Source organism: Phascolarctos cinereus, unplaced genomic scaffold (assembly GCF_003287225.1).
Source record: "Phascolarctos cinereus isolate Bilbo 61053 unplaced genomic scaffold, phaCin_HiC Scaffold_4;HRSCAF=312, whole genome shotgun sequence".
Lineage (NCBI taxonomy): Eukaryota > Metazoa > Chordata > Mammalia > Diprotodontia > Phascolarctidae > Phascolarctos > Phascolarctos cinereus.
The window spans coordinates 196,199,045-196,259,992 of record NW_027555847.1 but is presented as its reverse complement, the minus strand read 5'-3'; the positions used below and the strand labels follow the sequence as shown (position 1 = coordinate 196,259,992).

General features: G+C 36.2%; 1 pseudogene; it reads right to left on the bottom strand.

The window, feature by feature from the left end:
• Window positions 1-2,962: 2,962 nt before the first annotated feature.
• LOC110198631 (ras guanyl-releasing protein 3 pseudogene) lies at window positions 2,963-13,700 on the bottom strand (annotated as a pseudogene).
• Between the last annotated feature and the right edge of the window lie 47,248 nt (window positions 13,701-60,948).

Here is a 60,948-nt window from a genome sequence, read left to right as displayed (position 1 = left end):
TATTTATCAGTTCTTTCTCTGGGTGAAGATACTGTATTTCTTCATATGTCTTTTATAGTTAATTTGGGAATTCATAGTAGTCACAATAATTTATTCACTCAAAGTTGTTCTTAAAACAATATTGCTGTTACTGTATACAATGTTCTCTTGGTTCTGCTCATTTTGCTCATCACTATTTTATGAAGTGTCTTAAATGAAAATTCTAAGAAAGCTAAGGGTCTGCTCTCAGTTCTCATCCTTTTTGCCTTCTCTGCAGCATAGGACTCTATTAATGACTGTTTCTCTTCCTGAATACTGTCTCCTCTCTGGGTTTTTGTGACAAGGCTCTCTCTCCTGATATTCCTGCTACCTGTCTGATTATTGTTCCTCAGTCTATTTTTCTGGCTCATTACCTATATTATATCCCTTAACTGGGTATAACACAAGGATCTGTCCTGGATCTTGTCATCTAGTCCACCTCTCCTAATTATAAAAAAGAGAAAGCTGAGACCCAGAGAGATCAAATGGATTGTGTAAATTTACACATATAGAAAGTAGTGTAAGAATTATATAAATGGGGAGAAGAGGGAAGGTAATCTAAATAGAGGCATGCATAACATGATATGTGTTGGAGGATTGATGAGTAGACTACTGTGATTGAAGAAAGCACTGGCCCTGGAGTCAGAGGACCTGGGTTCAAATCCTGCCTCTGTCACTAATTACCCATGTGGCCTTGGGTAACTCACTTAACCCCTCTGGGTCTCAATTTTCTTATCTGTCAAATTAGAGATTTGAACAAGACAAGCAAAGTCAAAGTTCACCTTCCTGAGTCTTAGTTTTCTTATCAATAAAAGGAAGGTGCTAGTCTAGATGGCCCCTTAGGTCTCTTCTAGGCCTGAATGTGTGATCCAATTATTGTCTCATTGCTTTCTCTAGGTTATACAGCTAGTTTAGCTTTAGAGGCAGAATTAGTAACTAGCTCTCAACTCCTATCTCAGTAATACTCTTTCTAGCACGCCATTTTATATCCCCAAATATAAGATTTCCATATTCTGTTGCTTTAGAAGATTTTCAGTATTTAATGGTTGATACAGGGGCCAGTACTCATAAAGAAGTAAGGACTTTTGGCAGACTTAAAATTTTCACATTCCCTACTGGGTAACAAAAGATGTTATTCAGTTTTTTATGAGTTTTCATGCATTTGTTGGTCCATATAGCACCTCACATTTCCAAATGCACAAATTGAACTAAAAGACTGACTAGTCCTAATTTTTTTTTTGTCATCAGCCTACCCTATCCTGGATCTTACAGAGATTACAAAATTAATCAGTTGAACTTTCCTTACTGCTCAGAACTTATTTATTATAGATGTGTTTGTCACATTTGCATTCCAAAAAGAATTTCTTAATCGGGTATGATCTTCATCTAGATGAGGAATCCATCAGAATAAGCCATGACGTATGAAGTTATGGTCTTGATTTCTCCAATAGCCCAACTGGATGCTTCAAAAACCAAAGCATTACTTTGTGGTTGGTAGGGAGATATCACATGTGCATGTGGGTTTGGGGCCAGATTCAAGTCCCTTGCTCTGGACAATTATTCACAGAAACAAATTTACATATCAAATGATTTACTGATGCAGGTGTATGCAATTTGTTGGATTATTTTTTTTCCTCTACAATCCAGAGCGTCTCTGTGTGTAAAATATGATGCATGATTTCAACCTTTGAGGAATACAAGATTCCACTATTTGGTTGTTTCCGTGAAATGCTAAGAACCCAACAGATATATGGGGATATTCTAGGTGAGTCTTATCTTCTAGTCAACAAATATATGGTCTGGAAATCACCTGAGTGAATGTCTTGAAACCATGAATTTTAAAACTTGAATCCATCAGCTGGAGGAAATTTACTTATATCACCTTGGCAGAGAAGATAAGGAGACCATTGTTTTAGTTTCCCATATAAAATCATAGGAAAAATAATAATATTCTTATGGGAGGGAAGGTAATTTCACTGTAATTTCACTGGGGTTGGGAAATACCACCCAAAAAAACACAAACACTCCCTCTACTAATACAAACCTTTTTTTATGATTTTCTGCTAATTACAATCTTTAGAGAGTTGCCCGGTGTGTGGAAAGAGTGAGTGACGTACCCATAGTCATATAGAAAGTGTGTATATGTCTTAAATCAGGTTTTCCTGACTATGAGGCTCAGTCCTCTAGCCACTACACTAAACTATCCATCATCATCATCATCATCATCATCATCATCATCATCATCATCATCATCATCATCACTACCACCACCACCACCGCCGTCAGTAATAAGAATAAGGATACCAGAAGCAATTGCTGGACCCAACCTTTGCAATCACCTGGTTTACCCCCCTTGTTTCACTAATAAGGTATCTGAAGCTGATCAAATACTTCATAGGTAAGCAGAGGTGAAGCTAGTATCCAAGTCTTTTTGATTTGATAACAAACTATGCCAAAAAAAACATGTGAGAAATGTAAAGCCACCTCTCAGAGCTGAGACTGTATAAATTCACTTAAGGATTCCTTCCCTCACCAGGTTTATGCAAGGGTAGAGGAGTTTGGCTGCTTTTCCTCTACCCTCTTCCCCAAGTAGAAGTGACCTTCAGAATCTGCAAGATGGTATTCTAAAGAGACAGAAGCAACAAACTGTAGGCAGTACCAATAAGCACTGAGTATGGATGAACAAACAGGCGGTATGGGGTAGTAGACAGTATTCTTGCAGTCAGGAAGACCTAGGTTTAAATTCATCTGTCACTTTGCCCCTGGCAACTTTAAGACCATTAATTACAAACAACTTGCTGATCTGCATTAGTAGAAGGAGCAAATCACAAGCCCAAGCCTCCCCTTCTTCCTCAAACAAAAAAAAAAATTAAAAAGATTAATAAGCATCTATTTTTTGTTGGATTGAATTGTGGTGCTTTTTGAGCCTGATAGTGTGTTTTTCCTATAAAGTTAGGAGGTTTTTTAAATCCGTGTTAGGTTCCAAGTGGTGTTACTCTGAAGGGAGACCATTTCATTCAAGGTCATTAAGTGCTGGTATATCTTCACAATATTGACTTTATGATCTTTAGTACAGTCTGGAAAAATGACATGAATGGTGATCAGGATGGAGATTTTGAAGCCTTCATAGTCATCAAAAGCTTTGCAGTAATGGCAGTAATTGCCACTGGAGGAGAACAGTTCTGTCATTTCATACCAGTCCTTCGTAACTTCTGAAGAAAGATAAGAATGAGCCTCTTTGAGGCAGGAAATAGAACTATGGCTCAGTCCTCCCACCAGGGCCATCGGTGTTAAAATTCTGTAGCTGAAGGAGTTTCTGGGCAACAGTTATAAATTTTGTGATTACTTCAGCTCTTTACTGTGGAGTTGGTTTGCTAAGAACCATCAATTGGACTCATTTAGAGATCCAATTAAATAAGCAATGGATCTTTTCCTGGGTAAGGTTATTCTTCAGGCAGCCATGAATTACATAGCTTTGGTAATCTGTGAATGAAATCTGTCTGAAAGATGTGTGCTCCAGAAAAGTAAGGTGCTCAGCCAGTTCAATGGGCTTCAGATGGTCAAACAGCAGACAGGCTTTTCCCTTCTAAAACACTTTTTTTTTTCTATGACTCTTCTCATCTTAGTCATAGGAAGGGATGCTGAACATGTCAATGAGGTTAATATGTTTTTCATATCCCAGCTGGCTGGCTACTTCCCAAAACTCTTTGGTTGTACAAATCAAGCCAAGATACAGATTAAATTCTGCTGGGAACTCCAGAATCCAGTATCTAATGAAGTAGCAGACCTTTAGGCAGAATTCATCACCTCCTTCTCCATGAGCATCACAGTGCATTGAGAATTTTCCCACCAGCTCAGTGATAGATACTATTGGTGCATCAAAAGAATGATTCTTGGCAAATAACTGTTGCTCAATTCTCCCATCACCAAGCATTTTGATGCATGTGCTCAACAGTTTATCCAATGTCACTGCTTTCCCAAGTGTACTTGACCCCACTGTTCTTAAGCTGTTGCCAAAGAATAAGAGACATTTGAGCAGGAGAAAAAATATTTCCATAATTATAGAGGTGAGTACCATAAGCAGTCAAGGTAGGACTACATTTTCAGTTGTACTTCAGGAAAACTAATCATTTCAAGACTGATTCCTAGAACTGGAACTTTTATAAGTGGATGCTGCCATCACTATTTCAGGCATCTCCAAGGAAATCTGAAGAGAACAATCTTTACAAATTGAGAAATGGACCTGACATGGGGTCCACTGGAGTTTAACTCAGGAAGAGCTGGAGATACAGAGTGAAATCAATGATTTCTTTTTTTCCCCACTTAATAGTATTTTATTTTTTCCAATTACATGTAAAGATATTTTTCAACATTCAGTTTTATAAGATTCTGACTTTCAAATTATTTTCTCCGGTTCCCTCCATTGTCCCCAAGATGGCTTGCAATCTCATATAGGCTATACATGTACAATTTTATTAAACATATTTCCACATAAGCCACATTGTGAAAGAAGAATCAGAACAAAATGGGAAAACCACAAGAAGGAAAAAAAAGAGAGAAAATAGTATGTTTCAATCTGCATTCAGACTCCATAGTACTTTCTGTGGATGTGGATAACATTTTCCATCATGAGTCTTTTAGAACTGACTTAGATCACTATATTGTTGGGAAGAGCTAAGTCTATCAAAGTCAGTCATCACACATTACTGTATACAATGTTCTTGTGGGTCTGCTCACTTCATTCAGTGTCAGTTCATGTAAAGTCTTTCCAGGCTTTTCTGAAATCTGTCTGCTCATCATCTTAGAGTATTCCGTTACATTCATATACCACAACTTATTCAGTCATTCCCCAATTGATGGGTATCCCTTCAATTTCCAATTTTTTTGCCACCATAAAAAGAGCTGCTATTAATATTTTTGTACATGTGGGTTCTATTTCCTTTTTTATGATATCTTTGGGATACAGACCTAGTAGTGGTATTTCTGGATCAAAGAGTATGCACAGTTTTATAGCCCTTTGGGCATAGTTCCAAATTGCTCTTCAGAATGGTTGGATGAGTTCACAACTTCACCAACAATACATTAGTGTTCCAATTTTCCCACATCTTCTCCAACATTTATCATGTTCCTGTTTTATCATATTAGCCAATCTGATAGGTGTGATGTTGTACTTCAGTTGTTTTAATTTACATTTCTCTAATAAATAATGATTTAGAGCATTTTTTCATATGACTATAGACAGCTTTAATTTCTTCCTCTGATAATTGCCTGTTCATATCCTTTGACCATTTATCAATTGAGGAATGACTTGTATTCTTATAAATTTGGCTCAGTTCTCTATATATTTGAGAAATGAGGCCATTATCAGAGAAACAGGCTGTAAAAATTGTTTTCTAGCTTTCTGCTTCCCTTCTTATCTTGGTTGCATTGGCTTTGTTTGTGCAAAGACTTTTTAATTTAATGTAAACAAAATTATCTATTTTGTATTTCATAATGTTCTCTGTCTCTTGTTTGGTCATAAACTGCTTCCTTCTCCATAGATCTGACAGGTAAACCATTCCTTGCTCTCCTAATTTGCTTATGGTATCACCCATTATGTCTAAATCACGTACCCATTTTGACCTTATCTTGGTATATGGTATGAGATGTTGGTCAATGCCTGGTTTCTGCCATACTATTTTCCAGTTTTCCCAGTAGTTTTTGGCAAATGGTGAGTTCTTATCCCAGAAGCTGGAGTCTTTCAGTTTGTCAAACAAGAGATGACTGTAGTCATTGACTATTGTGTCTTGTGAACCTAATTTATTACACCAATCCATCACTCTACAGTTTTAGATATGATATGGTTAGGTCACCTGATATTCTTGATCTTCCAGACAAATTTTGTTATTATTTTTCCTACCTTTATAAAATATTTTTAGTAATTTAATTGGTATGGCACTGAATAAGCAAATTATTTTAAGTAGAATTGTCATTTTTATTATATTGACTCAGCCTACCCATGAACAACTGTATTTAGGTTTTTTTTCCATTTAGATATTTTTTCCATTTAGATCTGACCTTATTTGCCTGAAAAATGTTATAATTATGTTCATATAGTTCCTGAGTTTGTCTTGGCAGGTAGACTTCCAAATATTTTACATTTTCTACAGTTATTTTAAGTGGAATTTCTCTTTCTATCTCTTGCTGCTTGGCCTTGTTAGTAATATATAGAAATGCTGATGATTTATGTGGGTTTATTTTATATCCTCCAACTTTGCTAAAGTTGTTAATTACTTCAAATAATTTTTTTACTTAAGTCTCAAGGATTCTCTAAGTATACAGTCATATCATCTGCAAAGAGTGATAGCTTTGCCTATTTTAATTCCTTCAATTTCTTTTTCTTCTCTTATTGTTAAAGCTAACATTTCCAGTATAATATTGAACAACAATAATGATAATGGACATCCTGATCTTATTGGGAATGCTTGTAGCTTATTCCCATTGCATGTAATGCTTGCTGATAGTTTTATATAGGTGCTACTTATCATGGAAAACTCCATTTCTCCTTATGCTGTCTAGTTTTTTTAAATAGGAATGGGTGCTATATTTTGTCAAAAAGCTTTTTTCTGCTCTATTGAGATAATCATATGATTTCTGTTAATTTTGTTATTGATATGGTCAATTATACTGATAGTTTCCCTAATATTGAACCAGCCCTGCATTCCTGGTACAAATCCCATCTGGTTGTAGTATATTATTCTCATGGTAAATTGCTGTAATCTCTTTGCTAATATTTTTACTTAAAATTTTTGCATCTATATCCATTAGGGAAATTGCTCTATAATTTTCTTTCTTTGTTTTGGCTCTTCTTGGTTTAGATATCAGCACCACATTTGCATTATAAAAAGAATTTGGTAGGACTCCTTCTTTGCCTATTCTTCCAAACAGATAAAGTATTGGAATTCATTGTTATTTGAATGTTTGGTAGAATTCACTTGTAAATCTGGAGATTTTTCTTAGGGAGTTCATTGATGCTTCTTGAATTTCTTTTTCTGAAATGGGGTTATTTAAGTATTTTATTTCCTCTTCTGTTAATCTGGGCAATTTATATTTTCATAAATATTTATCCATTTCACTTAGGTTGCCAGATTTATTGGCATACAATTGGGCAAAATACCCTCTAATTATTGTTTTATTGTTTCCTCTTTATTGGTTGTGAATTCACCCTTTTCATTTTTGATACTGGATATTTGGTTTTCTTCTTTTTTTTTAAATCAAATTAACCAAAGGTTTATCCATTTTATTGGGTTTTTTTTTCTGCAAAGCCAGCTCTTAGTTTTATTTATTAGTTCGATAGTTTTCTTAATTTCAATTGTATTAATCTCTCCTTTGATTTTCAGAATTTCTAATTTGGTATTTAATTGAGGATTTTAAATTCGTTCTTTTTCTAGCTTTTTCAGTTGCATGCCCAAATCATTGATCTCTTCTTTCTCTATTTTATTCATGTAAGCATTTAGAAATATAAAATTTTCCCTAAGAACTGAAAATCTAAATAATTTCGAAGTCCTTTAGAAAAAGCAAAAGTTCTCTCACTTTTGTGAGTTTTACAATTCATTTTTGACAAGGAAAATTTTCATTTTGCTTAAAGGCTACTTTTTTTAATCTGTCTGACTTCCCCATGGAGACCTAGTGGATGAAGTATGTGTGTTGTATATGTAGTGCCTAACTGTCTGTTTGAAGGAGATAACTACCTATATTAAATGCTTCTTCAATGAACTCATAAGTTTCACTGGGCTTGTGCCAATAGGCATGAGCTATTTAGAATCCTGTCCTTTCTTCTAATTAATTTACAGATAACACAGAAACAAGGGTTAAAGACTAAATACAATTAGTCATGGATCATTCAAATGTTGGTCACCATAGTTACTAACACACAGTAACAGTCTCAAGGTGCCCCAAATAGAAGATAATGGAGAATGAGGAATATCTGTTCAAATACAGATCTCAAATGTAGAGCTAGAAGGAATCTCACAGGTCACATATTCCAACTCTCTAATTTTACAGATGAGGAATCTAAGGTACATGAAGGTTATCACTCCCACCTACACAGCGGTGGCTTCAATTAGTATGAGTAAAGAGGAGGGAGCAGGAAAGATAATAGGTCTAAGTATAAGTAAAATCTCATGGAAAACTTTTTTCCCCCTTTGCTTTTGACATTAATGCAATGTGAGCTATGGAATCATAGTTTTTAAGAGTTAGAAGGGACTTTAGAGTTTATGTAGTTAAATTGCCTCATTTTGCTAGTAATGAAACTAATACCTGGACAGATTGAAAGAACTGTCAAAAATCAGTCCAAGGACATACAGGAGACAGCTTGTGATTCCAATGTTAAATTTTTGGTCTGAACATTTACACATTGAAAAATCAGCTACTACAAATCAAGGCATGATTTACTGTTTCGTTGATTGTCTAGACTTAAAGTATGGAGAAAATATTAATGCAGATTAAACATAGATGTGTGTCATAAGTACATTTTTTGGCTGTTGTCGGAGAACCTAGGATTTACACGTTTATCAACACATTCTTGATTTAAACCCACCCATTTGTAATTACTGATACAGTGCTTTTTCCATTTCACTAGGCTGGTTTGTTACCTAAGAAATTAGAGTTTAATCCTGTTGCTATAATTTAAATGCAAGTGTTTCTGAATAATTCTTATCACCCTATCTTTTTTTTTCCCACAATCTGCCTTCAGTTACAAAAATTTCCTATGATTTTCTCTGGGATAAAGCCCAGAACAAATTAGAAAAAAAAAAGAATAACAAGGTTTTAAAACTGGGATTTCATATAGTTTGATTATCTCCTCATACTCCCATCCAGATCCTACTGCTTCTACCTGTCATTTGCTCCCTTCTCAAGAGGTACAAGAAGGAGTGTGCCTGTTTAACAACTAGCTTTTCATGACAAAAAAAAAATGTAGGTAGAACATATTTTTTTCTTTGTTTGTTTTTGAGGCAATCAAGCTTAAGTGACACAGTCACAGTCACACAGCTAGTAAGCGTCTGAGGCTCGATTTGAACTCATGTCTTCCTGACTCCAGGACTAGTGCTCCATCCACTGCAACACCTAGCTGTGCCTAGAGCACATTTTAAAGTTTAATCTGCATTATTAACATTTTCTCCATGACTTACTTAAATCTAGGCAATCAGCAAAACAATACATCAAGCCCTGATTTTGTTTGCTAGTTTCTGCGTTATTAAGCACACTAAAAATTTTACAATCCACTATTGAGAGTTGCTAGGAGCTGGCTCCAGCACATTCCTGCTTATAATCCAAGGAGATAAAAGAGGGAAAGGACCAAAAATATTTATAGCCATTCATTTTGTGGTGGCAAAGAAATGAAAACTAAAGGGGTGCCCACCAATTGGGGAATGACTGAACAAATTATGGTATATGAATGTAATGGAATATCATTGTGCTGTAAAAAATGACAAATGGGATGGACGCAGAGAAAACTGAGATTTATATGAACTGATATGAAATGATGTGATCAGAACCAGGAGTCTAGTTTACATGATGACAAACATTTTTATGCTCTGGTTATTTCTTTTATGTTATTTTTTTAAAATAATATTTTATTTTTTCCCCAATTACATGTCAAGTAAAATTTTTAGCATTCAGTTTTACAAGATTTTGAGTCCCCTTCTCTCCTCCCTTCCTGTCTTCTGAAAGTGGTAGGTAATTTGATACAGGTTATACATGACATAAACATTTGTAAGATAAACAATTTTGAAAGACTTGGGAACTATGATCAATTCAATAAACAATGATGATTCCAGAGGAATAGCAATGTTACCTACCATACAGATGTCTATTAGCTTTGATCCCAAAGAGACCTTACTCCAACCATGGCCTCAGAGGACTACAAGCAAGATAACATATAGTAAGTTGCATTCAATTTGTTTTTCATTTTAACTTGCCTTACAGGATAGAGATAGGGACTGGCCTATTCATAGGTCAATAAGTTGGCAGCAAGTGAGAGGACTCCCTCAACCAATGCAGGCTGACATTTTTTCTACAATTTGTAGTCAAAGTTACCTATTACACTAAAAGGTTAAATGATTTTCCCAGAGTCCATAACCAGTTTGTATCTGTAGCAAGATTTGAACCCAGGTGTTCCTGGCTTCAAGGCCAGTTCTTTATGAATTAGGCCACAACTTGTTCCTCTGTAACTTAGAAATGAATTTAGGATTACAAATGAATTTAGGGTTAGAAACAAATTTAGGGTTAGGGTTAGAAATGAATAGACCCAAATACTTCGGATACCTTACCTATGCTCTCAAGCTCTGCCATGTGAAAGAAAGCCTCAAGAATTTTAAGTGAGTAAGCCTTTGATTGTTAATATTTCTTTTTCACCAGAACTATTTTCAGAGTCATTTTTCCATTAACAGTAAATCATTTCTTCTTTGAATTTCCCCTTAACAGCAGTCTTCCAGTGGCTGTTAATTTCTTGGGCCTCGATTACAATCACATTTATCCAGCTGAACTGTGATTGAATGTGGATCTAATATGTATTTTCTGAAAATGTAACTGCAATTTAATATTAATTTTTTTAAATGACAGCAAAGTATACAGATTTCTTTTGTTCCCTCTAAATAAAAGTGGCTATCTTTAATGGGGGTGGGGGTGGGGAGGTGAGTGCATGGAAGAGAGAGGTAGTTTTATTTTTCTTCCACTGATGTTATTAGTCTAAGAGCACCAAAGCCACTGGAAGAAGAGTTTGTCTACTCTACATCAATGGTGTCAAACTCAAATGGAAACGTTTGTCATTAAACTATCTATAAGGATTTCTGTAGGCTGTGCATGACTTGGAAAACCACATGATGATATTATCTGTTTTATTTTATTTTTTGTGGCAGCTAGGTGGCACAGTGGACATAATTCAAGGGGCCTCGAGTCAGGAAGACCTGAATTCAAATCCAGCTTCAGATACTTACTACTTGTGTGACCCTAAGCAAATCACTTAACCCTGTTTGCCTCAGTTTCTTCATCTGTAAAATGAATGAGCTGGAGAAGGAAATGGCAAAGCACTGCAGTATCTCTGCCAGGAAAAGCCCAAAAAAGGCCAAGAAGAATCAGACATGACTGAAAAACAACTAAATAACGATCATATTTTCATTTATTTTGTTGAATATTTCACAATTACATTTTAATCTGGCTTGGGCTGCACTTGGGACTGTTGTAGGCCATGTGTTTGAAACCTTTGGTCTACACCTTCTACAAAATATGTCTTCCATGTCAATAAAGCCACCTTTTATTAGACAGCTTAGTATATTGGATAATATAACCAAAACACACCAATACAGCTTCTTCTTTCCTATGGAATAGTTTTATTGATTTGAATGGCTTTTCTTATTTCCTATAATTAAAGCCAAGAGGTTCACTATGGCTAAAAATGCCCACTAGAGCCATAACTAGTAATGTCGGTGCCTGGGGCAAGTGGTAGGAAATAGACTCCCAAAATAATTTAGTAATTCATGGCGTGAAAATTGTACAAGAAGTAATTCAGCAAATTCAGCTAAGTGGAATGGAGGAATTAATTATTATAGTGGTTTACAGATAGGTATTATTAATACTGTTTGTGTATTAGCTTATTGTTTTAAATAATTATTCTTGTTAACTAGGTATTAAGCTTATTTTTGTTGTTTCTACATTCCTTTGGCTGAAGGAATACTAGGGCTGGCAGAGACTTCTAAATATCCATATCCTAGAAGAAAGCCTATTTTGTCTCACTCAAGTTGTAACTGATCCTTTGCTGCTCGTGGGGCATCACAATCTTAAATTTTTTAAAATTATAAACAGCCTGATAAACCCAAAGATCCAAGTTTTTGGGACAAAAATTCATTATTTGACAAAAACAACTTGGAAAACTAGAAAACAGTATGGCAGAAACTAGGTATAGTCCAACATCTTACACTGTATACCAAGATAACATCAAAATGGGTACCATGATTTGCACGTAACAAGTGATACCATAAGCAAATTAGTAGAACATGGAACAGTTTACCTTTCAGATCTATGGATAAGGGAAGAATTTAGGACCAAACAAGATATAGAATACATTACAAAATACAAAACAGATAATTTTGATTACATAAGATTTAAAAATTTTTGCACCAATGCAACCAAAATTAGAAGAAAAGCAGAAAACTGAGGGGGGGGGAATGTTTGCAACAAGTATCTCTGCTAAAGGCCTCACTTCTAAAATATATAGAGAACTGAATCAAATTTATAAGAATACAAGTCATTCCCTAATTGATAAATGGTCAAAGATATGAACAGGCAATTTTCAGAAAAAGAAATCAGAGCTATTTATAGTCATATGTAAAAATGTTCTAAATCACTATTGATTAGAGAAATGCAAATTAAAACCTCAAACCTATCAAATTGGCTAATATGACAAAAAAGGAAAATGATAAATGTTGGAGGGGATGTTGGAAAATTGGGACACTAATGCATTGTTGGTGGAGTTGTGAACTGATCCAACCATTCTGGCAAGCAATTTCTGGAGAGCCCCTATGCCCAAAAGGCTATAAAACTGTGCATACTCTTTGACCCAGAAATACTACTGCTAGGTCTGCATCCCAAAAAGATTTTTTAAAAAGAGAGGGAGCACCTATCTGTACAAAAAATTTATAGCAGCTCTTTTTGTGGTGGCTAAAAATTGGAAATTAAGGGTATACTCATCAACATAGGAAAAGCTGAACAAGCTGTGGTATATGATTGTGATGTAATATTATTGTGTTATAAGAAATGATAAGCTGATGATTTCAGAAAAAAATGCCTAGAAAGACTTACATGAATTGATGCAAAGTGAAATGAGCAGAACCAAGAGAATATTGTACTCAGTAACATCAATATTGTAGGGGCAGTTAGGTGATGCAGTGGATAAAGCACCAACCCTCAAGTCAGGAGGACCTGAGTTCAAATCTGGCCTCAGACCAAACACTTGACACTTTCTAGCTATGTGACCCTCGGCAAGTCACTTAACCCCAATTGCCTAAAAATATAACAATAATAATAATGATAATAAATAAAAACAACAACAACAACAATGATATTGTACAATGAAAAACTGTGAATGACTTAGCTAGTCTCAGCAATACAATGATTGAAGGCAATCCCAAAGGATTCATGATGAAACATGCTATCTGCCTCCAGAGAAAGCACTGTTATTATCTGAATACATATTGAAGAATATTATTTTTCTTCCTCCTTCTTTCTTTCTTTCTTTCTCAGTCTTATTGTACAAAATGACTAATATGGAAATGTTTTACATAATTGTACATCTATAACCTAGAGAGGATGGAGAGAGGAAGGCTAGAATGTGGAATTCAAAGCTTTTTTTAGTGTAAAAATTGTGTTAACGTGTGATTGGGAAAAAAATAAAATATTTTTTAAAAAAATAAATTATAAATAATCCAAAGGGCAACAGAAAGATTCTTGATGTGTGTGAGAATGCATTAGCATCTTTATATCAAGAGCTTGCCTGTAAGTTGTGACAATAACAATTATTTAGACAATATATGACCAGAAAGAAAAGTAGGCTGGTTATACTGGAAGATGAAAGGTAAACTCGGATCCTGAATTTCAAACAGCTCAAGCTGTCCTGCTGCTGCCACCATATCTGCCTTATCTGTCATGTCCTGATCCAACCTCAGCATGACCCATGCTAACACTGGGCTCATTTTACTAGAAAGGCCTTTTACTCCTTCGAGATTTTATCACATCCAAAGATTTATGCTGCTGAAATAAGAGGTCACCTTTTGAATGTACACTTTATTATAGCAGGGTGGCTCCAATGTGAAAGGGTGGCTGCATCATGCATAGTGTCTTCCCAGGAAAGATAAGCTGTACCTTTGACCAGAACACTGAATTCCAGAACCTACTCCTGGTTGATTTCTTTCAACTGCACTAGAGACTTAAGAACTCTGACCACCTCAGAACAATGACCAACCATGATTCCAGAGGACAAATGATGAAACACCTTCTGACAGAGAGGTACTAAACTAAATACACAGAGTGAGACATACATGGACACAGCCAATATAGGAATTTATTTTGCCTGACTATTGTATTTGTTACAAAGGATTTTTTTCTTTCATTTTTTTTTCCAGTGTGGAAGGGGATGCTGGGAGGTAAAGAAAATAAATGCCTTCTAATTAAAAAAAAAAATTAAAGACTACCAGAACTTGTGGCCACTGGTGATGAGTATTGGTAGTAGCCAAACATTTCCATGTCACACTTCATCACTGCTTTTCATCTCTCATTGTAACAAATATAAGAAAAAGCCCTCCAAAAGGATCAAGGTTGGAGGAACCACTTTATGTCCCACATTTATAAATTCTTAACCAAACTGCAACAATTTATCTACTGATTGGACTGTCGAGATAGCAACTTGTCTTCCTCATCCTAAAATCCCCTTCACCAGACTGTTTCAGTCTGACTGCCAGAATTCCGCAGACCTAGAATATTCCATTTGATCCCTTCCTCTGCTTACAATGAATTTTGTTCTACTATCTGCCCAGGGTTTTGAAAATAAAACATTGTAAGAGTGCTCCTCTGTGGAAGCCGAAGAATTTATCTGTAAAGTGGCTCTTGCCCTCTGTTCTTATTTCTTGAGATTAGCTAGGAGCTGGTCACATGCATGACAATTATAAAAAACAAAATAAAACATTCTCAAAGCAGGCGTCACCAAGTGGGGAATGGTTTTTATGTAATTGGATCAAACTGGAACCCTTATGTCTCTAACAGGTGATTCTTTTATTTTTCTCTTCAACAAAAAAAAACCCTCCATTATTATTTTTTAAAGAGAGAGGTGAAATTAAAATAGCAAGAGGAACATTTCTAGTGCATTGAGCAGATACTCTATGGATAATGTATAAGAAAAGATGAAAAAAAAATTAGAATCAGATTGAGAGGTTTGCAGGGTGGATCAGTGGATCAGAACACAAACACCAAAGAAATCAGAGCCTCCAAAGTACTAAAGCTAAGAATGGGGGCAATTGGCATACATAATGGATAAGCAAAAAAAAAAATCCCACTTTATTTTTATTTATTATTCTTAAGAAAAAGTTTCTTTTGCCTTTGTGGGATGCGAATGCCTTTGACCTGCTTCATTTTCAACATATATCTGTTTGCTAACCTTTAGGCAACCCTATCCCTCTCCTGTCCCCACAAAGTCCCACCCCTGTCTCCCAGGGGTTTACCATAATGACGTCAAACTTATTACAGCAACCCAGCTGATTTAGGCCTTTGCAGTTCAGAATTCTCAAGCTCAAACAATTCTCTAGCTCAGTCTCACCAGCAGCAGATAGCATGTGCCATAGTGCCCAGAGGAATCTACTTTTAGTAAATTTTTTGTTCATTTGCAAGAACTGCATTTGTTACACAAGTGAGTTGAATTTTGAGATTTGCAAAAGCCAAGAGCACAGTTATTTTCATTTGATTATATAAAATGTTGAGTAGCGGAAAGCTTCATCAAGCAAGGAAGGAATCTGTGACAGAGTTCTCTCTTTCTTCCTTAAGGCTAATGACTCCCATTCCCTCTAAGTGGACACCCAAATCCCTGCTCTGGTGTGGATGTTGCACCTGCATCCTGAAGGAATGAAGAAACCCTATGCCTCTGGGCAGGAGATGAAAGATCATTAATGTTGGCTGCCTGGTGGTGTAAAGCAAAGTGATCTAAACCTGTTGCTGGAAATTCATCACACCCTTTACTTGTCCAAAAAAACAGATAAGCAGAGTGGCAGAGACTAATTCCGAAACAGGAAGCTTAATATATTATTTAGGTTTCCAATTAAACATCTGCATGTTAAGTAGTGACAGAGCTGATTGTCCTTATGTGCCTTTGCAATCTTTACAGCACAGCACGTATTATTTGTTTTAGCTCTTCTCTCTAGCAACGTACCCTGGCATATTCTCATTGTACAGCATTATTACATTATTAGTACCATCTTCTGGATATTGATTGTTCTTCAAATGCCTTGTATTTTTATTATACCAGTCCAGGTTGGTAGTAAAAGAGAAAAAGCAAGGATTTGAGGATTGTTTCAAATGGAGAAAGAATGCAGTGCCTTGGTCTATCTCAGGAACTTGCAGTAACAAAAACAATTGTATGGTTATTTTCACTCCTCTGGAAAAAAAAAGGCAGTACCAGATTCCTTTCCCTGTTCTTTTTGAGCATTGAGTTCTGATACCATTCCTCTTCAATGTCTTTGGAGTGTCCCCAGCATTTAGCATAGCATCTGACACATAGTAAGTGCTTAATAAATGTTTGTTGATACGGAGAATCGTGAATTCATGTGAACCAATAAAGAGTGAAATAAGCAGAGCAACGAAAACAATGTATGAAAGCACTTCAACATATAAATGGAAAGAAAAAACACAAAATAATCAAAAGTGAATATCAAGAGAACTTCCAGGTCACAAGAGCAAACATTTTCTCTGGTCCCCATGACCTCTCAAACCTCTCCAAAACAGAAATTATGCATCAAAAATAAAGCAACTTCAGCCATCTGCATAGTGTAGGACTCTCAGAATTAAAAAGAAAGTTATTTTTAAAAAACAACAAAAGCCATGAAGGGATGTTTACTGAGCCTGAGCTCACCTAGTACCTTGCCTCCTCCTCCCATACTACCAACAGATAGCAGACCCACATACATGACATAGGATTTCAATAAAACTCACCTTCTCACTGTGGACCTTCTCCCTCTCTCCAGTACCATGGAGCACCCAGCCCCAGGCTGTGGAAATTTGCCCTGGCCATGACCATCAGACAGTGATGCCATGAGCTCTTTAGGAGTAAAAGCACTTGGTGGAGGTGCCACAACCCTGTAGCAACAGCACTGCCAAGCTCTGAACTGCCAGTGCCAGGGTGGACAATCCCATAAAATCATCAGAGTCAATGCTGAGGATGTCAACCCCATAGCACCTGTACTACAAAGCTCCAAATTACTGGTGCGGGGCCACAGAACTAAGGAACACGGAACAAGACAGGACACAAGAACAGGACACTGTGTATACAGGAGTACAGTGTGCAGCACTCCAATAAGCCTGAGGGAAAGAACAAAAAACCTAACTGGGACAATTTCTGACCATCTAAACGTTACTTGGGGCAGAGATCTAGGCTGATGAACCCTAAATTGCCCCAGTGTAATTTCCCTCCAAGGAAATTACAGGGGGGGAAAAAGTCAGTAAGTGAGAGATAGGAGAAAAGGCGGGGGGGGGAGGGGTGTGAAGCAACTGAATCACCAAAGATTTAAGGAAGAAAAAACTCAAAGACCTTAAACACAAGCAGATAAATCATCAGGAAAAACAGTAACAATGGAAGGAAATACAGCCTCCCGATCTAGTAAACAAATTCAGGCGTCTATGAATAAATACAGCAAAACAAAGGAAAATGATTCAACTTTTGGTGAGACAAAGGATCTTCTGGAATGTGAGAATATGCAATCACAACAAGTTATTCTTGATTAGTACTAATCTTCAAAAATATAAAACACCCGAACTATCAGAAGACTGAATAGAGATCTTAAACAGCCCAGTCTCAGAAAAGGAAATAGATCTAGGTGTAAAGGAACTGCCAAAGGAAAAAAAAAAAAGACAAAACCCCTAGTCCAAATGAATTTATTGGAAAGTTCCATCAAATTTTAAAAGAACACTTAGAATCATATTTCACAAATTATTCTTTAAAATTGAAAAAGAATGTTTTTATGAAACAAATACAGTTGTAATACCTAAACCAAGGAAACATAAAACATATAAAGCAATAGGTTAATATCATTAACAAACACTGACTCAAAAAACATTAAACAAAATCATATCACATAGATTTATCCAAGAAATCATTCATCATGATCAAGTAGGATTTATATCAGAGATACAAGAATAGTTCAACATTAGGATATCAACATAATTAATCATACTAAAAACCAAAATATCCAAAATCATATGAACATCTCAATAAATGCAAAGAAAAATCTTTTAACAAAGGACAACATCACTTTATGCTGAAAACCTTATAAAGTATTGGCATAGAAGGATATTTTTTAATGTCAATAAAAGCATCTATCTAAAACCAAAAGCAAGAATAATAGGTAATGAGGTACACTAGTACCTTTTCCAATAATTATGGAGTGAAGCAGAGATGCCCACTCTCCCCACTATTTTTTGATATAGTTCTGGAAATGCTAGCAATCGCAATAAGACAACAAAAAGGAATTAAAGGAATAAGGATATGTAAAAAGGAGATAAAACTGTCCCTGCTCCCTGATAATATTGTGGTTTACCAGGAAAACCCCAGAGAATCAGCAAATATACTCAATTATTAGATTCAGGAAAGTTATAGGCTACAAAATAAGCCTTCATAAATCAAACAGAAGAAGCACTAATAAGGAAATTCTATTCCAATAGCTGCAAAATGCATATCATGGGATCAATATCCCAATCACAAAGCATTCCTTAAAGAAATAAAGAACTTATATAGTTGGAGGAATATTCAGTGCTCCTGGCTGGGTCATGCCAACATAATAAAAATGATAATATTAACAAAGTTAATTTGAATCCAGGTCAAACCATTGAACATAACAGTAATACAAGTCTGTGCTCCAACCACTAATGTTGAAGAAGCCAAAGTTGCTCAGTTCTATGAAGACCTTCAACTTCTTCTAGAAATAACATCCAAAAAAGATGTCACATTCATCATAGAGGATTGGAATGCTAAAGCAGGAATTCAAAAGATAATTGGAATAAAAGGCAAGTTTGGCCTTGGAGTACAAAATGAAGTGGGGCAGAGACTAATACAGTTTTGTCAAGATAATTTACTAGTCATAAGAAACACTCTTCTTCAACAACCCGAAAGGTGATTCTACACATGTGCATCACCAGATTGTCAATATCAAAATCAAATTGATTATCTACTTTGAAACTAAAGGTGGAAAAGCTCTATACATTCAGTTAAAACAAGACCTGGAGCTGGTCATGACTCAGATCATGAGCTTCTTATTGCAAAATTCACACTTAAATTGAAGAAAGTGGGGGAAACCATCAGACCATATAGGTATGACCTAAATAAAATCCCTTATGAATATGAATATGGAGGTGATGAATAGATGCAAGGGAACAGATCTGGTAGATAGAGTACCTGAAGAACTATGGACAGAGGTTCTCAATACTGTACAGGAAACAGCAACCAAATAACATTGCAAAGAAAAAGAAGAGCAAGAAAGCAAAATGGCTGCCTAATAAGGCTTTATATATAACTAAAGAGAGAAGGAACACAAAAGGTAAAGGAGAAATGGAAAGATAAACCCAAGTGAATGCAGAATTCTAGAGAATAACAAGGAGAGATAAGTTTTTCTTAAATGAGCAAAGGAAAGAAATAGAAATAGAATGAGAAAGACAAGAGATCTCTTCAAGAAAAGTACAGACATCAAGAGAACCTTTCATGCAAAAATGGGCATGATAAAAGACCAAAATAGTAGTGACTTAATAGAACTAGAAGAGATTTAAGAAGAGACAACAAGAATATACAGAAGAATTATACAAGAAAGATCTTTTTTTTGGTAAATAGTATTTTATATTTTTTCAAATTATATGTAAAATAGTTTTAATTTTCCCCCTCCTTTCTATCCCCCACCCCAAGACAGCAAGTAATCTGATATAGGTTATACATGTGCAATCATATGAACATATTTCCACACGAGTCGTGTTGTAAAAAGAAGAAACAGAACAAAAAGGAAAAGCCAATAAAAATAATATGCTTCAATCTGCATTCAGACTCCATTCTCTGGATGCGAATAGCATTTTCCATCATGAGTCTTTTGGAATTATCTTGGATCATTGTGTTGCTGAGAAGAGTTAACTCAATCATAGTTGATCATCATACAATGTTGCTGTTACTGTGTAGAGTGTTCTCCTGGTTCTGTCCACTTCACTAAGCATCAGTTCATGCAAGCCTTTCCAGGTTTTTCTGAAATTTGTTTGCTCATCATTTCTTATAGAACAATAATATTTTAGCACAATCATATATCACAGCTTGTTCAGTCTTTCCCCAATTGATGGATATCCCCTCAATTTCCAGTTCGTAGCCACCATAAAAAGAGTACCTATAAATATTTTTATACAAATAGGTCTTTCCCCCCTTTTTTAATCTCTTTCAGATACAGAGCTAGCAGTGGTATTGCTGGATCAAAGGGTGTGCACAGTTTTATAACCCTTTGGGCATAGTTCCAATCTCTTCAGAATGGTTGGATCAGTTTTAAACTCTGCCAACAATGCATTCTGATATCCCTTCCAATATCCAACATTTCCCTTTTTTGGCATATTTTAGCTAGTCTGATAGATGCTAAGTAGCACCTCAGAGTTGTTTTAATTTGCATTTCTCTAATCAGTAGTGATTTAGAACATTTTTTCATATGACTATAGATAGCTTTAATTTCTTTATCTGAAAACTGCTTGTTCATATCCTTTGACTATTTATCAGCTGGGGAATGACTTGTATTCTTGTAAATTTGAATCAATTCTCTATATATTTGAGAAATGAGGCCTTTATCAGAAACAATGGCTATAAACATTGTTTCCCATCTTTCTGCTTTCCTCCTAATCTTGGTTGCATTGATTTCATTTGTGCAAATTTTTTAAAAAATTAATGTAATCAAAATAATCCATTTTGAATTTCATAATATTCTCTATCTCTCTTTTGGTTATAAATTCTTCCCTTTCCCCTGGATCTGACAGGTAAATTATTCCATGCTCTCCTAATTTGCTTATACTATCACCCTTTCTGTCTCAATCAGGTACCCACTTTGACCTTATCTTGGTATATGGTATAAGATATTGGTCTATATCTGGTTCCTACCATACCACTTTCCAGTTTTCCCAGAAGTTGTTTTTTGTTTGTTTGTTTGTTGTTGTTGTTGTTGTCCTTTTTTATCAAATAGTGAGTTCTTACCTTAGAAGCTGGAGTCTTTGAGGTTACCAAACAGTAGATTACTAAAATCATTTATAACTGTATCTTGTGTACCTAATCTGTTTCAATGATCTAGCACTCTATTTCTTAGCCAGTACAAAATAGTTTTGATGATTGCTGCTTTATAATATGGATCTGGTAAAGGTAGGCTCTCTTCCTTTACATTTTCTTTATTAATTCCTTTGAATTTTGTTACTATTTTTTCTAGCTCTATAAAATAATGCTTTGGTAGTTTGATTGGTATGGCATTAAACAAATTAATTAATTTAGGTAGTATTGTTATCTTTATTATATCAGCTTGGCCTACCCATGAGCAGTTGACATTTTTCCAATTATTTAGAGCTGACTTTATTTGTGTGAAAAATATAGTTCCTGGATTTGTCTTGGCAAGTAAACTCTCAAATATTCTATTCTAAAATTTCTACAGTAATTTTAAATGGAATTTTTCTTTCTTTCTTTTCTTGCTGAGCTTTGTTGGTAATACATAGAAATGCTAATGATTTATGTGGGTTTATTTTATATCCTACAACTCTGCTAAAATTTTTAATTATTTTAAGTAGTTTTTTAGTTGATTTTCTAGGATTCTCTAAGCATATCATCTGTAAAGCATGATAGTTTTATTTCCTCATTGCCTAGTCTAATTCCATCAATTTCTTTTTCTTTTCTTATTGCTAAAGCTAACATTTCTAGAACAATATTGAATAATATTGGTGATGATGAGCATCCTTGCTTCACCCCAATCTTATTGGGAAAGCTTGTAGCTTATCACCATTACAAATAATGCTTGCTGATGGTGTTAGATAGATACTGCTTATCATTTTAAGGAAAGTTTCATTAATTCCTATAATTGCCAGTGTTTTAAATAGGAATGGGTGCTATATTTTGTCAAAAGCTTTTTCTGCATCCATTGAGATAATTATTTGATTTCTGTTGATATTGGTATTGATATAATCAATTATGATAATAGTTTTTCTAATATTGAAGAAGTCCTGCATTCCTGATATAAATCCCACCTGGTCATAGTGTATTATCCTCATGATAAGTTGCCGTAATCTCTTTTCTAATATTTTATTTAGAATTTTTGCATATATTCCTTAGGGAAATTGGTCTACAATTTCTTTCTCTGTTTTGGCTTTTACTGGTTTGTTTATCAACACCATATTTGTATCATAAAAGGAATTTGATAGGACTACATCTTCATCTGTTTTTCCAAATAGTTTATATATTATTGGAATTAACTATTCTTTAAATGTTTGATAGAACTCACTTGTAAATCCATCTGGCCCTGGAGATTTTTTCTTAGGGAGTTCACTGATAGCTTATTTAACTTCTTTTTCTAAAATGAGGTCATTTAAATAATTTATCTCCTCTTCTATTAATCTGGGAAATTTATATTTTTGTAAATCTTCATCCATTTCACTTAGATTGTCAGATTTATTGGCATACAGTTGGTCAAATACCCACTAATTATTATCTTAATTTACTCTTCATTAATGGTGAATTCACCCTTTTCATTTTTGATACTGGTAATTTGTTTTTCTTCTTTCTTTTTTTAATCAAGTTAACCAAAAGTTTATCTATTTTATTGTGTTTTTTTTTTCATAAAACCGGCTCTTAGTTTGATTTCTTAGTTTAATAGTTTTCTTAATTTGAATTGTATTAATCTCTCTTTTGGTTTTCAGAAATTCCAATTTTGCATTCAATTAAGGTTTTAAAATTTTTTTAGCTTTTTTAATTGTATGTCAAATTCATTGATTTCTTCTTTCTCAATTTTATTCATGTAAGCATTTAGAGATATAACTTTCCCCTAAGTAGTGCTTTGGCTGCATTCCATTAGTTTTGGTGTGTTGTCTTACTATTGTCATTTTCTTTGGTGAAATCAGATTATTTTTATGCTTTGTTGTTTGACTCACTCATTCTTTAGGATTAGATTATTTAGTTTCCAACTAATTTTTAATCTATCTTTCCATGGTCCTTTATTACATGTAATTTTTACTGCATTATGATCTAAAAAGTATGCATTTGATATTTCTGCCTTTATGCATTTCATTGTGAGGTTATGTCCTAATACATGTTCAATTTTTGTGTTGTTGCTATGTACCACTGAGAAAAGGTATATTCCTTTCTAACCCCATTCAGTTTTCTCCAGAAGTCTATCATAACTAACTTTCCTAAAATTCTATTCACCTCCTTAACTTCTTTCTTGTTTATTTTGTGGTTAGATTTATCTAGTTCTGAGGGAGGGAGGTTGAGGTCCCCCACTAGTATAGTTTTGCTGTCTATTTCTTCCTGTAACTCATTTAACTTCTCTAAGAATTTAGATGCTATATCATTTGGTGCATATGTTTAGTATTGATATTACTTCATTGTCTATGATATCTTTTAGCAAGATGTAGTTTCCTTCCTTGTCTGTCTTAATTATATCTACTTTTGCTTTTGCTTTGTTTGAGATCAGGATTGCTACCCCTGCTTTTTATTACTTCAGCTGAAGCATAATAGATTCTGCTCCGACCCTTTACTGTCTTTCTGTTTCAGATGTGTTTCTTTTAAACACATCTTTAATCCACTCTGCTATTGACTTTCATTTTATGGGAAAGCTTATCCCATTCACATTCACGATTATGATTAATAACTGCAGATTTCCCTCCATCCTATTTTCCCCCTTTTTATACTTTTTTCTCCCCTTTCACCCTATCTTTCCTCACCAGTGTTTCACTTCTTACCACCACCTTCCCCAATCTGCCCTCCCTTCTATAAGTCCCACTACCTTTTCTTTCCCCTTTTTCCTCTTACTTCCCTTTAGGGTAAGATAGATTTCTCTACTTAACTGAGTAAGTATGTTATTCCCTCTTTGAGCCGAATCCAATAAGAGTAACATTCAAATAATGCTCACCCTCTCCCTTCTCTGTAACAGGTCTTTCATGCTTCTTCATATGATATAATTTACCCCCCTTCTGCCTCCTCATTTACTGTTCTCCCCCTTTCACCCTTTAATTTTTTTTTATCATCACATCAAAGTCAACTTATACCTACCCCCTCTCTCTAAAAATACTCCTTCTAACTGTTCTAGTAAAGATACAGTTCTTAAACCTTACAATATCATCTTCCCATGTAGAGACATAAAGTTTAATTTTATTGAATAACATTTTTTTCTTTCCTATTTACCTTTTTATACCTCTTGTGAGTCAAATTTTCTCTTCAGTTCTGTTCTTTTCATCAGGAAAGTTTGAAAGTCCCTTATTTCATTGAATCTCCATCTTTTCCCCTAAAAGACTATGCTTAATTTTGCTAGGTAGTTAATTTGTGGTTGTAATCCAAGCTCTTTTGCCTTCCAGAAGATCATAATACAAGCTATCTGATCCTTTAATGTAGAAGAGAGATTTTAACATTTCCAATAACCACAATGGTGTGGTTAGAGCCAGACGTCCTGGAGAATGAAGTCACATGGGCCTTAGGAAGCATTGCTAACAATAAAGTTAGTCTGGGGATGGAATTCCAGCTGAGCTACGTAAAGTTGTTAAAGTTGTTAAAGTGCTGCACTCTATATGACAACAACTTGGGAAAACTCAACAGTGGCCCCTGGATTGGAATAGATCAGTTTATGTTCCAGTCCTAAAGAAGGGCGAAATCAAAGAATGTTCAAATTACTGGAGGGTTGCACTTATTTCACATGCCAGCAAGGTTATGCTTAAGATACTGAAAGCTAGGTCTCAGCAATAAGTGAACCAAGAATATGTGAACCAGAAGATCAGGCTGGTTTTTAAAGAACCAGAGACCAAATTGTTAACATTCACTGGATTATGGAGAAAGCAAGAGAGCTCCAGAAAAACATCTATTTCTGCTTCATTGATTACACTAAAGCCTTTGACTGTGTGAATTACTATAAAATGTGGTAAGTCCTCAAAGAGATGGCTATATCAGATCATCTAACTTGTCTCCTGAGGAACCTGTATGTATGCAGGTCAACAAGTAACAGTTAGATCCAAACATAGAACAAGTGATGGGTTTAAAATTGGAAAAGGAGTGTGACAAGGCTGTATATTGTCACCTTATTTAACTTATATGCGAGTACTTTATGTGAAATGCTATGGTGGGTGAGTCAAAAGCCAGAATTAAAGTTGCTCAGAGAAATGTCAACAGTCTCAGATATGTAGATGATACCACGCTGATGACAGGAAGTGGAAAAGAATTAAGAAGCCTTTTGATGAGGGTGAAAGAGGAGAATATAAAAACTGACTTGAAACTAACATCAAAAAGACTAAGATCATGGCAACTGGTCCCATCACTTCCTGGCCAATAGAGGGAGGAGAAATGGAAGCAGTGTCAGATTTTATGTTTTTGGGCTCAAAGATCACTACAGATCCTACAGCCAGGAAATTAAAAGATCCTTGCTCCTTGGAAAGAAAGCTATGGCAAATCTGGACCACATACTACAAAATAGAGACATTGCCTTGACAAAGGTCTGTATAATCACAGGTGTGGTCTTTCCAATAGCAATGTATGGCTGTGAGAGTTGGATTGTAAGGAAAGCTGAGTGCTGCAAAATTGATGCTTTTGAATTGTGGTGCCGGAGAAGACGTTTGAGAATCCCTTGGACAGTAAGGTGGTCACATCAGTCAATACTTTAAGGAATTAATTCAGGGTATTCACTGGAAAGTTAAATACTGAAGCTGAAGCTTAGATACTTTGGCCAGATAATGAAAAGACAAGAATCACTGGATATTAGGAAAGATTGAAGACAAAAAGAGAAGGTAATGACAAGAGGATGAGATAGGTAGATAGTGTCATGGAAGCAACAAAAATAAGCTTGGACAGACTCTGTAAGATGGTGGCAGGTAGTAGGGGCTGGCGTGCTACAATCTATGGTGTCATGAAGAGATGCACACAACTGATGACTGAATAACAACAAAAAACAAAATTAACTTACAATTTTAATGCTATAGCAATCAAGTTACCAGGGGAATACTTTACAGAACTTAATGAAGTAATAACAGGAATAACAAGGAAAATAAAATAAAAGATTTAGATTATCAATGGAAATGTTGAAAAAAAATAAGGACAAAGTGGGAATAGCATTTCTGGACCTCAAAGTATATTATAAAACAACAGTTATCAAAATCATTACCTACCTTGTAGAATATTAAGCATAAACTTTCTGGCATGTGAAATAAGTGCAATTGTTCAATAACTTGAACATTCTTTGGTATTGCCCTTCTTTAGGACTGGAACATAAACTGATCTTTTCCAATCCAGTGGCTACTGTTGAGTTTTCCAAATTTGCTGTCATATTGAGTGCAGCACTTTAACAACATCATTTTTTAGGATTTTAAGTAGCTCAGCTGGAATTTCATCCCCTCCACTATCCTTATTGTTATCAATGCTTCCTAAGGTCCACATGACTTCATTCTCTAGGATGTATGGCTCTAGATCAGTAACCACACTATTGTGGTTATTGGTGATACTAAGATCTTTCTTCTATATTAAAGGATCCACATTCCAAGCCCTCCAATCCAGAATCATATTCTCCTATCATATTCTGCAAGGCAAAAGAGCTTGAATTACAACCAAATTGATATTGACTAAAGAACAAACTAGACAAGGGAGATTCAGAAACAATAGAGCTCAATAAACCAGTATCTGATAAAGTAGAAAACAAATTAGCTAGGATAAAATGCCTTATTTTAAAATGTTTTTAGAAAAAACTCTTGGGAAAACTGACATGCTGACAGAAATTAAGCTTAGAGAAAAACCATATTCCACAATACATTTTAAATGCATATGTGACCTTAATATTAAAGATCATACTTTTAAAAAATTTAGAAAGGAAGCATATCATGTACCTTGCATAGCTATAAGTAAGTAATATATTCTTAATGAAACAAGAGATAAAGACAATTGCCAAATATAAAACAGATAACTTGGATTACACGAAACTGAACAACTTCTTACAGATAAAATTAATGCACTTAGGATAAGAAGGTAAGTGGCCAAATGAGAAAAAAAAATCATTGTATCAAATTTCTCTGATAATTGTTTGGTATCCAAGATATATAAACAATTAACATATCTAAGATTAATAGCCATTCCCCAATAGTTAAAGGATATGAACAAATAGTTCTCTAAAGGAGAATCATAAAGTATTTATAGCCACATGAAAAAATGCTCCAAATCACTAATTAGTGAAATACAAGTCAAAAGAAGTCTGAAGTTTCACCTCACATCTTTCAAATTCATTAAAACACACATACACATACACATACACACACATACACACACACACACACACACAAAATGGTGACAGTTTATATTGGAGGGGTTGTGGAAAGATAGGCACACTAATATATTGTTGGTGGAACTGTGAAATTTGAAATAATGCAAATAACATGACTAAAATATCTATACCCTTAGAACCAGAGACTCCATTACTGTCCTTATACCCCAAGGAAGCCTTTGATAAGAAAACAGTCCCCACATACTCCAAAATATTTTTTTTCTGAGCCTTCTTTACTTTTTCTTTTTTTTCTTCATTTAATTTATCAAATCTTAAAACAAACTAAAATGAAGAGAGGCACTTTACAGACATAAAACCATGCAACAAAGAACCCATAGGAAGAAGAGCTTAAAATAGACTGTATATGGTATCTTCTCTGTTGCTCTTTTAAGGAATTTGTTGTTTTTATCAGAAATGGGTATTAAACATTCTTTTTTAATTATACATTTCTATTTCATTTTTTAAATTATTTTTAACTTTTGAACTGTTAAGTATTTTTTCTCTTTTTTGAAATTTATTTTTAATTTTCAACATTCATTTCCTTAAGGTTTTGAGTTTAAAATTTTATTTTCCTCTTTTTCCTCTCCCCTCCCCAAGACTGTATGTAATCTGATATAGGCTCTATTTATACATTCATATTAAATATATGTTCACATTATTCATGATGTAAAGAAGAATTAGAACTAATGGGAGAAACCACAAGAAAGAAGAAATAAAACAAAACAACAAAAGGAGAGCAAATAGTATGCTGGAAGAGATGGTAGTAAGTATACATATGGAGGGATTGCCCTTTGCAAAAAGGGTCACCTCTTTGTCAGAGCCAAGTCTAAAGGAAAGGATAAGGAGGAATAGTTTCAAAGTTTTTGAGATGTAGAGAAGAGGAGAAGAGTAAGCTCACAGCAAATGGTCTCTATTTTTCCACTAAAATATGAAGCAAGATCCTCAGCTGAGATGATGGGAGTAGAGCAGACAGTGTAGGAAGCTTGTGGAGAAAAGAGGTTTGGAATAATCTTTGTGAGGAATGGGACAGAGAGAATCAACCAGGAAGGAGTAAATGGATTTTCTTGCTGTGGTAAGGACCTTGTTGAGATTCAACTAATTTGCACGGCACCCTATTGACTCATTTTCATTATTTCCTCTATCTTTATTAGGCAACACATGAGTACGAACAGAGGAAGCAGATTAAAGTAAGATTGGCATTCATCAAAGGATAAACATCAATAGGACAGGGTTTACAAGTGGTTCAAGAGTAGAAAGCAATATACAATTGAAATCGTTAACTACTAGGTCAAGTTGGGAAGTAAGGAAAGTGAAGCTAGATCAGGGGTGATAGTATGGGAAAGTATGAAAGGACAAAGGCCTGGAGGGCTTTCGAAGGTTAAAAAAAAATTTAGGTCTGGGAGAGATGGAATGATTGGAGGTTATAAAACAATATTTTTTTACTTAAAATGGGGTATTTGTGGTGTATGGTAAAATCAAGCATGTGACCATCCCTGTGTGTAGCTGATATGGAGGGAAGGAGCAGGTCATAGGAAATAAGAAGATCGTGGAATTGGGAGGTTGGGGTATTTAAGGAAACATCAATATATGCAAAAATATTTATAGTAGTTCTTTGTGATAGAAAAAAAACCAGGAAACTAAGGGAATGAAATGACTAAACAAATTATGGTATAGGAATGTAATAGAATACTATTACGCTGTAAGAAACAAGGAAATCGGTTATTTGAAAGAGACATAGAAAGCCATGTGTGAACTGATAACATTCAGCTAAGCAAAACCAGAAGAATAATTTATACTATAACACCAGTGCAATAAAAAAATGAAAAATTTTGAAAACTGTGAGAGACCATACATAATGACCATACCAATGACCATACATAATTCCAAAGGACCAATGAGAAAGTGTTCTATCAACCTCCTGACAGAGAGGTGATATACAGAATGAAACATTTTTTGGACACAGCTGATGAGGGAATATGTTTTACTTGTATATCTTTTGTAAAGATTTTGTTTTTCTATTTTTAATGAGGTAAGGAGTGGGAGGGAGAGAAAATAGATTTCTATTCATTAAAAATTTTATTAAAAAAAAGTAAGTACAGGTATCAAGGTGGTGAAGAAGCCTGCAGGACAAATACTGAATTTTTAAGAAAAACAAGAAATTGACGTGGGCTAGGGAGAAACAGATAACCCCTACTTGTATCTGGGTGGTGTAGTAAATTTGAATAGAGTTAAGTGCAAAGGAAGAAAGTTTGCTATGTGATTCAGAAAAAGTGACAGTATGGAAGGGGTAATGGGAAGAGAGAAAAGCAAAGGCAATACAATGGGGGTTGAGTAGCAATACAGTGTCATCTGGGAGGGGAAAGACTGTGGAAGGAACCTGAGAGGAAAAACTCCAAATTAAGGGAAGTTTGTTATCTACGGAATTAGAGTTCCAGAGGCACAGATGGAGGAGCAGCTGAGGATAAGGGCCTCTGAGAGGTACAGGTTGAGGTGAATGGGAATGAGAGAAGAGGTTTAAGTTGAAGAGAAGAGGTGGCTTACTTTAGGTAGCCAATGTGGGGCTTGAGGAGGCAATTGTATGAGTTCATTAGACATAGGGGTTGAGTTTGGACAAAAGACATGGAAGATTATGGAGTATTACCTATCTCAGCTCTACCTGTGTACTCTAGACTCCACTGAAAAACTTTTGTTTTATCCCCATTTGAGACAGAAAAGAAAGTAATTCCATTGTTGAGGAAATACTCTGAAAACATCACTTCTTTAAAAAGCTCTGTTTTGAAAAAAGATTCATAGCAGTAATGAATGTATTTTTTTAAACCTTAAATGTCCAAACATAGAGGAATAGTTGGAATAAATAGAGGAATAAACAGAGGAATAAAAACATTAGTGTGTTTTTGAATACTATATAATAAAATTAAGACAAGCAAGCATGAGTTGCTATCGAAACAGGGTCTCTCTGCTGGTAGGCCCCAGGGTGGAGTCTCATTGCTGGTCAGCCCTGGGGTGAGGCTTCACTACTGGTCAGCAATGAGGTCAAGGCCTAGCTGGTTGCTTGTCCTGAGGGTGGGGTCAGTGGGTGGGGCCTTGCTGCATAGCATAGGCTGCTCACTTGCCTGGGTGGCAGCTGGCTTGCTGGAGGGAGGGCCCTCATCGGTGCATTTCCCCAGGCTTGGAGCCTTGCTGCAGGCTCCCTGCTGTGAGGTTGGCTGGCTGCTGCTGCTGCTCTTGGACCTCACTTCTTTCCCACACCAGTGAAATAGACTTTTCCTGCATTGTTGGTAAGCTGCTTCCCTGCTCCTAGATCAATTTTGAGGTGGTTTTAAAAAAAATTGTAAATACATTGCGAAATAGTACTTAAACAGATCCATATAAGATGATAAGTGATGAAGAATGAACAAAGAGACTTCCAGTGCCAAGATGTCGAAGTAAGGAAGGGAACCCTTTGAAGCTTTCCCAAATTTCTTTCCAAACAACTAGAAAACCACTTCAGAATTGATCTAGGAGCAGGGAAATAGCTTACCAGTAAGGCAGGAAAGGTCAGTTTCACTGCGGTGGGAAAGAAGTCAGGTTCAAGAGCAGCAGCAGCAGCAGCAGCCAACCTCACAGCAGGGAGCCTGCGGCAAGGCTCCAAGCCTGGGGAAATGCACCAGCAAGGGCCCTCCCTCCAGCAAGCCAGCCCCCCACCCCAAACAGCAAGGCCCCACCCAGTGACCCCACCCTCAGGACAAGCAACCAGCTAGGCCTTGACCCTATTGCTGACCAGTAGTGAAGCCCCACCCCAGGGCTGACCAACAATGAGACCCCACCCTGGGATCTGCCGGCAGAGACACCCAACAGCAGGGCCCCACCTCCCCCCAACACCAACAAGAAGATCCCTCCTCCAGAGCCAGCCACCAGAAAGACACTGTTACCATAGCAGCCTAGCAGCAAGGTCCCTCCTCTGTAGCACTTCAGCAACTAAATTCCACACCCAAGGAAGACAACAGGGAAGCCCCACACCCCTTAGCACAAGCCAGATGGGAAGTCTACCCTCCAGAGAAAGCAAGCTGCTAACCCCTGAAGCCCAGTGAAAGCCAGCAATAAGACCCAGAGTCCCAGCACGAAAAGCTCAGGATATTACTTCAAGACCAGAGCCCAGCTGAAAACACCAAGTCACAAAAAAAGGGAGAAAAAAATGAGCAAAAAATCAAAAAAGAGCTTGACTATAGTTACTATGGTGATGGTATGGTGATTCCCCCATCAAGGCATAAATTTAGAAAAGGACAATAGTGTCAAAATGGCTAATGTGAAGCCTCAAAGGAAAAATGTAATTTGGTCACATTCCCAAAAATAATTCCTGGAAGAGCTCAAAAAAGCATTTTAAAAAGCAAATTAGAGATGCAGAAGAAAAGTTGGGAAAAGAGAGTAACATAAGAGAATCATGGAAAAAGAACCAATAGCATGGGAAAAGATATACAAAATTTTACCAAGGAAAATAACTCCCTAAAAAATAGAATTGGCCAAATGGAAAAGAAAGTACAAAAGCTCACTGAAGAAAATGTATTAAAAATTAGAATTGAACAAATGGAAACTAATGACCCTATGAGACATCAAACAATAAAACAAAACCAAAAAAGTAAAAAAAAAAAATAGAAGAAAACGTGAAATTTCTCATCGGAAAAATAACTAACCTAGAAAATAGATACAGCAGACCTTCAGTATGGTTTAGAAATAAAGGGTGATACCATAAGCAAATGAGGAGAGCAAAGAATAGTCTACCTGTCAGATCTATGGGGAGGAGGAGAATTCATGACCAAACAAGAGATAAAGAGCATTACAAAATGCAAACCAGATAATTTTGATTATATTAAATTAAAAGGCTTTTGTACAAACAAAACCAATGCAATCAAGATTAGAAGGAAAGCAGAAAGACAGAAAACGATCTTTACAATAAGTGTCTCTACTAAAAACCTCATTTCTCAAATATATAGAGAACTAAACAAATTTACAAGAATACAAGTCATTCCACTATTGATAAATGGTCGAAGCAAATGAAGGCAGTTTTCAGATGAAGAAATCAAAGCTCTCCATAGGAATATAAAGAAGTCCTCTAAATCACTTTTGATTAGAGAAATGCAAATTAAAACAACTCTGAGATGCCACCTCACACCTATCAGATTGGCTAATATGGCTAATAAATAAATAATACTGTCTAATAAAAAAGGAAAATGATAAATGCCAGAGAAGATGTGGGAAAATTAGGACACTAATGCTCTGTTGGGAGAGTAGTGTACTGATCCAACCATTCTGGAGAGCAGATTGGAACTATAGACAAAGGGTAACTAAACTGTGCATATCTTTTGATCCAGCAATACCACTGCTAAGTTTGTATCCCAAAGAGATCATAAAAAAAGGAAAAGAACCTACACTCACAAAAATATTTATAGCAGCCATTTTTGTAATGGCATGAGGGGATGCCCATCAACTTGGGAATGACTGAATAAGCTGTGGTATATAAATGTAATAGAAAATTATTGTGCAATAAGATATGATCAACAGGGAGACTTCAGAAAAACCTGGAAAGACTTGTATGAACTGATAAAAAGTGAAATGAGCAAAAGCAGGAAAACATTGTATATGGTATCAGCAAAATTGCATGATTATCAACTACAAATGTCACAACTGTTCTCAGCAACACAATGATCAAAGATGAGTATAAAGGACTCACAAAGGAGAATGCTATCCATATCCAGATAAAGAGCTGATAATTCTGAATGCAAATCAAAGCATATTTTTTTCACTTATTTTATTTTCTTGTGTTTTTTCCCTTTTTATCTGTTTCTTCTTTCATAACTATGACTAATGTGGAAATATTTTTGTGTGATAGCACATGTATAAACCATATCAAACTGCTTAGCATTTTCAGAAGAGGGGAAGGGAGGAGAGAATGAGAAAAATTTGGAACTCAAAATCTTGTAAAAATTAATGTTAAAAATTTTCCTGACACATAACTGGGGAAAAAATAAAATACTATTTAGAAAAATAGATCCAGGAGAGATAATATCAGAATTATTGGACTACCTAAAAGCCACCATTAAAAAAAAATCTGCACAACATCTTTCAAGAAATTATCAAAGAAAACTGTCCTGATATTTTAGAACCAGAGGGCAAAATAGAAATTGGAAGAATCTGCTGATCACCAGCTGAAAGAGATCCCAAAATCAAAACTCCCAGGACCATCATACCCAAATTTCAGAGTTTACAGATCAATGAGAAAGTATTGAAAGCAGCTACAAAGAAACAATTTAAATATCATGGACCTACAGTCAGCTTCCACATTAAAGAACTGGAGGGCTTAGAATATTATATACCAGAAAGCAAAAAAAATTAGGATTACAACCAAGAATCGCCCACCTAGCAGAGCTGAATATAATCTTCCAGGGGGGAAAATGGTTTTAATGAAATAGAGGACTTTCAAGCATTTTTAACTAAAACACCAGAGCTAAATTAAAAAATCTGACTACCAAATGCAAGACTCAAGGGAAAGATAAAAAAGAAATAAGAAAGAGAAAGCATAAGAAATTAAATAAGGTTAAACTTTATATTTCTATGTGGCATGATAAAATCTGTAACTCTTACAACTTTATTAGTATAAAAGCAATTAGAAAAAGTATAGGTAGAAAGAGGGTATAGATATTAAAGTGACTTTGATGGGATAATATCCCCCAAAAAAATAAAAGGGTGAGAAAAAATAGCACTGGAAGAAGAAAGGGGGGGGGAATTGAAGGGGGCAAATTATCCCACATAAAAGAGGCACGAAAGGGGTGTGGCGGGCAAAGCTTAAATTTTATTCTCATCAAAACTGGCTCAAAGAGCGAATAACATACACACTCAGGCACATGTAGAAATCTATCTTACCCTATAAGGAAGTAAAAAGGGATGGGGATAATAGAAGGGAGAGGGGGACTGATAAAAGGGAAGGTATATTGGAGAAGGCTGTGATCTGATGTAAAACACTTGTGAGGAGGGAAAGGCTGGGGTGTAAGAAAGAGGGGGGATAAACAATTAAAAAAAAGCATGGAGGGAAATAACAGTTAGTTATCATAACTATAAATGAGAATGGGATGAACTCACCCCATAAAATGGAAGTGGATAGCAGAATGGAATAAAAATCAGAATCCTATATACTATGTTTACAAGAAATACATTTGAAGCAGAGATACACACAGGATAAAGGTAAGAAGCTGGAGTAGAATCTATTATGCTTCAGCTGAAGCGAAGAAAGCAAGAGTAGCAAACATGATCTTGGACAAAGTGAAAGCAAAAATATATCTAAATAAAAGAGATAAAGAAGAAAACTCTATCTTTCTGAAAGTTACCATAGACAACGAAATCATACCAATACTAAACATACATGCACCAAATGACATAGCACCTAAATTTTTGAAGGAAAAGTTGAATGGGCTACAAGAGGAAATAATTAATAAAACTATACTAGAGGGGGACCTCAACTTTCCCTTCTCAGAACTAGACAAATCTAACCAAAAATAAACAAAAAAGAAGTTAAAGCAGCAAATAAAATTCTGGAAAAGTTAGATATGATAGATCTCTGGAGAAAACTGAATGGGAATAGAAAGTAATATACCTTTTTCTTAGCAATGCATAGCACCTGCACAAAAATTAACCATGTATTAGGACATAAAAACCTTACAACGAAACCCAGAAAAGTAGAAATAGTAAACACATCCTTTTCAGATCATAACGCAACAAAAATTACATTCAGTAATGGAAAATGGAAGCAATATTAAAAATTAATGGGAAATTAAATAATCTAAGCCCAAAAAGTAAGTAGGTCAAAGAAGAAATCATAGAAACAATTGATACTTTCATGAAAGAAAATGACAGCAATGAAACAACATACCAAAATTTGTGGGATGCAGTCAAAGCAATACTTGGGGAAAATTTATATCTCTAATTACTCACATTAATAAAGTAAAGAAAAAGCAGATCAATGAATTGGGCATGCAACTGAAAAAACTAGAAAGAGAACAAATTAAAAATCCCCCATTAAACACCAAATTGGATATCCTGAAAATCAAAGGAGAGGAATAAAATTGAAAGTAAGAAAACCTTTGAACTAATAAATACAACTAGAAGCTTGTTTTATGAAAAAATAATAATAATAAAATAAATAAACCATTGGTTAATTTGATTAAGAAAAGAAAAAAAAAGAAAACCAAATTACTAGTATCAAGAATGAAAGGTGTGGAGAGGGTAGAGCCAAGATGGCAGAATAGAAGCAGGGACTTGCTTGAGCTCTCCCCAAACTCCTCCAAATACCCATAAAAAATGACTCTAAATAAATTCTAGAGCAGCAGAACCCACAAAAAGACAGAACAAAACAAATTTCAGTCTGAAAGAGGAGCACAGTCCAGCACAAGACATACCAGCACAGACTGGGTCCCAGCAAACCCAGAGCCAGGCCTCAAGGGACTAAATTACTGACAGCTGTGGTGGTTTCCAGACTTCTCAACCCACAAACACCAAGGACAGCTTAGAAGGTCAATAGGAGAGGTCTGTTGGACCCAGGTGAGAGAGGAGTGGGATCTGGTCCCAGCCCCAGCATGGTGGCAAAGGTGGCAGTGGTGTCTGTTTTCATAACTCTTAGCCTACAGAAAGTGGGGGGATCAAGCGGCTAATCAGAGGGGGATTGCAGGGATCTCTTTGCTGGCATTGAGGCAGGATTCTCTTGCTTTGCTCCTGCTTGGATCTGGGTTGTAGTTCTAAGTGGCGGTCCTAGTTGGAGGCAGAGCACTGGTGTGGTGGAACTTGTGGAGAGCAGTGCAGAGGGAATCCTCCTCACAGTTCCAGGGCAGAAAAGGTTGCTTATGGTCACTCACAGACCAGAGCATAGGCCAGGAGAGGAGTAAATACCTTTCCTTTGATCATACCATCTTGGAAGAACTGAAAATATATAGGTCCTTAGAAGTATTTCTGAAAACAGCTGCACGAAACCCCCGAAGCTTGGGACAATACACCCTCCACACTGGAAACAGACCTCACCTTAACAAAGAGTTTAAAAGTCAAGAAATTGGGCTGGGGATTAATAAGCAAACAGCATAAAAATACTCAGACTATAGAAGATCAAAACACAACCAAAAGAAGACAACAAAGTCAAAGCTCCTACATCCAAAACCTCCAAGGAAAATATGAATTGATCTCAAGCCATGGAAGAGCTCAGAAAGGATTTTGAAAATCAGGTAAGAGAAGTAGAGGAAAAATTGGGGAGAGAAATGAGAGTGATGCAAGAAAATCATGAAAAACAAGTCAACAGCTTGTTATAGGAGACCCAAAAAAATACTGAAGAAAATAACACCTTAAAAAATAGACTAACCCAAATGGCAAAAGAGGCCCAAAAAGCCAATGAGGAGAAGAATGCCTTAAAAAACAGAATTAGCCAAATGGAAAAGAAAGTCCAAAAGCTCACTGAAGAAAATACCTCCTTCAAAATTAGAATGGAGCAAATGGAAGCTAGTGACTTTATGAGAAATCAAGATACTATAAAACAAAACCAAAAGAATGCAAAAATAGAAGACAATGTGAAATATCTCCTTAGAAAAACAACTGACCTGGAAAATAGATCCAGGAGAGATAACTTAAAAATTATTGAACTACCTGAAAACCATGATTTAAAAAAAAGAGCCTAGATATCATCTTTCAAGAAATTATCAAGCAAAACTGCCCTGATATTCTAGAACCAGAGGGTAAAATAGAAATGGAAAGAGTCCACCAATCACCTCCTGAAAGAGATCCCTAAAGGAAAACTCCTAGGAATATTGTAGCCAAATTCCAGAGTTACCAGGTCAAGGAGAAAATATTGCAAGCAGCCAGAAAGAAACAATCCAAGTATCGTGGAAACAATCAGGATAACACAAGATTTAGGAGCTTCTACATTAAGGGATCAGAGGGCTTGGAATATAATATCCCAGAGGTCAAAAGATCTAGGATTAAAACCAAGAATCACCTAGCTAGAAAAACTGAGTGTAATCAATGAGGGGGGGAAATTGATATTCAATGACTTGGAGGAATTTAATGCGTTCTTGAGAAGCCAGAGATAAATAGAAAAATTGATTTCCAAATACAAAACTCAGGAGAAGCATGAAAAGGTAAACAGGAAAGAGAAATCATAAGGTGCTTATTAAAGCTGAACTGTTTACATTCCTACATGGAAAGCTGGTATTTGTAACTCATGAGACCTTTCTCATTGTTAGGATAGTTGGAGGGAATATATATAGACAGAGGGGACAGACTGAGTTGAACATGAAGGGATGATATTTAAAAAATAAATTTAAGGGGTGAGAGAAGAATATACTGGAAGAAGGAGAAAGGGAGAGGTAAAATGGGGTAAATTATCTCACATAAAAGAGGCAAGAAAAAGCTTTTATGGCAGACGGAAAGAGATGGTAGTTGATAGGGAATGAGTGAGGGAATGACTGAACCTTACTCACATTGGGTTTGGCTTAAGGAGGGAATAACATACACACTCAATTGTGTATGAAAATCTATCTTACCCTACAGGAAAGCAGGAGGGAAGGGAAGGGGATGAGAGAGAGGGGAATGATAGAAGGGAGGGCAGATTGGGGGAGGGGTAATCAGAAGCAAACACTTTTGAGGAGGGACAGGGTCAAAGGAGAAAATAGAATAAATGAGGGTAGGATAGGATGAAGGGAAACATAGTTAGTTTTTCACACACACACACACACACACACACACACACACACACAAAAAGAATGAAAGGTGTGAATTCACCACCAATGAAGAAGAAATTAAGCCAGTTATTTGGAGTTATTTTGCCTAATTATATTCCAATAAATTTGACAATCTAAATGAAATGGATGAATATCTACAAAAATATGTTACCAAGATTAATAGAAGAAATAAAATACTTAACTCAATCTTAAAAAAAGAATTGAACAAGCCATCTTCCTAAGCCAAATTTCTGAGTTTGACATCACTGGACTAGATAAGAGCTTCTTGAAACATGTCCACTTGTGGCCCCTTTCCAACCGAGAAATTTTTATACGACCCCAGATATATAGGTATATAAAATAGGTATACAAATCAAACATTTACTGATAATAAATCATAAAGAAATTATTTTAAAACAATTCTTTGGTATACAAATTTTAAGTTTGGTAACAAATTTTACCATTCATTAAAGAAAAAAGCAAATTTGCATACTAATGAGATGGATGTGCTTATTTATTTTTACATAAAGAATTAAATCTTGGTAGAATATTTGATAACTGCAGGATTTAGAGCAGCTTCAACATTTTTCAGAGTTGATCAATATTTTGATTTTATACTTGTCAACGCTGAGAACTTCACATAAATACATAGTACAAAATGGCTGAAGTATGTTTAGGGCCATTTCAGAAATTGTTGAAAATTCTGTCCTAATCCCAAGCTAAAATTCATTTAATGTTTTTTTAGGAAACTCAAGTTTTAAACCTACGTCGCTTGATAATTTGGCAAATTCTTCTTAAACTTTTAATGGAAGATGACTGATTTTTTTTTAATATTTCAATTGAGTATGGCTTATGAATCCAACTTAAGTTTTTTAGAATTAAAATTTGAAGGGAAGTATTTCTGAAATTGTGTCTCCAGGCACTTCAGATGATCAATTATAACTCTTACAATTAAATCTCTGAGAAGGTTATTTTCAGTCATAAAATCATCTGTAGCTGTAAACATTTCTGAAGAACCATTTCCCACCCTATTCTTCCATATGTTAACTTTTTAAGTAAAAATTTCAATTGTATTTTTAACATAAATATGTTACAATGTTTTCATTGAAGCAACATGTTTAAATCATTGAGTTCTTTGAAAACATCTGACAAATAACAGTGTTTAAAGTCATAAGTCATTTCAAAAAAAATTAACAAAATCAGATTTCTGCTCAGTCAAAAATATAACAACCTCATCCTTCAATTTCAATAATCTGCTTAAACTTCATTCTCTTGAGAGCCACCCTACCTCTGCATGTAGTAATAAGCTTTTGTAATTGGAGTCCATGTCTTTCCAAAGGTTTGAAAACAAATGAATGTTAAGGGCATGGCTTTTAATGAAGTCAGTGATTTTGACAGTATTGCATAACTGATGATTTTTTTTTGGCTACAAGTACCTCCCAATGGATTATGCAGTGAGTAAAAGTGATATATTCATTGCTACCAGCTTTAACTTTTGCTACAAATCCAACATTCTCACCCATCATTACTTCAGCACTGTCTATACAGACTCCAAAACAATTTTTCCACTGTAAAACTTCATTTGTGAAAAATTCATCGACTTTAAGATATATATGTTCTCCTCTTGTGTGCCCTTCCAAAGGGTGACAAAACAATAATTCCTCATGTACAAATCCTTCATAAACATATCTTATATAAAGTAACAACTATGCCATGTTAGGAATATCTGTTCTTTCATCTAACTGAATTGCAAACTTTGGGCTGCCTGGAAATAAGGTGCTGGAATTGGTCGTTGCTAATTTCAGAAATTCTTTTGAAAACAGTGTAATTCGATAAAGCAATTTTACAAATTTCATTCCCATACTTTTTCCCATGACCTATTTCTGACAACTTAATAGTAGCAGGTAACATGAGATCTTCTCCTATTGTATAGTGATTTTTTTAGTTTTTGCAACTAAATAAGATGTTTTGTAAGCTGCAAGTAAATACTTTTCATTGACAATAACAAATTTCTTGAAACAAAATTTTTCTTTATATGAAGATTTTAAACGTTCAAAATATTCCTTCGGTTTATTGCAGTTCACTGTATGCTTGGTATTAATATGTCATTTTAGTTTGGCCTGTTTCATGCTCTCTGGAGCCAAAACTTCATTACAAATTCATTACAAAACAAAGAGGTTTTTCCAAACCATCATCATTATTAGAAGTATAGCCATATTGCAAAAAATGATTTGACATATTTTCTTTTTCTTGCCAATTTAGGTGTACTTCAACCTGGTAGCAAAGACTCTGCACATTGTCATCAGTATTTTTGCCTTTTCTGTCTAAATTTAGCCCCTTATCCATAACCAAAAAATATTTTTGTCCTAAAATATGAATAAAAATTGCTAATAATTTCTTAAATAAATACTAGCCTTAATTTATGAAATTACATTTGTTTGTGCTTATTTAAAAAAAATTAATGGTCACATTTACATACACATACAACAGTGATGATGGAGAGATATTATTAAAGGGTTTTGTCTTTATTTGCTGCAGTTAAATACTTATGTTTCTGTAAAAGAAGGAGATGATAGCAATTTTTAAAATCAAACATTCTAACACAATACGATCCAAAGGAATACTAATTTGACATTTACATGCTGAGGAATGATGGTAGGAAAATAGTAAGTCTTTATTTTCCATAATTGAACTATTATGTTTCTGTAAGAGCAGAAAACTTTGTATATAGAGTAAAAACACTACAATTCATAACATACAATATTCTCGAATCTGAGCCAAGGTGTTTCTGGCAGTGTTCATTGGCATTGTGTGGCATGATAGCATGTGCAGTGCAAAGTACACATGTTGTGTATTCAGAACAAAGGCTGCAGAGAAGTTGGGCAATGCAATGCAAGCAAACACTATCAGAAACACCTCAGATTCATTACATGTTTGATTTTGAATTAAATTTTGGTCATTGAATGTTCAGAAACCTTTTACTATTGCAAATTTTTCACAACCGCCACATTCATTTACACCATCCCATGTAGGGTTGCAACCCATAGTTCTAGTATATGATAAACTCAAAGATCCACACTTTTGGAACAAAAACTCATTATTTGACAAAAAAAAAACTAAACTAAACTGGGAAAACTAAAAAACAATATAGCAGAAACTAGGTTTAGACCAACATCTCACATGGTATAGCAAGACAAGGCCAAAATGGTTAGATGATTTGTAAATAAAGGGTGATACCATAAACAAATTAAGAGAGCATAGAATAATCTATCTATCTTTCAGATTTATGGATAAAAGAAAAATTTAGGACCAAAGAAGATATAGAGAGCTTTATAAAATGTAAAATAGATCATTTTGATTATATAAAATTAAGACGTTTTTGTACCAACAAAACAATGCAATCAAAATTATGAGGAAAGCAGAAAATGGGGGGGGAACTTTTGTAACAAGTATCTCATTTATCAAATTAGATACTCTGTAACAAGTATCTCATTTGCCAAATATGGAGAAAACTGAGTCAAATTTATAAAAACACAAGTTATTCCCCAATTGATAAATGGTCAAAGGATATGAACAGGCATTTTTCCGAAAACAAATCAGTGCTGTCTAGAGTCATATGAAAACATGTTCTGTCATTTTTGATCAGAGATATGCAAACTAAAACAACTCTGAGGTACCACTTCATATCTTTCAGATCAGCTGATATGACCAAAAAACCCGAAAATATTGGATGTTGGAGGGAATGTGGGGAAACTGGGACACTAACATACTTTGGGTGGAATTGTGAGCTGATCTAACCATTCTGGAGAGTAATTTGGAACTATACCCAAAGGGCTATGAAACTGTCCATACCCTTTGACCCAGCAACATCACTGTTAGGTCCAAAGACATCCCCCAAAAAAGGGGAAAGGACCTGTTTCTGCAAAAATATTTGTGGTGCTAAGAATTGAAAATCAAAGGGATGCCCATCAATAGGGGAATGGCTAACAAGCTATAGTATATAATTACAATGCAATTTTATTGTACTATAAGAGATGACAAACAGGATGATTTCAGAGAAATCTGGAAAGACTTACATGAACTGATACATGGTGAAGTGAACAGAACCAAGAGATTGTTGTACACAGTAACAGCAATATTGTGCAATGAAGAACTGTGAATGACTTGGCTATTCTTAGCAATAGTATGATCCAAGACAATCCCAAAGGATTAATGATGAAGTATACTATCCTCCTCCAGAAAAATAACTGATATTGATTGGATACAGACTGAAGCATGCTATTTTTCACTTTCTTTCATTTTTTTCTTTTATTCTTGTCTTCTTGTACAAAATTACTAATATGGAAACGTTTTACATAATTGCACAGGTATAATCTATATCTGATTGCTTACCATCTCATGGAGGAGGAAAGGGAGAGAGGGATGGAATTTGGAATTCAAAACTTTAAATTAAAATGTTACATTTTGGAGGAAAAAAGAATAAAGTTGTAAAACGAAGCATCCAAAATCAAATGAACAAAAAATCTTAGTGAAGATCAAATGACTGAAAAATTATCATACTTAATGCCTTGAAATTAATCCATTTAATGTAAATAATTGCTAAGTGAGTTTATTTGATTGTTTTGATATTCAGAGTTAAGTTTTTAATAAAATATTTTTTATAAAGGAAAATAAAGTACATGATACTATCTCCCGGTTGGAAATTGGATATTGGCCAGTAAAATAATGAGTAATAGCAGTAAAATGAAAACCCACAAGTGTTGATAAAGGCTCTATAAGGAATGCCCACATTTTGCTTCTGGGATCCTCTATCCTTCATAGGGCCCATATCTAATTGATGCTAACAGGGGAGACAATCCAAATGACAACTGTCTCTATCTCACTGTATGTCCATCTTCAAGTCTAACTAAAAATTCAACATCCCCTAATTGGCCTTGGAAATACAGCTAAATTTAATTTGAGAATTATGAAGAAACCCCTAGAAGGATAAGGTTCCCTGGACCTAAAACACTTTTTTTTCCCCTACTGCAGCAAGATTGCCTAAAGAAATGTCAGAAACAAAGTTAGAAGATCTCAAGTGTAAAGTCATGGAAAATTCCCTAGTGTTAGTATGGTCTTGGTGGTAGTGTGTGCGGATCTGAATAATTTGGGGGGAAAGCACAAATAGCATGTATAGTAAATTTTCAGGTAATGCAAAACTGGGAGAAATAGCTAACACACTGGATAACAGAATCAGATTTCAAAAATATCTTAATGGGATTACTTGGAATTCAAATCCCTTCATTTCCTAGACCCTTCCTATCAAGGAAGGAAGGGGCAGGGGGAGAAGGAAGGAAAGAAAGAAGAGAGGAAGAGAGGGGGAAATGGGATGGAGAAAAGAGAGGGAGGAGAAGGAGGTTTGAGAAAGGGGAGGAGAAGGATGGGAGGAATGGAAGGGAAGGAAGGAAGGGAAAAAGGGTATGGGAAGGAGGGGAGAGAGGGAAGGAAGGGGAGAAAAGGAAAGAAAGAGGGAGCAAGGGAGAAAAAGAAAGGAAAGAAGGAAGAAAAGGAGGGAGAAAGGAAGGAAAGGAGAGAGGGAGAAAAGGGATGGAGGAAAAAAGAGAGGGAGGAAGGAAAGGAGGGAGGGAAGAAGGAAGATGGCAAGGAAGAATGGAAAGGGGGAAGGTGGGAAAGGGAAAAAGGAAAAAGGAAAAGGGAGGGAAAGGAAGGGGAGCTGCATAATTCAAACATAAGAGAAAAGTACCAGAATTGCCCTTCATTGACACTGGCATACTTGCCTCTAAATTTTGGTGAAGTGTCTGTAGCAAAAAATAAAATGGTGCCCCTGTTCCCAGTGGAGCACTTGAATGTTTCCTACTCAGATCTACAACTTGTTCTTACTGCTTTGCACAGTTTTCTATTCATGTGTTTTCATTGAGCTGTCATCTATCTTTACTTGCTCCCAGTAAGTTCAATGACTGGTCATCTCCAAAATCTTTGATGCTAATGTGCAGACAAGAGAGAGTGTAAATTGTTTTTTGGTAGAAATGAGGCTATTCCTCCAGCCCAACATGAAAATAAGCAGTGGTTCGGAGCCTAAAGGAAATCAGGATGTATGATTAAAAGGAATTCAATAGCCAGTGCTTCTGATTTCCATTCCTTTCACTTCCGCTTTCCTGAGAATCTGTGTCTGTGGGGGAATTACAGGAGATTAATGGGGACTGAGAGAACTCATATCTTAAAAGAGTGTAATGAAGGCTTAAAGGGATCCAATACCACTTATTCCACAGAAGTGCTACATCAGCCCTACCAGTTATGTAGTACTTATGCCCCGCAGGGGTAGGCAAAAATAACTGAGCAGCCTGTTATTCTACCTGTCTTTTAGCTATGATTAGATGGGGTTTGAGTAGGAATATTCTGGATAGGATCTTATTCTATGACATAACTTCTATCTTGCCACAAGACAAGTTAGGGCTTGGAATTAAGCTTTTGGTTAAGGATAGTCTTCTGACAGGTTTTATTCAGTTAGGCCTTGAGGCACTTCTGCCTGTCTATTGCTGTGGGAGCCCCTAACCTGGATTCTTTGGGATCCTAAGGAGAATCTCACCCACCTTCAGGTCTGCAAGACTGAGGGTCAAATAAAGTGAGTAGCCACACTAAAAAGAAAAAGAAATTTATTAGCAAGCTTAAAGAAGACTGATTTGGCCAGTAGCAGCTTAAACATCTTTTGGTATGGATTGGGTTTTTATAGCTTTTTACTTTTGCTTAGAGCATACAGCCAATCAGTGGCATTCTATACCAGAAAGGAAATGAGGAAAAAAATGTGAAAGCCTCAGACTCATGGAACTTGATAAAAATCAGATTTATTCTCATGGGAAAGTGCATTTCTCTGTGGCTAGTAATCTCTGAGGTTGTGGAGGCTCTCTAAAAGACAGAATCAGTCTGGCTTATCCAGTTGCAGACAGCAGGGAGGAGACTAAAGCTGGGGTCTCTGTTGACACAACTCCATAGCTCAGTTTCTCAGGTTACAGAGGTCACTTTATCTGGGTAGATGTATCCCCAAAACTAACAGTGCTCAGGTTCATTCTCCTCCTCCACATCACCACTGTTAAGAAGTCAATTTAGCCAGAGTTTAAGTTGCCTACTAGCTACAAAGAGAAAGGCAGACAAGCAAGCAAAAGGCACTTATTACTACGTGCGAGACACTGTGTTAAGCGCTGGGGATAAATCCGAGCAAAAAGACAGTCCTTACCCTCAAGGAGCTTAGTTCTAATATGGGAAGACAACACAAAAAAGAGAGCTGGAAAGGATGGGTGACTAGGTAAGGGAATGGTGATGAAGTGCAGAAAGCCAGAAGTAAAAATAATACTAGTTAGTATTTCTATAGTACTTTAAGATTTGTGAAGTGTTTTACCGATATTATCTTATCCTTCACCATAACCCTGGGGAATGGATGCTATCCCCATTTTACAGATAAGGAAACTGAGGCAGACATAGGTTAAGTGAATTAACTAGGGCAACTTACATAGCTAGTAAGTGTCTGAGGCAAGATGTGGACTCAGAGACGTCTGAGTTAAAAGTCCAGCACTCAAATCCTCTAAGCTACCTAGAAGCACAAGAGGGGAATGCAGCACAGCAGAATAAATAGAGGGCTGTTGCAGGAGTTAGGAAGAATTGGATTGATTCCTTTCTGACATAGTCAAGCTATTCAACTAAGGTGGACCAAATCATTTAATCTCTCAGGGCCCCCAGGCAACTAAATTACAAAGGAATTTAAATAGAGGTCGTTTCCATATCAGGTGTTTCCCATACAGATAAAATCAAAGGTCCAGATGAAAAGCATGCAAAGTACTATGCCTCAGGTGCATACATAGAGAAACACACACACACACACACACACACACGCGCGCACACACACACGCGCACACACGCACGCGCGCACACACACACACGCACACACACGCACGCGCGCGCACGCACGCACGCACGCACGTACTCGAGCGCATATACTCCCCACCTCCAAAAAAAAAAAACTCCTTAAGGGAATCTACTGCCTGAGGACCTTTCTTTGAAGCCCTTGAAGAGTTAATAATGGGTAAGGGCCCCACTCAGAAGGAAACCCTTATTCTTGAGAATAAGATTTTTCTAGTTGAAGAATTTGTTCTGTTTCTGATTTTATTATTAAAAAAAGAAGTCAGGGATAATTTTATTCTCTTAAAAGTATGAAATTTTTACAGTATTTGGAAGTTGAAGGTAACCTTGATTCATGTCTGTTAGGTAGATTTATAAACTATCACTCACATTTAAATGATTCTGCACCTAGAAGAGTAGTTAGAAAATGGTTCCTGCTCATTCCTCTGTTAATTCTTTCCTATTAATCTTTATCCTGTATATAGCTCACTTTGTACATATTTGTTTGCATATTGTCTCCTCCGCTAGATTATGAGCTCCTTGGGGGGCAGGAACTATCTTTGGCCTCTTTTTGTATCCCCAGTGCTTAGCACAAGTGACTGGCACATAGTAGGCACTTAATAAATGTGGATTGATTAACTGATTGCTCATGCCCCATACCTGTCCCCCTAGCCTCCTCCATACCCCCCCCACCCCCAGAAAGCAAAACTCCTTAACAATCAATAGGCTAGGAACTACTGCTAGGAAAAGTTGCTCTCTATTGGGTGGCTCCCATGGAGCCACAAAGGGACACCAAGCAACATAAGGACAGGGTCAACCATAGGTGTTCATGACAAATAATATTAAATCTGGCAAATGTTTTCTTTAGGAGGGCTGGGCTCTCCTGCTCTTGGGGCAAGCACCCAAGATAAAACACACACACACACACACACCCTTCCCAGCTTGCTCATTTAGCTAGAGATCATCTCTTCAGATGTGCAGATGTGGAAGGGACCATCTGCTGCCCCGTCCGGTGGCACTGTTACAGGAGAAGACCTTCACATGCCATTTCTCCCTTTTATCCTCCTTCTTCTCCAGAATGCACCAAAACTCCCACCCTTACCCTGTGAGAAAAAGTTTTTCCATGACCCTGCCTCTGGGGTGATTGCCCCACATCTGTGGGCTAATTGCCCATTACTTTCTTCTCTTCCCTAACTGCAAAGAATTACAGATCTCTGGGGATTTTGTGACCAGCTAGCCCTTTGCTAGGAGGTGTTGCAGTATAATCTGAGCTTTCTCTTAAAATCACAGCCTTCTCTATTCCTTTATATTCTACTCCACTAGAATTTGCCCAAAGCAAGAGGAAGGAGAAAACTAAAGTGGCTAGGTCTATGTGTTTTTTTTAATTTTTAAGTTTCTCTTTATACTTCCTGATGACATGAATTTGTAATACAGAGACTATGCTAATGAAGAATGTGTCCAGAAGATGTATAATGCATGCCTTTTAATTAGTTCTGCTGCTATAATTGATTAACATTTTGCCTGTACGGTTCTATTACAAAGAATCAGCAGTGTAACACTTTATGCATCAAGTCCCTGTAGGACAAAAGCACTGAACAGAGGCATTGTGTAACATCTGCACTGGCAAAAGCAACCTCAATATTCCTATTGAAAGTCTGCTGGGAGCAGCTTGAAGCAGCATAGAAAGAGGAAACAGAAAAAAAGGACAAAATGAAAGGTCAAAAAGCCCAAAGGAGCGGGTGAGAATAAGGGAAGGAAAAGAGAGTAGGGAGAAAACTGAGAGAGAGGGAGGGAGGGAGAGAGACAGACAGAGACAGACACAGACAGAGACAGAGAAACAAAGAAAACATAAACAGGTCTCAATAAAGAATTTTGGGTAAATGAAATAGAGTTGATGATATCTATGAGTGAGACCATTGGAACACTAAGAAATGCTTCAAGGACTTAGCCTTGATAACACCTGTATCACAATGTTGCCCTAGACCCAAAACTTATTTGTAAACCTACATTGGAAAGTGTCAATTCAATTTAATGCAGTAGACATTTATTAAACACCTACTATGTGCCAAGCACTGTGTTAAGTGCTGGGGATACCCAAAAAAAAAAAAAAAAAGGCAGTCCCTACCCTAAAGGAACTTAAAAATCTAATGGGAGAGACAGCATGCAAACAAATATATACAAGGCAAGCTATATGCAAGATAAATGAAATAATTAACAGAGGGAAGGCACTGGAATTAAGAGGGGTTGGAAAGGCGTCCTATAGAAGTTGAGATTATAACTGAGACTTAAAGGAAACTAGGGAGATCAGTAGTTGGAGTGGAAGAAGGAGAGCATTCCAAGCATGGGAGACAACCAGAGAAAATGCCTGGAGTCTTAGAGATGGAGTGTCTTGTCGGTGGAAAAGCCAGGAGGCCAGTTTCACTAGATCAAAGAGTACACATCAAGGGAGTAAGGTGTAAGAAGACTGGAAAGGTAGGAGGAGGCTATGTTATGACAGGCTTTGAATGCCAAATGCTCGTTGTGTATCTGCCCTAGGAGGCAAGAAAAGCTCTGTCATTGGCAGGAGGAAATCGTGTTCATTTTGATCCACATGCATCTATATACATATATGTGTGTACCTAAACATATGCATATACAGAGACATGTATGTGAATGTTTCCTTCACTGAAGTACTACTCTGATTAGTGACCCTGTGTTCTCAAAGACAAGTCTAGGAAAGCACAAATTCTAGCAGATGTAAATACATAAGAATGCATGTTTGTTGTCCAAGAATAAGCCTTACTAAGCTTACAGAGGCTCATTAACAGAGAGGTGGAAATGAGTGAATGAACATTTTTGTCATAGCAACTCATGAAGACTAAAAAGACCCAGAGGAGTTATGACCTGAGTTAGAAGGAGCTGCTATACATTAATGAACTAAAATATTGCAAAGCCTTCAAAAGAGTTTGGCATAACTATCCACACAGGAAAAACCTAAGTGGATGAAGAATGTCTATGTCCAAACTATAGTGTTATTTCATCCTTATCTTTATGAATGCTACATGTGACTATGAAACTGGCCCCAAAATTAAAAAAGAGGTGTAAGATGGGCTAGATTGACTTTGAAAAATTGTCCAATGCCTTTAATGAACCCAAACCTCTCCATCTTTCTTAAACACCAATATTCTTCTAATAACATTGCATGGTTGTCATGTAACGCTACAGGTTCCAAAGAATTAAAGTAAGCAAATGAGTATATGTGGGGTACACGGGTATATAGTACCTATATATGTATAAGCCTATGTAGGAGAGACAGCATGGCATAGTGGATAAAAGGCCAGCCTTAGAACCAAGAAGATCTGCCTTTAAATCCTGTCTCTGATCCATACAAGCTATGTGGGCATAACCATGGGCAAGGGGTGAGCTATATCATTTCTCAGTGACTTCCATGGAGCTCTATAAATCAGTAAATTGCAGATAAGTTGATAATATGGAATATTTACAGCATGTTGGTAAAATCGTAGATCCAGACTTTTGAAAGTATATATAGATCTACACACACACACACACACACACACACACACACACACACACACACACGTAATACCTAGCAACCTGCATATATACATATGTACATATGTACATAGTACAGACATATACATATATACATATATACATATATATTCATACACACATGTCTTTGGGAGGGGGAAAGACTAGTGACTAAATTCCTAATTCCAATGATGATTGGTACCTGCTTTACCATCTATATTAGAAAGTCACTGGGGCCATGAGAAATTAAGCTACTTACCCACGGTCGCACAGTATGTGCTAGAGATGGGACTTGAACCCAGGTCTTTGTGGCTCTAGGGCTGGCTCAGTCTACTGCACAGCATTACCTCTCATGATAGGCTTCATGTACGGCTTATTATCAAGGGAAAACCAGACTCTAATATGAAGAATAAACTAAGTAGACTTCATAGTCCTAGTTCTTGATGGCCATTGGTTATAACTCATTTGATTCCCAGAATGAGTCCAGAAAGAAATAAAATATAGAAAAAATGATGACTTGAAATTATATCATTCAGCCAGGAGTCCCCAGGACAAAAAACAATTGGCACAAAATGAAGTAATTAGTCTTGATTCGTCTTTATGCTTAGTATCAACCTAGCCAACAATATAGCATAGTGTAAGGTGGGCTAAGCAATATAGATGCACTGAGGTTGTCCTACCAACTCAGCCATTAACTCCAGAAAGCACAGGAAAGAGACATTTAGCTGAATCTTTACCCCCCATAAAAATTCGGTTTAAACTTTGACCAAAGAGGTCAAACTTTTTATATACATAATACTCGGGAGCAAGGAAAGTTTTTGTGTTTGCCCTATTTCTTGATGGAACCAGCTATCCTTGTTTCAGTTAATTATGGTTTTTTTTCTATGTACCTATGAGAGAACAACAAAGTTAATTCTTCCATTTTAATTTTCCTGCTTATATAAATGAGAAAATTGAGACCCTAGGGGTCACTACACAGAAGGTATGTAGGTGAAAGATGAGTTAGAATCCTAACTTAGACACTTATTAGTTGTGGGACCTTGGGAAAGTCACTTAAACTCTCGACTTCAGTAACCTCATCCTTAAAATGGGGATAACAGCTCCTAATTAACAGGGTTGTCATGAGGATCAAATAATATATGTAAAAAACTACATAAACCTCAAAGTGCTATATAAATGTTAGCTGTTATTAATTTTTAAAAAAAAATTCAACAGCTTTTAAAGAAAGAGTTTTAAATACTCCTAGGAACAGCATATTTTAAGGAAAGAAAACAGAATTGAGTCATCTATTATATGAAGGTAATAGGTTAACTGATTTCTGAGATTCCTTCTAGCTCCATAATTCTGAGTCTATTTCCAATTGAGTGTTTTAATCATTAATTTACTGCACCTGAAGAACTATATCTGATTTATTTCTGATTTATATCTTATTCACAGCTGAAACCTTCAATAGACAACTTTACTGTTAGAATATGAGTTCCTTGAGAGCAAGGACTGTCTTTCTTTTCAAATTGCATTCCCAGCACTTTAGCACAGCCCTTAGCACAAAGTAAGTACTTAATAAATGCTTTGTTCATTCATTCAAGGAAAAAAGAGGGGCAGGAGGTAGAGAGGTAAACAAACATTTAAGTGCCTAATAAGTTAATCATATCATTGTAAGAAGCTGATTGAACATCATAGGCCATAGCCTATAGTCTCCCAGATGACAGTTAGGGGTCAGAAAAGATCATCTAGCCTGGACACCATATACAATACATAATTATTTGACAAACTATTATCCTAGGCATCGAGGAAGAAGGTTCCTTGTGAGTAAAACTATGTACACAAAATATTCAATATCTTCATGGTTTATCTTTCAAAAATTAAATATTCAATATAAAGGGATTGAAGATCCAATTAAAGTTAGATTAATTGAATTTTTTTAAAAGTCTGAACTTTTTAGAGCAGCCATTTTGTAATTTATGTTCTTTTTCAGGAGTAGAACCACTCCAATTATATTTCTCCAGCCCACTATTAACTGTATGATTCTAGATTTAAATCTATAGTTTGGGAACCACCAATTTTAAAAATCCTCAGCAATAGCCTCATGAGGGAGGTTTGCATAATTCAATGATCCTCAGCTGTATTACTAGGAATCATGTGCTCCTGGTGGAGTTTCCCATGGCAACAGTGCCTGAGATGAATACTCTGATTAAATACAGTCCAACTCTAACCAATAAAGACCAATTTCTGGGGAAAATTGTGCTGATGGCTATTGGTTCAAAAGGTAGGCTTTCTCTGACATGGTGGGAGGAAATCAGCTCAGCTAATGTGGCTGCAAAATATACATAGCACTTATTTTCCACTAATGTTGAAAAATTGAAAATAAGTAATTTCCTCTATACTGTCTTCTGTTGTGAAGGCATTTGAAGATCTCTCCTATGGAAGAAGGATTAGACTTGCTCTGTTTGGCCTCAGAGGACAGAACTAGCAATAACAGGTTGCACAGAAGTAGATTTTGGTTTTATGTGAAAGAAAAAAAAAAGAAACACATTCTTAGTAATTAGAGTTGTCCAAAAGTAGGACGGGAGATAGTGAGATCATATTACTAAAGGTCTACAAGAAGAGGCTAAATGACCTCTTTTTAGGGGTGTTGTAAAGGGAATTCCTGCTTACATACAGATTGGACTAGATAGCCTCTGAAATCCTGCTCAATTCTGAGATTCTGTGACTGAGAATAGTAGATGATGTAAAATTAGATCTAAAGAATTATCCATAAAATCTAGCAATCTGTAGCTAAGTCCATTCATTCATTTAATAATAGCACTGATTTAAAATCAGTCTTATTTGCCATATCCTACTTAAATCATCTTGGTGATTTGGATCATGCTGGAATGAGAGGGCTTTTCCCTTTGGATTTGAAACTAGAGATCTTTAATAAGTTGCATCAATGAACATTTTATCTACTTTGCTATTATAGCACCAATTTGCACTGCTTAGTATACTGGCATTTTCATTACTGTGACCTTGAAGCAGTGAGGATGAGAACCGTTATGATGTATAATTAAATTTCTGTTCTTTTAAATCACTGCCATCATTATATAATTGTCACACACTCTTTCAGTCACTGAGTATTTTATAATATGGTATTTCTTTGGAAGTCAGAGGAAAGAGTCAGGGTAGACTAACAAGCTTATGACCATCACAAACAGAAATTCACACATCTTTGGTGGGCAATAGGATTTTTTCTGCAGATGGAATCATGTGTGTGGGATTGATTAATTCCACAGAACAAAGCCTCTGTGTTCTCCATGTGTCTAAAGGCAATGCCATTTGGGCAGCAGGAGTTTGTTTTTTTTGTTTTTTGGGGGGGTTTTTTTTGCATAAATGTTTCATCCTTACAAACCAAATGCTGGTGGTTGTCTTGCTGTTGCAGCTGGTATACTGGAGCTCCAAAGGGAAAAGTCTGTTTGCTGGCAGATGCTGATGGTAGTACTATTCAACTCTTCCAGGGAATGCAGATCTTCTAACCAGAAGGTGCTCCTTCCTGGTACAACTGACTGGAGTCGGCATAATCACTTTTACCACTAGGTAAAGAGGAGGAGAAGCTGCATTTTAAATGCAAATATACTTGATTAACCATTTTCTTAACCATGGAGTAATCAGAAGCATCAAACTGGGGGGGAATGGGAAAACAATAGGACAATTCCCAAGTACAGTGGAACTAGATTAAAACATAAGGGAGAAATGTTTAACAAAGTTAATAAAAATGCAATACAACATAGATAATGATAATTTATGGTTTTCCAAGTCATTATGCAGCCATTTCTGTAAATATTTGATGCCACTGATTAGAAGAATTAGAATAGTACTAGGCCCAGTGCTAAGGCCACAGAATCATGGACCCAAAATCATGAAAACCTGAGCTCAAATCTGAACTCAAAAACTTGCTAGTTGTGTGACCCTGAGCAAGCCATATAACCTCTGTCTGCCTCAGTCTCATCATCTGTAAAATGGGGATAGTAATAGCACCTTCCTCACAATGTTATGAGAATCAAGTGAGATTTGTAAAGTGCTTTGCAAATAGTTAGTAAACATGTATTAAGTGCCTACTATGTGCCTAGCACTATACTGATCTCTCGAGTAACAAAAAGAAATAAGATAGTCTCTGTCCTCAGGGAGCTTACAATCCAACATGAGAGATAACAAGCAAACAAATATGTACAAACAAGCTACATACAGGATAAATACAAAATAATTAATTTTTAAAAAGGCACTAAAATTAAGAGTGATTGACTTCCTGTCGAAGATGGGGATTTAGTTAGAATCTAATGGAAGCCAGTAGGCAAAGACAAGGAGGGAAAGCATTCAAGACATGGGGCACAGCCAGAGAAAATGCCAGGAGCAGAGAGATGGGATGCCTTATTCACAGGAGAACCAGGAGGCCAGTGTCACTAGATCAAGAATTATATACGTGTAAGTAAGATGAAAGAAGACTCAAAGGGGAAGGGGGATGTGGGGTAGTAAATGAAGAACTTTGAATGCTAAATAGAGGATTTTGTATTTGATTCTGGAGGTGATAGGGAGCCACTGAAGTTTATTGAGTAGGAAGGGTGACATGGTTGGATCTCTGCTTTAGGAAAATCACTTTGGATGGATTGGAATGAAGAAAAACTTTAGGCACCAGCAAGCTATTGCAATAGTCCAGGCATGAGGTGATAAGGTCTACATTAGAGGGTGGCAGTGTCAGAGGAGAGAAGGGATCACATAGGAGATATATTGCAAAGGTGAAATCTACAACTCTTGGCAACATATTGGGTATGGGGGGGTTAGAGATAGTGAGGAAACAAGGTTAACTCTTAGGTTGTGAGCCTGAGGAACTGGGAGGATGGTGTTGTTCCCTACAGTAACAAAGAATTTAGGAGGTAGGGAGGGATTGAGGGAAAAAATAATGAGTTTGGTAATAGACATGTTGAATTTAAGATGTCTACTGGACATCTAATTCAAGATGTATGAGAGGCAATTTGAGATGCGAGATTGGAGGCCAACAGAGGTTAGGACAGAATAGGTGGGTTTGGGAATCCTCAGCAAAGAGATAATAATTAAATCCTCAGGAGCTGTTAAAATCACCAAATGAAGCAGTATAGAGGAAGAAGAAAAAAAAGGCCCAGGACAGAAACTTTAAACATTACAGTGCTTTATACATTCTAGTTGTTATTGTTATTTTCATAGTTTTATAATGCTCATTTGTTCATAATATTCATTGAATGCCCACTATAACGTACCATTCTTGCTTCTGCTAGATGTACAACTTTATAAAACATAGTTTTTGCCTTTAAGCAGTTTATAATCTACTATTTGTTTACTGAGTATAATGGAAAAGTTCTAAGTTATGTGATATAGGCAGTCTGCATGAGTTGCCAGTGCCAGAAAAAAAAAAAACGTTAATAATATATTGGCTAACTCTCTGGTAATCAACTCTTCTGAGACAGATCCTCATATAATACAAACATATATTCAAAGACTATCCAGTTTGGCAAAACTGAGAGCCCTTGTGCTCTTCTGGCAAGGGCCCATGGTCATCTCCACATCAACACAAGGCATTCATTAGATAAGGAAGATGTAAGAAAAACATATAGATTGCACATTCAGATATGAGAGAGGAAGATAGGGAATCACTGCTCAGGACAAGGAAGAACTTCCTAACAATCTTATAATCAGAGAATGTTGAGGTGGACCTTAGATGTTAAATACTCCAACCTCACCTTGAGCAAGGATCCTCAGATTTCACCCATATGGGAATTTCCTTCATTAATGTGGCAATGGAGATAGCAAACCAGTCTATGGTCAATCAATCTAAAATATATTAAAATAGTGTTTGCATGTATGTACATGTGTTATGTATGTGGCTATGTACATAGAGATAAACAGCCACTATAGTTCTATTGTCTTTTGCTATAGCAATAGTCATAAATATGTGCTATGCTGACTATTTATGCATTCATGTGTGTTTCATACTTACAAATTAAGCTGGTGGCTTTGCTGCTATTGCAACAGATGTCTTAGAAATCTGCTTAAGAGTCAGAGAAGTTGAATGATTTGTTGATGTATTTGTATGGTCTACTCTATAGCATGCTACTAGTATTATTTGTATGGGTGTATATATATGTATACATATACATATGTGTGTATATATACATATATCCTAATGTCAGAGGTAGAATTTGAATCCAGGTCTTTCTAAGTCCAAATCCAGCATGTTATCCTCTATACTACTGGCAATAAACTCAATTAAAAACAGATCCCTAGGGGCTACATATTTACAAATAGATACATACTAACATTACAAATTATAAATTAACATTATATTGTGTTGTACTTTTATTTATTTTGTTAAACACCTCCCAATTATATTTTAATCTGCTTCTATCTCACTCCAGAGTTTTGTAGGTATGAGTTGAACACTTCTGCTCTACACCTACTGTTCTGTCTTTGAAACAAACTAAAAATGTGGCAGATCAATGATGAGGGCTGTATTGAGGGAAGACTTTAGGGAGCATATGATCCTTAACCTGGGCTTTGAGGAATGAGATAGTTTTGATAGGAGGGTAGGGAATAAGAAGATAATTTTACATGAGGATAACAATAGGAGTGATGAGGGAGGCTAGAATATTCCTTCATGCTTTTGTTTCCTTATGACATGGTGGAAACATAAATAGGGGTTGATGATGAAGCATAATTATCAGAGCACAATATGCAGATAGAGCATAGATGCTCTTTAGTCTTTGTTCTAAAGACACCATCCCCTGGCAATCACCAGTGGCAGCAGATAGTTGTGTGAGCCAGACATCTGGGTTGGAAGCACCCTGCATGGGATGTACCTTGCTCCACACATGGGATACTTTTGAAGAGGATCCGCTCCCTATTATAGTGGTCTGGCAGAAATCTCATAAGAGGAATAAAATGGCAACCTTTCTGAAAACTGGCTCCAAATGAGTCAGACCGTAGCTGTTCAGCTCCATTACCTCAGAGAAAACTCTCAGAGGAGCAGAAGTAGAAAGATGAGCACCATATAGTCAAATTATCATAGGTTCTTCAAAAGGCGCAACATAATCTGACGGTAAAAAGTCATAGGGGTTGATGGGGTTGTAGATGTCATCAAGTCCAATACACAAACCTGTGCAGAAATCTCCTCTGCAACATGCCTGACAGGTGGTCATGCAGACTGTTAGAACAATTCCAGTGATGGGGTGCTCTCTGCCTCTTAAAGTAGCAACCCAATCCATTTTGAACAGTTATGTGAAGCAGTAAAAGACAACAGGATTTAGAGGAGAGAGATCCATCCCTGAATTCAGGAAGATATGGGTTCAAGTCCTGCTTTGGACTATGTGGCCTCAGGTAAGTCAATCAACCTGTAGGTACTCTATTAACTCTCTAAAGCTACAAGTAGAGAAGAAGGTGCCTATCAGCATTGGCAGTAGAAAGTTCTTCAGCAAGATTTCCCTATACCTATGAAATCACAATTACAGTCCTTATAAGTTATAAGATATACTTATATACTTATAAGATATAAGTAACCATGATGTTAGAATGCAAGACTTGGAGTCAGAAAGACCAGAGTTCAAATCCTGCCTTAGATACTCACTATCTGTGTGATCCTGGGCAAGGCTACAGATGATAATAATATCTAAGTCACAGGGTTATTGTAAGGATTAAGTGAGTTAACACGTATAAATCACTTTGCAAGTCTTTGCAAATATGTGTGTGTGTATGTAAAAGTCATTATAAGAAGTAGAAAGAAGAATGAATTTGAAGTCAGAAGACATAGATTTGTACCTCTGTACTGGTGCTTATCAAGCAGCTAAGTGGCTCAGTGGTTATACACCAGGCCTGCAGTCAGGAAGACCTGAGTTCAAATCCAGCCTCTGACACTTACTAGTTGTGTGACCCTGGACAAGTCACTTAACCTGTTTGCCTCAGTTTCCTTATCCATAAAATGAGCTGGAGAAGGAAATTGCAAACCACTCCAGTATCTTTGCCAAGAAAACCCCAAATGGGTTCATGAAGAGTTGGACACAACTGAAATGACTCAACAAAAACCTATCGCTCATTATCTTTATGACTCTCAAAAAATCACAACTTCTCTGACCTTTAATTTTGGGGCTCTTATTTCCCTTTTAGCTTAAAATTGTATGAGCTTATTATTTATTTTTTAAAATAAATTTTCATTGATAGCTCTTGTTTTTATATCACCTAACTTTCTGTATCCCCAAGTTTATAAATATTAGAAAGCCCTTCCTTTTCATTGCTCTGTGCTAACCACTCATCCTCGCCATTGACAGCACCATCTACATGTCTTTCTTATCTGCATCCTCATGTTATTATGGAGATGAATGTTCTGCTAGAAGACACAAGGTCTGAGAGTTCTACCACCTGGAAAGGCTGACCCTGCAACATGTTGTGTATCTATTGTCCAAGGACCCATCTAGGTAAATTCAGAAAGTGTCATCACCAGAATTGATCCCTAGATAATGATCTTTTTTTTTTAATTGGCCCCAGAAACTGGTGCAGATTTTCTACTAAGACATGAAGAAAATGCACCTCAAGGTAGACAGAAGAAGCACCCACACAAATGACATGTTGGATCCTTTAAATACTGGCATAAATATCTTTCCAAACAACTAGAGGAAGTCAAAGTTTGTCCTCTTGAAGTCTCCAATTTTAGCACAACTGCACCAAAATGCATTTTAGAAAGAGAGAAGAAGAGTTGCAGGTGAGCCTACTGCTGGAGAGGCAGGTGCCTAACCATTGGCCAAAATGTTAAAATATTGGAGCTATTCAGTTCTACAATTTGCCACAATGCCAGCAACCCAGGAAATACCAAAGACCTGCATATATCAGCAAACAGCTGAAGATCATTTTCAGCAACATTGTGCCCAAAGCAGAGAAAGGAGCCCTAAAGATCTCATTAAACCTTTCGAGCCTGAATGTTCAACTGATTTCATTATAAGCCACAGATTCTGCCTCCTGCACTTACCGAAGCTTCTCTCAAATCAACATTTTTCCTACTTTGTTAAAGACAATGTGCAGCAGTGAGCAATTTTACTTTTTTAGGGCTTGTAAAATCAGTTCATAGTGTTTCAGTTTGGGGGTCTGAAGAAGCCGGTCTTTTTTTTTTTTTATCCTGCTTAATATTTAGTGTTTTTTAAGTTGTGCTTTTCATAAAAGGAAACTTCTTTGGCCATTATATACAATTCTTTGGATGTTAGCTTTGTGGTGTGTTGCAGTAGAAAGAGCCCTGTATTAAAGGTAAAAGACGTGAGTTAAAATTCTGTGCCCTTCATTTTATTATCTATGTGACCTTTGGCAAGTCACATCATCTCCTTGGACCTCTGTTTTATCATCCACAAAATAACGGGATTGTACTAAGTGACCTCTAAGATCTCTTACATATCAAAATCTACAGTTTTATGAATCTAGGTAATGTGATCTGTCTAACTTATAGGAGGAGGAGGATGAAACCTGGGTGGTTCTACCAAATTATCCTGTGGTCAAGAAAGATATTAACCCTCCCTATATCTCTGTGTCTTTATTTGCCAAGTAAAAATGATAGTATCTACTTCATGAGGCAGCTAGGTGGTGCGGTGGATAGAGCACCAGGCCTGGAGTCAGAAAGATTCCTCTTCTAGAGTACAAATCTGGCCTCAGACTCTTACTAGCTGTGTGGCCCTGAGTAAGTCGCTTAACCCTGTTTGCCTCAGTTTACTCAACTGTAAAATGACCTGGAGAAGAAAATGATAAATCACTCCAGTACCTTTGCCAAGAAAACCCCAAATGGGGTTTCAAATGAAGAGTCGGACAGGACTGAAATGATTGAACAAAAACAATCTACTTTATGCAGAAATTAGAAGAGGTTAGAGAATGAATGTGAATTTGTCATGGAAATGGGAATTCGTTACTCATTTTCTTTGTAGTGGTGTTAATTTTCAACACAATAGCACATAGATTGCCTTTCAGCAAATAACTTCTTCCAATCGCCATGGCCTCAAGTTTAATAGTGTTCCTCCAAAGACTGAGTAATCTTTGCTCTTCTCATATCTAATATCAAATGCTTCAAGCTCTTACATTTTTCTTTTTATTGTCTGGATATTGCTCTTAATGATATTTGCTCCAAAAAGAGAAAGTATCCCTGGGTCCTATAAATGTCTACGAACAGAGAACAGGATACCAGTTTCCTACTAAGCTGTAGCATAAGGAAGGTTTGTTGCTTTTCCTGCTATTTAGCAAAGCTCAATTTCTTCCAGATCACCTAAGTTTGGTGACATGAAATATTGTTTTTATTTCTAGCAGCTGAGCATAGAAAGTAGTTAGCAGTAGCTCTGTCCTAATAACAACTATCTCTTATGACTTCCCAAATGTTATGTTTGCCATCTTCTTTATTGAGACATATTTAATATATTCATCTGTAAAAAGGAATGGTATATACTAGGTGATCTCTAAAGTCTCTTCCAGTTCTATGATTGTTATCCCTAACAGTCCTAATAGTTCTATTATGCTGGATAGTTCAAATGGGAAGAAATTAGCTCTGTCATAGTTCTTCAAGTCTATTCCTGTTCTAAAAGTTGTTTTGAGGTATATGAATGAATGGATGAATGAATGAATGAATGAATGAATGAATGAATGAATGAGACAAAAAGCATTTGTGAACTGCTTGTTATGTGCCAGGCACCTATTAATCATTGAGGATATAAATTCAAAATAAAATTAATTTTCTGTTCTCAAAGACCTTCTATTCTGATAAGGGAAATATACCACATATACCAAAAGGGAGGGGTATTTTCAACTGGGAAGTGAGTGGGGGGAAGTACTACAATTGATTGACATTCCTTCCTAGGAATAGTAGCTTGGATTTGATACCTTAGGTGGAAGTAGAAGGAGAGAGGGAAGAAAAGAATGAGCCTCAAGGTTGAAGACTAAGAATAGGTTTGAGGCTGGTAGCATATGCATGAAAATGGCTGGAGAGGAGCTGGGCTGTAGGTCTGGGTTGGACTATTCATGGAAAACTCTCCTCAATCTGGAGCCTATGGCCCCAGGGCAGGAAGTGGAGGAGCAAAGGGCAGATGTGTAATGAAGAGGGCTGGACAGCAGCAGAATTTGGGGCGTGGGTCAGGTCAGTTATAGAAAACTATATTGAAGGGTGAAAACAGAAGAATAGGGCTATCTATTTTTTTTTCAATTAACAAAACTGATTAAATTGACAAATTAACAAAAATTGATTTAAAAAAGGGAACAAGTAATTCTAGTCAAGAAAAACAAATCCCCACACAGGCCATTTACAAAAGATAAGTCTCATGCTGCACCCTGAATCATCACCTCTTTGTTAGAAAGTAAGTAGCATACTATTTTGGGGAAATGTCAAGCCTATGAGACAAGGGCCCAGGGATACAAATAAGCATAAGATTCTTTCCAGGGAACAATCAACCTAGGATTTAAAAGGTGCAATTTCTATCTGCAGTATGACA